General features: G+C 33.6%; 2 protein-coding genes across 3 annotated transcripts; one reads left to right on the top strand and one right to left on the bottom strand.

Moving 5' to 3' along the window:
- Positions 1-35,738: 35,738 nt before the first annotated feature.
- On the top strand, positions 35,739-56,623 carry LOC145597077 (D-lactate dehydrogenase [cytochrome], mitochondrial-like). 2 transcript variants are annotated; one of them, XM_081653255.1, is made up of 18 exons: positions 35,739-36,118; positions 36,672-36,774; positions 39,941-40,041; positions 40,658-40,706; positions 40,879-40,971; positions 41,371-41,485; positions 43,071-43,131; positions 43,648-43,684; positions 43,773-43,834; positions 45,903-45,999; positions 46,434-46,508; positions 46,845-46,953; positions 54,493-54,602; positions 54,840-54,902; positions 55,319-55,398; positions 55,523-55,653; positions 55,871-55,914; positions 56,196-56,623. In XM_081653255.1, exons 1-18 carry the CDS (start codon positions 35,874-35,876, stop codon positions 56,313-56,315), a joined length of 1,695 nt encoding a protein of 564 aa, XP_081509381.1. In that variant the 5' UTR covers positions 35,739-35,873; the 3' UTR covers positions 56,316-56,623. The 2 variants fall into 2 exon arrangements, with proteins under 2 accessions (XP_081509381.1, XP_081509385.1); XM_081653259.1 differs by lacking the exons at positions 43,648-43,684; positions 43,773-43,834.
- On the bottom strand, positions 56,571-63,445 carry LOC145597089 (strigolactones hydrolase CXE15-like). Its single transcript, XM_081653267.1, has 3 exons — positions 62,977-63,445; positions 60,619-60,990; positions 56,571-57,130 (listed from the first exon to the last, which is right to left on the bottom strand). The coding sequence occupies exons 1-3, from the start codon at positions 63,345-63,347 to the stop codon at positions 56,827-56,829; spliced, it is 1,047 nt and encodes a 348-aa protein (XP_081509393.1). The 5' UTR covers positions 63,348-63,445; the 3' UTR covers positions 56,571-56,826.
- Positions 63,446-72,089: the final 8,644 nt, after the last annotated feature.

Here is a 72,089-nt window from a genome sequence, read left to right as displayed (position 1 = left end):
TCTGTCTACCCCATTACCCCAGCATAATAAGGCAGACTGTAGGTACTGGAGCTACACAAAGAATGGGATTTTCTCGGTAAAGACAACATATTGGTTAGCAAGGAGTGTGGGCAATGAGGTTGTTGTTAGCAGCCACGCAGAGGAGCTATGGTCTTCAGAGTGGAAAATGAGCGGGCCACCAAAGCTTAAGCACTTTATATGGAGTGTTGTTAAGGGTAACTTAGCAGTTATGGACAGGTTGGTGGGGCGTCACGTGCGCGAGGATGCCTCCTGCCAGGTCTGTGGTGATCAGAGGGAAACAATAATCCATTCCCTTTTTCATTGTACTGCTGCGTCGGAAATTTGGTCCCACAGTGGCTTGGCTGATCAACTCGTGGATGCTCCAACTGATTCGTTCTTGGCACGTTGGAGCTGGCTGCAGGGTAAGGTGGATGGGCAGGCGTTGAAACGCATGGCAGCTCTCATGTGGGCAGCTTGGAGGTGTAGAAACCTGATCGTTTTCGAGAATGAAACACCTAATTTTGTTCTTCTAGCTGCTGGGTTTTGCAAATTGGTGAGTGATTATGATGAATATGCAAAGAAAGTGTTCTTGCCTATACCTCAGCCAAGTGTTGGTAGTAGCATGAGATGGTTATGCCCCCCACAAGGCTGCATCAAGGCAAATATTGATGCCCATGTACCTGCCAGTGGCTATGCTGGTCTTGGAGTAGTGTTCTGAGATGATAATGGTGGCCTCCTTTTGACAGCAACAAAAAGAACTGAACTCTCCTCCCCGAAATGTATTGAAGCTCAGGCTGTGAGGTATGCTCTTACACTTGCTCGAAGGTTTGGGCACATAAATGTATGGGTGGAATCGGATGCAATAAATGTGATCAAGGCAATTGTTTCAAGAGCTTCGGGATTTTCCCCAATACACATCGTCTATGATGATATTATCTTAGATAGAGCTTGGTTTAATGTTTGTTTGTTTTCTCATGCGAAGAGAAGTTGTAATACCGTTGCCCACTTGGTTGCAAGGGGTGATACGGGTGACAGTTTGGAGGTTGTTCGTTTTAGTTCTTTTCCCCAAAGCATTATTACTCTGGCGGAATTGGACCTCTCTTCGTAATTAATATATGCTCTATCTTTCTTTCAAAAAAAAAAGGGTAGTAAAGGTAGAAGATGATTATGTGTCTCACACCAAAAAAAAAAAAAAAAAAAAAGGAAAATGATTGTGTGCTCTAAATTGAACAGGTGGAAGGTCAAAGCTTTAGTGCTTGTAATATAATATGGAAGGTCAAAGCTTTAGTGCGGCAAGATGATTATGAATCTAACAAAGTTGTTTGTACTATTATTTATGTAATTTAAATTTTATTTATAATAGTAATGCTTAATATATTGCTTGCATATGATATCGACTAAAGATCTTACAATTTCCTTCTTCTCAAAAAAAAAAAAAAAAAAAAAAAAAAAAAAAAAAACAATTTCTTGTTATAATTATCCAATTAATATATTTTTTTTAATATTATGTAATATTATTACAATGTAATATTATTATAAGTTTTAATTAATATTAATATTCTGTCAAAAAATATTACTATTAATATTATTATTATGTATTATGTATTATGTATTATGTATTATGTATTATGTATTATGTATTATTATTATGTATTATTATTATGTATTATTATTATTATTATTATTATTATTATTATTATTATTATTATTATTATTATTATTATTATTATTATTATTATTATTATTGGTTTTTAAAATAATGTAGTATTATTATTTATTTTAAATATTTAATTCTTAACTACAAATTCCTTTTAATACTAATATGAATAAATAAATGAATATATATGAATTGAAAAGAGAATATTGAACATGTGGCATATTTGATTAGAATAGTGAATACTCGGCACATTGAATTGGAATAGTGAACACTTGGCACATTGGATTGGAGAAGTGAACATAGAATGAAGACATTTGTGTATCATGGTTAGAGTTTTTAAATACTAAGTATAGATATAGATTTATGGTAGAGAATATAATATTAGAGTATACCACTGTAATTGAAATTGTCAATTGAATTATATAAATGATTTTTTATAAAATAATTAAAAATTAACTATATATCTTTTAATAAATAAACTATCCAATCCCATTTATTTACAGTACTAAGGGGATGTTCTCCGCAACGTATTTTAAATTCAGTTTAGTTCAATTCGGTTCCTAATTTACTTCTCTCATAAAATAGTTCAGTTCAGTTCAGTAAATCATCAGAACAGACCCTTACAAAAATTCTATTCATTAAGTGCATATGTATTTCGTATGCGACTTCCCAAGCAAATTCGGATAGTTATATAGTAACAATAACAATTGTTTAAGAAAAAGCATATCATTTGATTGACAGTGTAAAAATTAAAATGTCTTAGATACAACCTTCGTATTATTCATTTCATATTTATTTGCTAATTCATTTAGTAAATTTACATCCTGACCTGTATTATGTACAAATTAACCACATATATTAGCATTTTCTAAACTTTATTACATATGAATGAGAGGAAGAAGGAAGGGGGGGGGGGGGAAGTGAAAAGGAAGGAAGAAAGTAAGGTTACATTTTTTCCTCTAAATCTTTCTAACATTGGAAAAATTTAGTTTATTAAAGAGGGAGGGGAAAATGAATCATTCAATTTTCCTTTTCTTCCTTTCTATCAAAACTCAACATGTATCTAAAGAAAGGAGGATAATTCCTTTTGTTCTCTTCGCTTCCTTTTCTTCTATTCTCTCAATCCAAACAATGTGTTAGTGTCAAAACCTATGTTCACCGGACTCGGCTGAAATCCCAAAGTGTCCGTGTCGACACGACACGATGCGGACACGTACACGAAATTTGTGTCAGATTCGGCTATTTGCACTCGGACACTTCAGAGCAGGGGATGTGTGCGAAATTTTCTTCGACTCCATTGAAACCAGAGAGTGAAAAGGAAAGAGGGGGAAGAGAGAGAAAAAGGCAAGAAGAGGAAATGAGTGGGGCTGTCAGAAAGGTGAGGGGTAGGGTAATGGGTATAGGACAAATGTCATTTTCAACACCACTTGTTTTGCTTTTGACTTTTTGACTACTAACTTTAACCAAAATTACTTTTATGTGATACACTACCCAATATTTACAGCAGTAAACAATTCATTTTAGAGAAAATACTAGAATAATTATAACAAGAAATAGTAATCATATAATTTTTATTACAAGAATATAATATAAAATTTTAATTTTTAAAATTTATGAGTATTAAAATATTTTGTAATGTATAATTTTTTTTGCAAAAAATAAAAGTGTCGTGTCTCCGCACCCGTGTCCAAATATAGGACAGTCCTCATGTCCTAAAATTTTTGAAATTGACGAATCAGACACGACACGTGTCTGACACACGTACCCGAGTCCATGTAACATAGGTCAAAACTCTTCAACAAATGGTCAAGCATTTAATGTCATCTCAACAAGGGGGCACAATAGAAGTTAAAGATTACATATTTCCCTGATTCAATTACATTACATTTCAACTTGTGGGGCAGCATAGATTTGATGTTTACAAAAAGAAACAACAACCTACCTCAAATGCTACTTCAATGGAGGATTGAAATAACATAAGGCGCCTCAAGCGGGAGAAAGAGAGAGGACATATAGGTTTACGTATTTTTGGCAAGAATTTTCAACCCAAAGTTCGGCCCAACCCGACTTCAAAGACTAAATTTTAACCTTCTACTTTGACCTGAACCCGACACGACCCAACCTTTGATCACCTCAGTAGTGATCACAAGTTCACAACAAGTTAAACCATAATTTAGGGTCAGTTCTCTTACGTTGAAATTCAGCTCAGTTCAATTCAGTTCAGCTCAGCTCAGCTCAGTTTAGTTCAGTTCAGTTCAGCTCCGCTCCTAATTTCCTTCTCTTATAAAATATTCATTTCAGGTTCAGCTCAGCTCAGCTCAACTCAGCTCAGTTCAGTTCAATTCAGTTCAGCTCAGCTGAGTTCAGTCAATGAGAACAGACCCTTAATTCTTTTAAATCGTGCATTGGTCATAAAATCGACCACCCTTCCTCACTCAATGATTGTAAAGGCGTAGGCCAAACATCCAATATTATTAATAGGTATAAGTGTGTAACTAATTTTTTAATCAAATTTCTAACCTTTTAAAAGTCAACAACCCAATTATCGTTCCTTGTGAACAATGCCACACTTCTTTACTCTAGTCCCTTGCTCTGTATTTCAATATTTTTCTTTTTTTTTTTTTTTTGAAAAATAATCTTTGTAGTTCGTACACTTCTTTTTCTTGTTTCATGACTTCCCTCCTACAGACGTCTTTCACACAACTCTCTAGATTATACTCCCATTCTCTCTCCTCACTCTCTGTATTTTTTCCCTTGTTGCTGATAGTTACCTGTAAGTTTTGGTTTGAATTTTTAAGGGTCAGTCTGATCTTGTGTAAAATTTCCTCAACTACACTAGCAAGAACAGACCAGACCTGGCTTAAAAATTACAAACCTTACAATAAAATTATCTTGATACCGACCTTAGTTTGAGAGATAAATATAGTCCCTCCCTTCCAACTTACTTGCCCAAAGCCAATTTCACATGATTTTATGCAAATGAAATTGTAAAGAGAGAAATATGGGTGGGTAAGTGGGTAACAGCATGCACAATTCTACATTCATGGCAGCCAATACAACTCAATACAAGGATGTAACAACAATTCACTTTCATTTCCCATACATACATGGTTAAAGATCAACATAGTTAGCTTCTGCCACTTCGATCCTTCTCTATTTGATCTCTCTGTTTCTCAGCAAGCTTGTCGAGAGCAGCTTGAACAGCATCTCTTCCACCAATCAATAACCGAGTTATTACTTCATGATCTTTCTCAAACCGAGCCTCTTCAAATTCTTTACGAGCATTTTCTCTAAGAATATCTCGCCACAACACCCCTCTAGAGTCAGGCCACATGAAGAACCGTGTGGCACGGAGTATATCTCTGTAGAGACCCAATGCCTCTCGTCGAGTGCTGGTGAGTCGTTGACGGGTTAAGAGCTCATTTTCATCATCGTCATATGATGGTTTCTCTTTCACCAAATGCCGGTCAATCAGCTCCTCTATAGTGTCTGGACCATTATGTAATCTCCGCCAAAAGGTTGCTCTTTGGGCAAGTTGTGCCGTGATAAGATGGTGCTTTTGCAAGTGAATGATCATACCTATACATCTAAAAGTTAGTGAAAAGATTCTAGTGTATTCAGTAAGAATGATTTTATGTACTCCGGACTAGACTACTAGATAAACACAACCTTGGAAAATCAAATTTCAAGGCAAATGAGTCAACAAAGCAAACCAAATTCTCCAACTGCTATCAACCACGAGACCCAGGATTATGGAAATAGTATACTTATGCAGCGCAAAGCTGCCTGAACTAGGTCTGATCACCTTATCGAGTTGCCAAAATTCATAACACACAGAAACAAAGCACTACCACTACTTATGTAGGAAGATCAAGTTTCCATGTTCTGAACCATTGAAGGCAAATAATGAAGGGAGATTACGGAATTCAAACACGTTTTAGCAGTTACAGAATTTGTATACTCCAACATATGCAGTGCAGATCTTTCAAAAAAAAAAAAAAAAAAACATATGCAGTGCAAAGCTGCCTGAACTAGGTCTGATCGCCTTATTGAGTCGCCGAAATCCATATCACAAAGAAACAAAGCATTACCAGTTTACCACTACTTAGTAGTACTACAACACTAATTACCAAATCAAATGGAGGAAACATAGAAAAACCTTAAGAACATGATTTCTTCCAAGCCGAATACAACAGACACAAACAGATACCCCCCAACATTCAAAATTGATGGTATTCAATTTCATAGTTCAATCCTAAGATTAGCAATTATGAAATTTGATTCAATTATCAAATCATGCTCGAAAAATCACATAATTTTTGGGAGAAAAGGCACATTTGATTCAGTTATTATCAAAACAATCAACAATTTCATAGTTCAATCCTAACATGGGTTCGTTCTGCAACAAAATTTGATTCAATTATTAGATCAGTAATTGTAGGGAGAAAAAGCAGATTTAATTCAATTAGCAAATTAGGCTCGTAAGTTTCTTCTATCGTTAGTAATTAGAACCAATAGTTCAAATGTTCAAACCTTAAATTTACTATTCTGACAATTAAATAAAGTTAAATTAGATCAAAGATATAAACCCTAGATTGTGAAATTGACAGGATCATTACAAAAAGAAACAACACATTACCTCAGAAGCTGCTTCAATGGAGGATACAAGTATTAGAAGGCGCCTCAATAGAGAACGTCAAGTGCTGGAGAACTGAGAGAGAGACGTTCGTCCGGTATTTTTTTTTCTTATTGATTTGGCAATTGGAGCAATTCAATGGGTTGGAGCCCCATTAGACGCTCGGACCCGCTCCAGTTATGAATGGGTCAGATCCGTCCAATAAATAAATGGGGCGGGTTTTAATACAGTCGTCTAACTATGGCTCTTTAACATGATGAGTTAAGGCTTATGAAGTAAATACAGATGTAGTTATTATAACATTACAAATTAAAAAGACTGTCTGCAGCCTTGATCAGGTTCGGGTGGAGGTTAAGCCAATAAGTCGTGTGATAGGAGGCATGTATATTGGAGAAAGAAGGAACTGATTTACACTCACAAACTCTCAGGATGCCTAGAATGCGAAATGTTGCATCCCTAAATAGAGCACTTTTGGCAAAGCAAGCACAGAGACTCCACCAACACCCAATTCTCCTAACAAGCAGAGTCTTTACAGCCAAGTATGGAGTATCACCGGTTACAATTGGCTATAAAGAAGGAAAGCTGAAACCAGGGGCTTCCTAGTCATCCTGAAGCTTGTGTGTAGTATATCCACCTTGAAACCATTAATTCGCCTTACTATAGGCGATGGCTCACACATCAGCATTCGAGGTGATACATGGATAGGGGATGGTCTGTAAAGGTTAAGGATCCACTACAACCTGAGTTAGCAAGCATTTCAAAGGTGAATGACCTGATGCATGAGGATTGCACGTGGAACGTTCATCTAATCAAACAGATATTTGAGTTTAAAGATGCACAAAAAATTATGGCCATCCCCATCTCTCAAGATGAGTAGGAAGAGGACTATGAGTGGATGCTCATTCCCTCAGCAGTTTACTCGGTGGGAACTGGGTACAAGATGCAGGAGAAAAGGGTAAGGATATCATCAGAGCTCAGACTTTTGAAAGTACTAAGAAGCAGGCTCTTCCCAAGATGGAAATTTTTCATGTGGAAATTGATGCATAATGCAACAAAAACGGCAGAAAATCTAAGGAAAAGAGGAATTCTTGTGGCACCACAATGTGCTTTATGTGGAGACTGTCAAGAATCCAAGGAGCATCTCTTCAGAGATTGTGCCATCACCTTAAGAATTTGGGCGACTTCATCTTTGAGCCTACACATAAAGCCTTTTGGAAGACATCCTTTATAGGATTGGATCCTTAACATTTCTAAGGAGAAACAGAGGGAAGCAGGGATTAGGAGTGATGGAATTCATGGCTACTTTGTGGTCTATGTGGCTGCAAAAGAACCAAACCAGACCAAATTCCACTCAGCTAGATCTGAATGGCGTCTTACAGTGGATAAAATCCACTACTAATACAATTGACAATCATAATAGTAAGAAGGAGCCCTCGAAATGCTGGACTTGGAGAACAGGTTGCCTTACTTCACCAACGTTAATGCAGATTCAAGTATACACCTACTGGAAGAAAAAAGACAAGATGAAGCAGCCTATAGCAGCATTAGGTTGGTACATACAAATAGGTGATGATTTTTATAGCTCAGGGACAGAGAGAATATTAGCGTTGAGTGTCCTACAAGCTGAGTGCGGAGTAGTGGAGGCCGAACTACAAGCAACTTTAGAGAAGAATAACCAAGTAATTGTTAGAACAGGTAATCAAGAAGTGATATGACTAATCCAACATCCTGAGCAAGCACAGCAAATATCAAACCTATTACTTAGGAGATCATTAGACTAGCCTCAATGTTTTCCTTTTGGCTCTGTATTAAGGTAGCTAGAGAACATGTGGAAAAACCCACAAACTAGAAACTAATGCTACTAATATCTAATTGTTTTATCTGCCGCAAAAAAAAAAGTTCATGATATACTGGTTTAATGGATAACATGTTAAAATGGGGGCATGGGTCGATATCTTCGTGTTTTCCCAGATGTTGGAAAGATTTCCAGTTATTAATAATTTGGGTTAAAGGTTAAACGGGTCATGGTTTGTAAATAAGTCAGGTATAATAGGTTATGATTAGTTTGATATTTGATATGGGTCATATATGGTTCAACAAATTTCAAGTTGGGCTGGTTTGGTTTTAGGTTGAATTAAATCTGATCAATTTTAGATTCCTTATTAATGCCTGACTCTAATTTATTTGATTCTTGCATAGTCGAGTTAGTGGGAAATTGACAAATTGATAATACTAGTATACATAGTACCATATAAAGATGAGACTGGGTCGACTGACCGAAGGCATTACACGACTTAGCATGAAAAAACATAGCACGACATGACACAATACATAAATGTACATGCTGGATTGTGAGTTGCCTAATTTAGGAGAAGCACAATATCACAATACAAACCAACACAACATAACATACTAAAATTAGCAATCGACTTAGGAATGCAAGCCCGACATGATGACACATGGGCTTGTATTGTGTAGGCCAAGTTTTTAAAAATTTGGCCATGACAAGTAGATTTACCTTGAGAGAGTCTATGGCAATCCCAAAGCACATGGCTCGACATGCCCCACACGGTCGCACTCATCTTTAATATGAGTACGGAGTACAGCCATGTTGCACCTCGAACCCGCTAGACCCAACCAATGTCATCTTTAGTTTGTAGGATACGTATCCACCGATGTGATAAGACGATCAGTTCAATGCTTATGTTGATTTAATTCTCCCAATTTATTAAAAAATTCACAAAAATTAAAATAGAGCAAAACAATGGTGTTTTCATTGTGGTTCTCTCATCTACACTCATCTTCCATAACCATCTTTACACACCTTCGATCATCCCAGCTTCAGAACTACACCACCCCTTCAACTGCTGCTTCTGAAGTTATCTCTTCCAAAGGAAACCCCCCCCCCCCCCCCATTTTTATGGTGGTCTTCTTACTTAGTCCCCATTTCATCTCCTTCACCTTTTCTTCAATTTCAATTTAATCCCTCTTTTTCTAACTCTTTCGATTCCGATTCTCGGTGAGTTTCTCATCTTTAATTTTCTTTTTACTAAAATTTTCAATTTTTAATATAATTTCCAGAGTAATAACTATGTTTGATTCTTTGTTTTTTGTGGCGTATCACCGCTATGTTACTAACTGTTTATTTAACTTCATTTACCCGTGTCGGATACTAGACACTTGCACATAGCCATAGCCCATAGCTATATAGGTGTGAATGTGTGATACTTAAGATTGTTTTATTAGACCAGTCATGCAAAATTTATATAAGATGGTTATATTTAAGTTTTTTTCCGTTCAATGTATTTAGTTTCATGTTGGGTTAGTTGTGTTATGTTTACTTTAATGTGTCTGTCCTTTCAATCGATATTGTATGAGTAATGAATAGTATTGTGAAGGCCCTGTGCGATTAAGAATAAATTGGGCCCTTTTCAATTTATAGTATAAAATTAATTAATTAGATGCAACTTTTCAACAATCACAATTGCTCCCGCCAAAAAAAAAAAATTAAAAAAAAAAAAAAAAATAATAATAATAATAATAATAATAATAATATGGCGGTTCAGCGCGTATTTGACGAGGCTTTTCTATCTTCCTTGGAGCGTATTGTTACTACTTTGGGGCCCAGGTTTGGTGATTGGCAGTGGCGGCTTGCCACCTTACCATTTGCGTTTGGCGGGCTTGGTGCTTATTCCGCAGGTGATGTTCGTCAATATGCTTTTCATGCTTCTTGGTTGCAGTCTGCTGGGTTGCAAACGAATCTTCTGCGTCGTACTGGTATTGTCGGTCTTGGTCAAGATTTTGAGGATGCGTTGAGTCTGTTTAATGAAACAGTGGAGTCTAACATTTTAGGTAATCCTTGTGAGGTCGTTGTCCCTAAACTCATGAAGAAATTGGCATATATATATTTCACAAAGGTTACCGCTTCTGAAGAATCCACCTTTTCTTTATCTATTTGTCAATCGGCTTTGTGGAAGTCGCAACAGGGAGATCACACCTCTACTTGGCTTCGGTCAGTCCCTATTTTAGGGTTGGGTCATACGATGAATGCAAAGACATACCGATGTGTGTTGTGCTACCGGCTGGGTATTCCACTATTCTCTGTCTCAACGTCGTGCTCTGCTTGCTCTCGGGTTTACACGGGGGATATTTTCGGCAACCACGCGGTGTCGTTTGCTGGTATTGTAGGTATTAAACATCGGCATAATGTTGTTCGAGATACACTTGTTGATATTTGCTACAAATTTGGGATTTCAGCAAGAAAGGAGGTTGACATATATAAGGTTGTCTGGAGGGAATGACGGGGCCCTCAGACCTGCCGATGTGTTACTTTATTCATGGGATTGTGGTCGTGATGTATGTGTCGACTTCACAGGGTCTTCTCCTTTGACACGGACAGGGCTATCTGACTTTTTTCCTGGACGGGTTGTTGCTGATGCGGCTCATCGAAAGTGGGTTAAGTATGAAGCTCGTTGTCGGACCATTGGCTATGGTTTCATTCCCTTTTTCTTTTCTTTGCTTGGGGAATTAGAGAAAGAGGTTGTTGCGTTGCTGAAGCGTATTCAGAGGTTCTCGACGACGTAAGACATTGGGGCTCGTGCTGCAGCTCATATCTTAACTTGGGTAGGCTTTGCTATAGCTAGAGGAGTGGGGGCCGAGATTGTATCTCGGCTTCCCACCAATTTATTGTAAATTGATTGACTTTGTAGGTTTTTTGATATAATAATAATAATAATAATAATAATAATAATAATAATAATAATAATAATAATAATAATAATAATAATAATAATAATAATAATAATAATAATAATAATAATAATAATAATAATAATAATAATAATAATAATAATAATAATAATAATAATAATAATAATAATAATAATAATAATAATAATAATAATAATAATAATAATAATAATAATAATAATAATAATAATAATAATAATAATAATAATAATAATAATAATAATAATAATAATAATAATAATAATAATAATAATAATAATAATAATAATAATAATAATAATAATAATAATAATAATAATAATAATAATAATAATAATAATAATAATAATAATAATAATAATAATAATAATAATAATAATAATAATAATAATAATAATAATAATAATAATAATAATAATAATAATAATAATAATAATAATAATAATAATAATAATAATAATAATAATAATAATAATAATAATAATAATAATAATAATAATAATAATAATAATAATAATAATAATAATAATAATAATAATAATAATAATAATAATAATAATAATAATAATAATAATAATAATAATAATAATAATAATAATAATAATAATAATAATAATAATAATAATAATAATAATAATAATAATAATAATAATAATAATAATAATAATAATAATAATAATAATAATAATAATAATAATAATAATAATAATAATAATAATAATAATAATAATAATAATAAAAGCTAGCAAATTGTGGATGATTAATTTGATTAAGTAAAGGTTGATACCAAAAAATAAAATCAAACCCCCCCCCCCTTTTTTTTTCTTACCAGTCTAGCAAATAGGATAATGTATTTTTTTTTCATTAGATTTCCTTATATATAATTTTTGATGATTTCTGTTGCTGATAAATATTTACAGCTTGAGGTTACAAAAAATGAGGCTGACATTACTCGAACACAAGTTGTTTTAAACATGCTAAAGTACTTGACCATTGAGCTACACTCCAATATTTTCAAAATATATATAACACCAGTGGAAAAAAGGTCATTCGTAACGGGCAAAAACTGCCCATGCGTAATGGGCAGCGGTCGTTACGTATGCGGCTGTTACGGATGGCCTTTGTTATTTGTAATGGGCACCAGAAATGCCCGATACAAATAACCTATTATTTGTAAAAGGCACGTTGTTGCCAGTTACAAATAACGACTTATTAAATTTAAATAAGTACTTATTTGTAACGAGCAACAAAAATGCCCGTTATAAATAAGTACTTATTTGTAACGAGCAACACTAATGCCCGTTACGAATAAGTTGTTATTTGTAGCTGATATTTCTCCCGCCCGTTACAAATAGTCTGTAAATTAATTTTTTTTATTAAATTTCAGCAACATTTATTTATATTTATAATTAATATATATTAATTAGAACCAATTATAATAAATCTGTTCCTCTACATACATGTAAATACATGTAAATAAACAATTATACCGAACAAACATTCGTAGAAATTAATAAGACATAATAATATAAAAATATAAATTACACATTACAAGTAAAAACTTTTATAAGTTTATCCAATACATAACAACACTAATAATATTACATAGTTCTACTTAATAATTATGCATTCAATAAATATTTAGGGCTAAAGTATTGCGCCCATTATTCTCAAACCACATTCAACTCCCAACATCATAAGGGGCTTTTCTTGGACAAAAATCCTTCAAAAAAAAAAAAAAAAAAAAAAACAGATGAATGAGGTTACAAAATAAAAACAATCATTAGAATAAATGTTTTCTTTCCCATATTTCATATTAAAGAAATACAACTCTATTTTTTTCGATCTTTCATGTGTTGGTCCAAATAATAGAAATAAAACTCATTACATCTATAATTAACTTATATTTTGGTTTCTATGAATTGAAATCAATGAAATATGACCATTTACTCACTTTTGGGAGCATTTAGAGCCAAAAAGGCTTTAAAATTGTCTAAGGGACTTCTATCTTTCCCATCTTTCATGTGTTGGTCCAAATTATAGAAATTAAACTCATAACAACCATAATTAACTTATATTTTGGTTTCTATGAATTGAAATCAATTAAATATGACCATTTACTCACTTTTGGGAACATTTAGTGCCAAAAAAGGCTTCAAAATTGCCAAAAAAGCTACTAACCTCCTCTAAGACACCTTTTCACTATAAGTGAGAAGTAACAATCTCATACATATATCTCATAATGTAGTAGCCACACACAACACCTCCTTGTTGTTGAGCGTACTAGCATATTGTAGACACCCATTTGTGTCTCCCCAAAACCAAACCCGGTGATGAGTACCTTTCACGTCGAATCATAATCGAATGAAGTGAAAGTATGGAAAGTCTAGCGTTGCGGATAGTTTTAATTTCTGTTCTCTTCTCTCTATTTTTGAAAACTTATTTTAAGAAAACAGTCAATCCAGTTTGGGTGGTCCATGATATGGGTCCAATAGTAGTGTAGTTGGATAGGGCTTGAAAAGAGCTTTCAGACGATATATTATAAGCCCAATTCCGATGAATATTGAGGAAGTTATGGCCAAATTACTAAACTGGGCCTAGTTTGAGCCTTATATGCGACCCAATGATCTAGAGGAGGGCCTAATATAGATTTATCATTCCTAATGTAATTAAGAATGGTTTTTGTCTTCTAGATTCTTCTAGAAGGTTCTTTTCATTCCTAATTCAATTAGCATTGATAAATTGACTTTTGTTGACTTTTTGGAGTTTTAATCAGAATAAAAGAATGTTTTTGAGGAAAATACGATTTTATCCTCCTGTACGGTTAATTTCTATCTGATTTTAGAAAACGCGTCAATAATTTAATTAGCGCCAAACGGCAGAATTAGTGTCTGGCGCTAACCTCGTTTTTGCGCGTCAGAACTCTGTTTCGATTTTTTTTATCTTTTTGGCTGATTTTCTTTATAAATAGCCTTCTAAAAACTCCGTTTTGAGTCACCAACTCTCATCAAGAAATTCTTGATTATTCTCTCTCTCTTTTCTAAACTAGCTTTTTCTCAAATACAAAATTCCGCACTCACAAGACTTAGATACACCTAGCCATATTCGAAGTTGCCTTCGCCCTAGACGTGAAAGGTTTAATTTCTGAGGGTTTGGTCCCAAATCTCTCTTTCAATTATTATTTAATTGTTGTTTGATTATTATTTTCCTTAAAGTTACTAACGTGTGTATTTTGTTATTAGAAAGAGGTACGAGGCATCCAAGTAAGTATTTTAATGGTTTTTATTGATGTTATTATCATGCTTAGGTTGTTATTATGATTCCTAGTATCATGTTAGGATGTTTTCCTTAATTTGATGTTTAGGGTGACAACAATAAATTCTTAGTATCATGTCTAGGGTAACTTTAATATCAAGTATGATTAAAAAGAATGATGTCTTTTATTTTCTTCCTAATATTTATGATCGTTAGTATCATGATAGGGCTATATATTTGATTTTTGATGTTTAGTGACATGCTAGGGTTTGTTATTAATCTTGTTAGTATCATGCCTAGGATCTTGCTATTATTATTATGCTTAACATGATTATGTTAATTATGATTAATTTTATTATTTTAATTATGATTATAATTGTTATAATTTATGATCATGATTATTATAATTATTATTATGATGATTATTATTATTATTTGTGATGATTATTATGTTGCTTGATATTATATTTTATTGTTATTGTTTGATCACGCCTTTTATGCATGTTTAAAGGGAATTGGTATTTGTAATCACGATTAATAAGATAATTAATAATCTTGTTTAGGGTTAATTTGATTATAATTCAAGTGATCGCCAATAATAGATTTATTTGTGCATTAATGTTCAACTAACATAGATAAACAGGTTTAGGGTTAAACCTATTGATTGTATGTTAGTCAGAAAGCGCACATGAATACGGTCAGAATAAAGTAGAGGCCTATTATTAGGGCAGGTTCAATCTCTTTTAGATTGGATTTGTACCTTCATCCCCGAACTACCAGTCATGGTTCCAGACCTATTGGAGTTAACGATCTCCTGGATCGTTAAGGGGTGTAACCTTCACTTCGTGAACGGTTTACAAGTTCCTAAAACTTGTTGGCGACTCTTTTGCTCTAGCTTCTTTCCCTTTGGACGCCACTGTACTTAAGTGTATGATCACAGTGGGGTTCAAACTAGGGGTAATGCTTGAAATATTCCCTACACATATATAACAAATAGTTAAACATTTTGTATTCAAGGTGAACAATGTATAACAATATGGGGTGAGTAGTGTATTTACCTCCATTTGTATGAATTTCAATTTTTGCCTACGTGATTTCAATTATTCATTCCCTGTGAGATTAATTTGCCCGATATACTTTATAAGCCCTACAAAAATGATAGATATTCTAACACTTAGAACAAAATAATCTACAACACCACATACAATATGAAAATAGAAACTAGGGCATTTCAAGTTTGTGGCTCACGTCATCATGATTTCGGCAATTCTCATTTGTCGTGGTTTTTCTTAAGTTGCTTCATAGAATCAAACTCGTACGCTAAACCTAATTGCAAATCTACCACCACAAGAACCCAATGACCACTACATCATTTAAAAGGTAAATACAAGTTAGAGTATTAGTAAATTGGTGAAAAACATATAATTGATATAAATAAGTTTAGTGGAAGTATAACAAACTTAGTTTGAACCTTGCTACATATGGGGCCACTATGAATTTGCAACGTTTACCCGTCTTTCTTACTTCATGCAAAAATGTATTCTTCACATATGTATAAGCTTCAAGGTAATCATTCTCAATTGAAGATTCAGAAATGAGTTGAGGACAAAAGAATGTGATCTCAAATCTGTTGAAAAGGTCGATGACGCTAACAAAGAAAAATCAGCATTATAGCAGTAAAAATATTACTATAGTAAATATAAAAACTAAAGTAAAGGATTATTAAGTAACCTACATGATATAAATATGGATCAATGAAACATTAGCCCACGCTCCTCTTAGAAATTCACGTACATCGGTAGCGGTTACCCAAATCTGTTTGTCGCTGTCAAAATTAAACATTGAGGCTTTTAAAAGTACCGATGTTGTATCATACTTTTCATCATCAGAACTCATTAACAAATACTACAAATCACACCCCTCTCCAAAAGTCTCAAAAATTTTATTATCAAGTCGTTGGAATTTTGTATCTTTGATGGCAGATTGCGTTGATTTAATGCCACAACTATTGTCCCTTTCTTTGCTTTGGCTAGACCTAGGCTTCTTTTTGGGCGATGGTGAAACCTTTTCCTGCTCAAGACACAACTTTTTTGTAACGGACATTGATTTTGCTCGTTACAAATGATGTTATTGTCACGGGCTGTAGGGAATATTTCAAGCATTATCCCTAGCTTAAACCCCATTGTGATCATACACTAAAGTACGGTGGCGTCCAAAGGGAAGGAAGATAGAGCAAAAGAGTCGCCAACAAGTTTTAGGAACTTGTAAACCGTTCATGAGGTGAAAGTTACACCCCTTAACGATCCATGAGATCGTCAACTCCAATAGGTCTGGAACCATGACTGGTAGTTCGGGGATGAAGGTACAAATCCAATCTAAAAGATATTGAACATGCCTTAATAATAGGCCTCTACTTTATTCTGATCATATTCATGTGCGCTTTCTGACTAACATGCAATCAATAGGATTAACCCTAAACCCGTTTATCTATGTTGGTTGAATATTAATGCACAAATAAAACTATTATTGGTGATCACTTGAATTATAATCAAATTAACCCTAAACAAGATTATTAATTATCTTATTAAGCGTGATTACAAGTACAAATTCCCTTTAAACATGCATAAAAGGTGTGATCAAGCAATAAATAATAAATATATATCAAGCAACATAATAATAATCAACAATTATTATAACAATAATAATAATCATAATAATAATAAAAAATCATAATCACTTTAAAGCATAATAGTAATAACAAGATCTTAGGCATGATACTAACAAGATTAATAACAAACCCTAGCATGTCACTAAGCAATAAAGATCAAAGCTTTAACCCTAACATGATACTAACAATCATAAATATTAGGAAGAACATAAAAGGCATCATACTTTTAATCATACTTGGTATTAAAGTTACCCTAGACATGATACTAGGAATTTATTGGTATCACCCTAAACATCAAATTAAGGAAAACATCCTAACATGATACTAGGAATCAAAATAACAATCTAAGCATGATTCTATATCATAATATCAATTAAACCATTAAAGTACTTACTTGGATGCCTCGTACCTCTTTCTAATAACAAAATACACACGTTAGTAACTTCAAGGAAAATAATAATCACAACAACAATTAAATTAAATAAATTGAAATAGAGATTTGGGATCAAACCCTCAGAAATTAAAACCTTTCACGTCTAGGGCAAAGGCAACTTCGAATATGGCTAGGTGTATCTAGGCCTTGTGAGTGCGGAATTTTGTATTTGAGAAAAGGCTAGTTTAGAAAAGAGAGAGAGAGAGAATAATCAAGAATTTCTTGATGAGAGTTGGTGAGAATTAGTGAAACAGAGAATTAGAGAATTGATGAATGAAAACGGAGTTTTTAGAAGACTATTTATAGAGAAAATCAGCCAAAAAGATAAAAAATCGAAACAAAATTCTGACGCGCAAAAACAAGGTTAGCGCTAGACGCTGACATTAGTGTCAGGCGCTAACGCTAGCGCCAGGCGCTAACGCTAGCGCCAGGCGCCAAGCTTAGCGTCAGGCGCTAATGTTGGCGTTTGGCGCTGACTAAATTATTGACGCGTTTTCTAAAATCAGATAGAAATTGACCGTACAGGAGGATAAAATCGTATTTTCCTCTAAAACATTCTTTTATTCTGATTAAAACTCTAAAAAGTCAATTTATCAATGCTAATTGAATTAGGAATGAAAAGAACCTTTTAGAAGAATCTAGAAAACTAAAACCATTCCTAGTTGCATTAGGAATGATAAATCTATATTAGGCCCTCCTCTAGATCATTGGGCCGCATACAAGGCTCAAACCGGGCCCAGTTTAGTAATTTGGCCATAACTTCCTCATACAAATTTTTCACTACACTCTAATGTAGGCAATAATCCCTGCACCCCCTTTAAACGACGCCGCATCTCAATTCTCAACTTCGGTTCACTGCTGCTCTCTACACCCTATTGCTCCTGCAGCACCACATCACGCACCTAACAGACTTCCCAGCCACAATTATTCCATTCCTCACCGCACAAAAAATTGCAGAGAAGCTACTAAGTTTGTATGTGCCTCAACCGACTTCGCTCTATTCAGGGCAAGAGTTAATTGTATATCATAGATTTTGAATTCTTATCTCGTTTTCTCTGCATTTTTTGAAAAGGAAAGAAAATGCAGAGATTTATTCATGGTACCGATGTATTTGATCACAAATTGATTATCCTAACTTGTATTCAATCAATTTAACAAGCAAAATACAAGCCTTATTAAAACAAAAATATTACTACGTAGGATAAATTATTGGAAGATAGAGTATTTGATACAATTTAATTTATTTATGCATAATTTTATATCTTTTTTTTTTTGAAAGAAGTCCTAAAGGACATTAAATTTCATTAATAATAGCCATACGGCATCTACAATTGACAATTAACGATAATGAAAACAAATTTAGCAAAATCAAACAAGAATTAATCGGGGAAGGGCTAAGAATCCAAATACATAAATATAACAATTCGGCACATTCTCGGTTCGTTGTCTCATACAACTTTTTGAGTGGATCCGTCGCCGCTTCGCAATTTTGTGAGAAAGAAAATTCTTGTGTTGATTCCGTAACCCGAATCCGAGCCATAATCAATAGTAGCCCTGCACAACCAGAGACCAAATTAAACACAAATAAAACCTTGTCTTTCGAAGGAGATAAACCCTTTCTTTCGAGGGAGACATTATTGTAACCTAGAAAAAATTTAAAAACTTGAAAGGAAATAAAATTTGGGGCTTTCCACCGGTGAAATCCGATGGAAGCCCCTTCAAAATTGACAGTGGAGGCTAAAGTTTAGGAGAGAGAAGAGAGAGATGAGGCTAGGGTTTTTTTTTTTACTTGTGCATAATTTTATATCTTAATCGTATTAAAATTGATAGTGTATGTTTAAATATCTTAGTTGATTGTCTTGCAAGTTGCTGTGTAAATATTGTGCTTTGCACAATTAAGGAAGGTTAAAAACTATGCCTTAACTCTACAAATAACAAGCAATTAACACTATAAGAATCGTAAAGAGAGTTTGAGCCAAAATTCCCTGGTTGGGATGGAGACGTGGAGTTTTGAACAAAGGTTGTAATTATGCTATTTTTTGTTGTTGTGACTTGTGACAGCGACATTGAGGCAACAAACAGTTACTCTAAAATGTACAAATTATAACAATGAAAATGAACATAATTAGCTTCTAAAATATACATATTTGCCTTTTAAAACGAACATATACTTATATATTAGGATAAATGGTTCATTATATTTTTATAATATACAAACTATATAAATGTGGTTGTTTGAAAGTAATTAACATTTGAAGTTCAACTAGTAATAAAATTTGGATGAATATCTTTAAATTTGAAATTGTACATATAATAAAAATTTAGATAAATATTTATTAAAGTGAATAAATATGAACATTAGCCAACATAGGGTGAATGAACATTTAGCAATATGGAAATGATCATATTTTAATATGAAATATCATTTATCAGAACTATAATGATCGTCTATTAATATAAGGATGGTCATATTCTAATATATAAATGAACATTTATCAAATTGAAAATGAACATTCAATAAAAAAGATTTTTCCGTTGTTCAATAGATACACTATTGCTAGGTTGTGCAATCAATTTGTTCTCCTATAGTTATCAGTTTAATTGTATTGTCAATATATGAAAGTCTCATATATTATCTATAGCTCACTCACTTGATGTACACGTATTAATATGACAATGAACATGTTTCCATATTTAGATGAACATATTTTAATACAAGAATGAATATTTATTAAAATACTATTATATAATTAAAAAAAATAAAAATAAATATACTAACCGCTTCATTTAAATTATGGGATTGAACAATTGCAATGTTCATATAAACATCTACTAAAATTCAAAATATACATCTATCAAAACTTTGTCTATATATCTACATGAGAATGAACACAAGACTTTGATAAGAACATCAAATAATCCATTTAAAGTTTTATTGACTAGTATCTACATGAGATTGAGCACAGTAAAAGACTTTGATAAAAACAGTTGAACACCAAATTTATTTGTAAGCAGCTTAGTTTTAGTATTAAACAATGAAATAGTATTTACATAATTAATAATGAACATGAAATAGTATAAAAATTGGTATGATCAACATAATATTGTAAATGAGCATCTACTCATATATAAATGAACATAAATTGGAATGATAATGAACATGAAGTGAAAATTAATGAGCATTAAAAATATATAGAGTTAAACTTGTTAAGTTCCCTGCTCATCATTTTTAGTCTTTTGTTGCTTGTCTAATATATATTTTTGTATTAGTTGTGACATAGAAACAAAGTACCGGGTATACTTAATTACTTACTACTCCATACTATACATAACAATCTTATATTATAATGTAAATTCAATATGAACATCTATTAATATGAGATTGACCATGTATCCTTATATTCTTATGTAATTGTTTTATTTCAAAAAAAAAAATAAAAAAATTCTTATGTAATTGTTAAAACAACAATTATAGCCTTATAGGTAACTTAATATATAACGAGTATTTTACGATACAAAAATAAAGAAAAATCAATAATAAACATGTAACACTTTTAAAATGAACATTTTACTAAATGAGAATGAACATTAAACAATGTGATTATTGAAGGCTTAGCATCCAGGTTTGAGCAATGAAGTTCACTTTGTCCAATTTCTTGTTAAATTATTAGAGTTACGCTCTAGATCATGCCAAATTCAATAAGGAACTACAATTGAACTTCAACTTAGACCGCCTGACGTCATGACAAAGATGGCGGTGAATTATGAATAATGGCATGAATAAACGGGAGTGGGATAGTGGAGGTTAGGCGGTGTCGTATAAGTAGGGGTGTAGGGAAAGATACATGCTTCAGAGTGTAGGGATAAATAACTAACTTCCTCAATATTCATCGGAATTGGGCTTATAATATATCGTTGGAAAGCTCTTTTCAAACCCCATCCAACTAAACTACTATTGGACCCATATCATGGACCAACCAAACTGGTATGGCTGTTTTCTTAAAATAGATTTTCAAAAACAAAGAGAAGAGAAAAGAAATTAAAACTATCCGCAACACTAGACTTTCCACACTTTCACTTCATTCGATTACGATTCGACGTAAAAGGTACTCATCACCGGGTTTGGTTTTGGGGAGACACAAATGGGTGTCTACACGGGCAAAATCAACAGCTCGCATAATTTATGAATTGGTGAGTATAAAAACTAGAAATTGCTTCAAATTGCTGATTTTGCTACATTCTAACCTTGCATAGAATTATGGTCATTTACAAATCAAAATGTGGCAAGTGATAGGTTACATATGTGATTTAGGCCATTAATAGATTTGTTCAAAAAGTTATAAAACCTGACTCTTTTATATGTTTATTACTGTATTAGGTTTATATTGTTCTGTTCCAAGAAACTGGTACTATCAAGTTTATACATTGTTCCCAACTCTTGCACTAATGATTTTCAGTATTTTATTATTTCACCAATGGTTTAAATGGAGTGATTTTCCTGAAGGGAAATATCAGTAGCTGGCTAGCTTTTATTTGCTTAATAAAGAATGCACATGAACATCATTTCTGGTGGTTACATTAGATCATCTTCTAGCTCATATTTCTGGTTCTGTTGCTCTAATTATTATTGTTTCCTAAATGGATTTATCTTGCTGAAATTAATAAGTGTATATATGTGATTTGATAAGAACTTGAGGCACAAGCTTGTGAAAATGAGAATGAGGTCACCGAAATCAATGGTTCTAGTTCAAATGTAACCACCTCATCCCAAGCTAATGATGATCCCATGTATTTAAAGTTATGGGAGAAGTCAAAGAGGTATATTGAATATTTGTCTAATGCACGAACACTTTGTTTTTCTTTATTTTAAAATTCTGACTTTGTTTTATCTTGTAAGGCATAAAAATGGGAAGTTTGACGATGAGGCCGAGGAGAAGTTCAAGGAATTAAGAGAGTTGCATGAGAAAGAAATTGGTGAAAAGGGGGTTGATAATCTTACTCTTGAAGAAGCTTATGTGAAGGTTCTTAGACATCGTTCAAGTTATGCCCGTGGTTTAGGCAAAGGGCACCTGGTGTCGTCTAAAGATGGAAAGATATATAGGAAGAGCTGAGCTGGAACATAATGTTGAAAAACTCCAAAATGAAAATAATATGATGCGAGCTGAATTGGAAGCGTTTAAGAAGAAACAAGAAGACCTAGAACAAAAGCTTCAGTTAGTCATGGAGAAGATTGGCCTTGATGCTTGATAGAGGTAATATTTTCTAGCTCACTCTTTGCATAAAATTGCCTTTTGGATGCATTTTCAAGTGATACCTTGTTAAGACTTGTGCTTTCCCGGAGTGTGTGATATTTATTTATCCTTGATTGCTGGAATTTAACTTCTATTTTGTGTTGGTTCTATTTATGTGAAGTGGTGATGGTTGTTAATAGCTGTAGTGATATTGATTTCTTTTATTTTCAAATTTTATAAAGACAACTGTTATCAGGCATTTAGTTGCTTCTGCTGGTATTATTTTCAAATTTTAGGTTCCTCTTAATTGATAAAATTCTCATGATATAATATGTTTCAGTGCTCGTGTAGCAGACTACCTTTTGCAAGCATCTCTGTTTTGTCTAATAGTTGTTTGATCACTACGGTTATATTGCGTAAAATACCGGTCTTGCAGTTTTGTTTGTGATTAGAGACCATGTTTGAGCTCTTGATGTTGAATAATTGTTTTAATAACCTTTATTTTGATGTTGCATTTTGCTACACTATCTTAGATTCCTAATCATGTAGCGATCAAGATTGCTTTGGAACTTCAAAAGCTTCTTATCGACAACAACCTGCTTGATGGGTATGTCATTAGTTGGTTTTTGCTTTAAATGATCTGTATTGTAGCAATGTAATACTCTAGTGTTTCTTTATTAATTTACATTAGTCTTGTTTTTGTCAAGTTTGCAGTTAGGGGATCAAATCCATGTTAGGGGATCAAATCAATGTTTTGGGGATGGAGTACACCAAAAGGTTGGTTGCAAGGATAAGAAGATTGCTTGATAGACAACTTGGTTAATACTTTTGTATATATTTGGTATTAAATATTATTTAATATTTGCTATTATAGAAAACTTGGTTAATACTTTTGTATATATAATGACAAAATTAAAATTTATGCCTATTAGCATCTATTATAGAAAATTTATGCCTATTAGCACCTAGAATTATTTTTTTTAAAAACAAAAAATTGAACAAAGAGGGCGACTTTGATTTTGCCCTTTTAAAATATGATCAAACAGGGCGAATTTTGAGCAAGGAGGGCAATATGAATTGACTTGTTTGAGTTGATTACACGGGGCAAAAAACCTTTTTGTCTTGCTTGATTCAATCAAAGAGGGCGAAAATTTTGCCCTATTTGATTTTGGTCAAAGAAGGCAAAAATTTTGCCCTATTTGATTTTGATCAAAGAGGGCGAAATATTTTGTCTTCTTTGATATTTAACAAAGAGGGCGAAAAATTTGTATGCCCTTTGAAGCTAATAGGACGAGGCTAATAGGGCGACTTGGGGGCGATTTTAAAATCGCCTTCTTTGCCTAATAGGGCGAAATTTGAACCTAAGAGGGAAATTTAAATTTCCCTCTTTGATATAATATCTTGTAGTGATTCCACGGAAGAACAACGAGGTACGATTTTTTTTATATAATTTTTTTTTTGTAATTTTGACGATTTTTTTTTCTATTTTGGTAATGTTGAACATAGATTCGAAGTTCTTGACGAGGAAAAGTTGTTTGCAAGGGAGTGTGTGAATATATTTTTAATGTAATTTGTATTTCAATATTAGTCTTAGATTATATATTTATATTGTTAGTTAAGGCTTTGTAAAAATTAATGTAATAAAATAAATTTTGAGATTGTCAATTATCATATCTTTAGTTTATTTATCATCAAAATGATATGATTTTGTTCATTTTTCTATATAATTTTGCAAATCTTAAAAATTAAGGTAAAAAAAATTCGGATTCTGGATTGGATTCGGTTTGCTTGTTTGAAATTCAGTTCGGTTTGGATCGAACCAAATTCTAATTCATTTTGAAAATAAAAAATTGAATTAACTCGGTTTGGTTTCGTTTTGGGCCTTAATTTAAACTGAACACCGAACTTTCACCTCTATTATAAGATTGTCTCCACTACAAAAGTGAACTAGAGCAATTAGGCAACTATCTTACGATTTAGTCGTTGACGCTTGTGACGAGTGCACAAGAATAAGCGAAAGTTCTGTGAAGTTGGCATTAGAAAAGTTTACCGATGGTATCATCAACCAATTCGGTGATCAGTACTTGAGACTACCAAATGGTAATGATATGGAAAGGCTGCTACGAATCGAAGAGGAGCGTGGATTTCCAGGCATGATCGGAAGCATTGATTGTATGCACTGGGAGTGGAAAAATTATCCTGCGGCATGGAATGGACAATATCAAGGCAGAAAAGGGGTAGCTACTCTTATACTACAGGTTGTTTCTAATCGAGACTTGTGAATTTGATATTCTTTCTTCGAGATGTCGGGTTCTTACAATGACTTAAATGTGCTACACCGATCTCCTGTGTTTAAGGATGTGTTGGAGGGGCGTACTCCTCATGTGAGCTTTGTTGTTAATGGTCATCAATACAACAAGAGATATTGCCTTAATAATGGTATTTATCCCATGTGGGCCAATTTGTGAAGTCTATCACTAGTCCGCATACTCAGAAACATAAATTGTTTGCACAACATCAAGAAGCAACGAGGAAAGATGTTGAGCGAGGTTTTGGAGTTCTACAATCTCAATTCGCTATAACTCGAAAACCGTCTCTTGATTGGGATGTTTACGTACTTCACTAGATTATATTATCGTGCATCATATTGCACAATATGATCGTTAAATATGAGCGAGATACGTAATAGAACAACTCTGACACATTTCACTTCATTGGCAGCCAAAGCGGTTCCAAAGAGGATGCTTTTGAGTATTGTAATGAGCGAGTGGTAGACATCAATATATAATTGCAACGAAGAACATATATTGAAGATCAACAAGCTCACTTGCAATTAAAACACGATTTGGTTGAACACATTTGGAAAAAATTTAGGTGTTATGAGAACAATAAAAATTAGATTTCAATTCTGGTAACGATTAAGTATGTGTTATGTCTAATGCACTTGGGTTGTTTTTTTTTTTCAAATTTGTAATTAATAAAAAAAATAATTGTATTCCGCATTTAAATTAACAAATTAATTAATTATGCTAATTATGCTAATCGTAAACAATTAATAACACTAATTACGATAATTTTAGCTAATTTTGCATGCAAATAACGCTAACTGTAATTTCCTAATACTAAAGCGTAACTAATTATGGAATAATAAAGGTAATAACAATCAATTACATATCAAATGAGATTAATATATTGTTAATTATGGAATAATAGCGGTAATAACAATCAATTACATATCAAATGAGATTAATATATTGTCAATTATGTTTGTTTTTTAATTTTTAGAGCACTCACAACAATGAGCATTTTTTTCCTCATTCTCTCTCTACCCACTTTCTCTCTCTTTCAAACTTATTTTACTCATGAACATTTTTTGTGGTTATATTTTATCCCATCAATGATAAAAAAAAAAAAAAAAATGTTCATCATTCTCTCTCCTACCTATTTTAATACCCCATCAACATTTCTCTCTCTTACAGTTTAATAGCTATAGTTGCAATTTCAATCTAGGCTCACTACTTACTATTCATCTATACAATTTTGCTCATATGATGAGCAAATTATAAAATGCTCATGAGCATTTTAGCTTTTGCTTATTGATGGGTCGGGATGGACAATTATATGCTTTTTGCTCACCAAAATGCTCATGAGCATTTTTTGCTCACTGTCGTGAGTGCTCTTAGTAAAAGATAAATTGAAGTAGGGTATGTGAATAGTAACATGTTTCTTTTTTTTGGTCATGGCTAAAAGAAGGATGTTAAAATTTTTTGTTTGGTATGTTTATGAGAGAGAAAGTATTTTTTTTATATGAATAGTAACATGAACAATATTTTTTATATTCATGAATAAGGATGCTCTAAGAGCACTCTCACTCCCCATGAGAAAAGTTTTATGGTAAAAAATGATTTATTGGCTTCCCACTCATGAGGAAGTTTGGTACTGCCCATGAGGAAGTTTGTTAATGCTCATAGCAACCACATAAATGAATTGCTACAGTTATGTGGGTCTTCCAAGTAATATAATTTATTAAAAAAAAACCTGAATGTCGCTACGTTTCCTTATCATGCACAAATAATTAGATGATGATAATGGATTGAAGAGAGAAAAAGTAAGAGAGGGAGTGGTGTGGGTATTTGTTTTTTAGTTGTAAATGTATGAGAAGATGTAAAAATAAAATGACCATGAGGAAAAGTGGCAATGAGGAGTGACAAAGTAGGTAGAGAGAGAATATCATTTTTTTTATTTAATCATGAGTGAGAGTGGTCTAAGAACACTCACTTATGGGCAAACAAATGCTCATGAGAAGAATATCATGATAAAAGTGGTAAAAATGGTATCCCACTCATGAACAATAAAGAAAATGCCCATGAGGAGATTGTCAAAATGCCCATGGAAATGGCAAAAATAAAATGCTACAGTTCCGTGGGCCCTAGCTTTAAAATAAAATAATTAGATAGTGTAGGAGAAAGTGAAATGTAGGAGAAAAAGTGGTGTGCCTTTTCTTTTTAGCCCATTAGTGTGTGTGAGGAGTTGTTAAAATATAATGTCCATGAAGAAAAGTTATAAAGAGGAGTGAGAAACTAGGTAGAGAGAGAATGACATTTTTTCCCATGAATAAGAGTGGTCTAAGAGCACCCTGAACCATGAATAAAGTAAATTATTTGAGTTACTATTCAAATAAAATAATACTAAAAAAAATCAATTGTTGGTGTGCAGTGTGGTAAACAGGGCCGTAGCAATGCTTTTAGGGGACTTGTTCCAAATCGAAAAAGGGGCCCTTAATAATGTGAAAATAATATAATTTTTTTTATCTAGAATTTCGACCTAAATTGCTTAGATACAAAGTAGTATAAACATATTAAAGTGTATACAATTCATCAATAATTATGACTATTATTTAATGAACCGATTATCAAAATAGATTTACCTTAAAACGATTATCAATTCATTAGCAGAACATATTTACCTTTAAAAAACTATTAAAATTTAACAGATTATGTAATTAACAGATTATCAATAGTATAAACAGATCAACTTGTGTATAAAATACTATTAAAAATTGCTTCAATTCATTATAAAAACCAGAAAAATTATATTTAAAAAAAAAAAACTTATTTACATTTAAACGATTCGATGAGCACTGAGCAAAGAGCTGAAATTGCTTTAAGCCTTCAATTTGTTTTTTATTTTGTATCAATTGGGAATAGATGAAGATGATTGAAAATTGATGGAAGATAACCCATATATATAAACAGTAAAATAATTACCGTTTGATAACAATAATTATGGAAGATCGAAATTGATTTCTCATTGCCATTGTTATGGAACAAAAATATGTTGAATTTGACTGAGTTTAATTTTTTTCCGTTGAAAATCTTTGAATGGGTGAATATGCAATAAAATTTTCGGTATTTTCCATAGAACTGATTGATGTAATTATGGAGGAATTTGGAAAATAGAAGAAATTAATATGAAAGGTTGAAAAAAAGGGGGAAAATAATGAGGAAGATTAGTGTGAATATCAGAATATGCATAGTATGCTGCTTGCTTGGCGTTATAAATAAGGAAGTTTAGCTTTAAAAAAAAAAATCAGAATTAGAAATAAAAAAAATAGGCCCCTTTAAATTGGGGGCCCTATGCAAAGGGGCACCTTGGGGGCCTTGTGCAAAGGGGCACCTTGCATTTGTTGTTCTACGGGCCTGGTGGTGAACAACAATGAACGGTTTGAAAAACCAAATTATTTGTGGGAAATTGTTTGTCTGACAAAGCATTTGCTTTTGGTGATTTTTTAAGCAAAAGTCACATGAATGGTGACACTGGTAGCATGCAGAGCGTGTCACATGTCGTTATGCATGCCGTTGGATATGCAACGGTTATTAACGGTATAATTTTTTGAAACGTTAATAACTTTTAACATATTCTTTTTTAAAAAAAATAATTACCAACAGTCATATTTTTTCATTCTCTCTATAAATAGACACCCATATTGATAGAGTTTCAACAACCTAAAAAATAACCTCTTTTTGAAACCATATTGTTTCCTTAAAAAAAAAAAAGGCAGCTTATATCTTAATTTGATTTCTTCCACAAAACTAGCAAGAAAAAATTACAAATTATGGATCCAAATATTCCTAATCAATAATCAATAACTTAATACTAAAAGCGAAACCAGTGATGACACATGTCATTCACTGGTTAAAAATTTTCCCTCCATTTTTTTTCTATTTTTTGTGTTTTTTTTTTCTATTTTTTTATTTTGTCAATTCTTCATGAAAATTATTTATAGCCTATAATATTCACCTAATGAAATATTCTGATATGTATATATTTTTTATGTTAAGTAATTTTTGTAATTTTCTCCAAGATTTCTACAATATTCTCATCAATCAATTAATAACTTAATACTAAAAGCGAAACCAGTGATGACACATGTCATTCACTGGTTAAAAAATTTCCCTCCATTTTTTTTCCTTTTTTTGTTTTTTTTTTTTATTTTTTATTTTGTCAATTCTTCATGAAAATTATTTATAGCCTATAATATTCACCTAATGAAATATTCTTATATGTATATATTTTTTATGTTAAGTAATTTTTGTAATTTTCTCCAAGATTTCTACAATATTCTCATGCTAATATTTCTATAATAATCTCATGCTAATATTATAATTTGGGAAAACCTTACTTCTATATTAATCTCATGCTAATATTTTTTTATAAGAATATTTGATAATTCATTATTTTCCTCACCTTACTTATATATCATAATAAAAAACCTATGACTCACTCATTTTTAATAATTTGTCAATAACTTAATACTAAAAGCGAAACCAGTGATGACACATGTCATTTACTGGTTAAAAATTTTCCCTCCATTTTTTTTCCTTTTTTTTTAATTTTTTTTATTTTGTCAATTCTTCATGAAAATTATTTATAGCCTATAATATTCACCTAATGAAATATTCTTATATGTATATATTTTTTATGTTAAGTAATTTTTGTAATTTTCTCCAAGATTTCTACAATATTCTTATGCTAATATTTCTATAATAATCTCATGCTAATATTATAATTTGGGAAATCCTTACTTCTATATTAATCTTATGCTAATATTTTTTTATAAGAATATTTGATGTTTCATTATTTTCCTCACCTTACTTATATATCATAATAAAAAACCTATGACTCACTCATTTTTAATAATTTGTCAATAACTTAATACTAAAAGCGAAACTAGTGATGACACATGTCATTCACTGGTTAAAAATTTTCCCTCCATTTTTTTTCCTTTTTTTTTGTTTTTTTTTATTTTTTTTATTTATTTTGTCAATTCTTCATGAAAATTATTTATAGCCTATAATATTCACCTAATGAAATATTCTTATATGTATATATTTTTAATGATAAGTAATTTTTGTAATTTTCTCCAAGATTTCTACAATATTCTCATGCTAATATTTCTATAATAATCTCATGCTAATATTTTAATTTGGGAAAGCCTTACTTCTATATTAATCTCATGCTAATATTTTTTTATAAGAATATTTGATGTTTCATTATTTTCCTCACCTTACTTATATATCATAATAAAAAACCTATGACTCACTCACTTTTAATAATTTGATTTTTACATATAGAAAACTAAAGTTAAAGTTAACTAAACTTGTATAAACCAATGTGTATGTCAAACTACGTCAACAAAATAAGGACAGGATAGGGTATATAGCATGGGTTCTAAATAATCAATAGACCCTATTTTTTTTTTCATATTTATAAAGTCTAACACATCAATAGCCTTAAAAATTTACATGCATCATTGTCAAAAAAAAAAAAATGTCAATATAGGTATTGTTTTTTACGTTTATAAATGTAATTATTTGTTTATATATAATTGTTAAATTAATGTTATAGTTTGTTAAATAATTTTATAAAATCCGTGCATTGCACGGGACTTTAACTAGTTATGCTTTTAATAATCCAAAACCTCAAACAAAGCGCAATTAATGAAAAAAAAAATTGTATTCCACATTTAATTTAACGAATTAATTAATAACTCTAATTATGTTTATCGCAACAATTAACAATGCTAATTACAATAATTTAGCTAATTTTGCATACAAATAAAGCTAATAATAATTTCCTAATACTAAAGCATAACTAATTATGGTAATAATAACGGTACTAACAATCAATTACATGTCAAATAAGATTAATATATTGTTAATTATATGTATTTTAATTTGGGTGCTGATATTGCCAAGGCAAAAAAAAAAAACGATTTCCAAGGCAAATTATCTACCCGCCGCCCATAATATTTGAGAATCTAAATATGTCAAACTTATTAATTCAATAATATTTTTTGTAATATTTTATTGCCTATAATTTTAGTAGCTAAATATTCCAATTAAAATCTTTCCAACTCCAACTACTAATTATTCTCGTCAAAATCTGCAATTAATTAAATTATTAATCACCATATACTCACTAAATTTGACATTTTATTGGGAGAGACACCATTATCAAAGCTTTACAGATATTAGCTACCTCTAAACTTGTTTATTAATCAATTTTATTTATTTATCAAGTGCTTAATTAATTTTTAAATGATTTTTAGTATGAGTGTTTTCATGTCAACATTATATATGTATGAATGTTCTACCTCTATTATAAAATTTTCCATTGAAACAAATTTCATATTTACTTTTTTTAGTGTAAGAAAAGTTATTTAAAAAAGAAAAAAAAATTAGCGTTATGTTTGTACATTAACATTGGACTAACTACTACTTCGTATATCTTTTGGTGGCAGAAATTATGTATATGAAATAATTCATATAATGTAGAACTCCTTGGACTGTTGGACATACGCTAAACTTCTCTCCGGATTAGTTATGTTTATCGTCTGCTATTGTTAAACATTTGTAATTTAATATTTGCATTTTTTTTATCAATGATCTAATACATTTTTTTTTTATTATTAATTTAATAAAATTTGGACCATTTTTGTAGTTGTTGGAAGTTTTGGTTTATACCCATTGCAATAATCAATTCGTACTTTTGATTGTTTTGATTCTTCTTGGAGTGTTGATGATTAGAATAATATAATGCATGTGTGTGTATACATAGTGATTTAGTATATGTGGAGGTGAAGATCATATGCCGATTTGGTATGTGCCAGAATAAAGTGATTTAATTATTATTGGCAACATTATAGGCAATAAAATACTACAAAGTATATTATTGAATTAATAAATTTGACATATTTAGATTCTCAAATATTAAGGGTACGTAGCAGGTAGATAATTTGCCTTGAAAATGGTTTTTTTTTGCCTTGGCAATATCAGCACCCTTTAATTTTTAATAAAAGATAAATTGAGGTGGGGTAGGTGAATAGAAACATGAACAAATTTTTAAATTTTTTTTGGTTCATGGTTAAGAGGATTATGTTAGAAATTATTTGTTTGATTTATGTATATGAGAGAGAAAAAATATTTTTTTTATGTGAATAGTAATATGAACAATTTTTTTATGTTCATGAGTAAGGTTGTTCTAAGAGCACCCTTAACCATGAATATAAGAATTTATTTGAGTTACTGTTTGCATAAAAAAATATTTAAAAAAATAAAGATTGGTGAATATTGATATGAACAAATACAAACCGTTTGGAAAAAGCAAATCAACTGTGAAAAATTATTTGTGTCACAAAAAATTCCTTTTGGTGATATTTTACACAAAAAAGTCATGTGAATGTAGAAGAAATAAAAAAAAAATCAAAAAGGGGAATTGGTGACATTGACATCATTTAGATTGTATTTTAATAAAAAAGAGCACCCTTATTGTATTTTGTATTTTAATTAACGAAGTAATTAATAACGCTAATTATGCTAATTGCATACAATTAACAACACTAATTACGATAATTTTAGCTAATTTTGCACGCAAATAATGCTAATTGTAATTTCAATTCATAATACTAAAACGTAACTAATTACGGTAATAAACAATAAATTACATATCAAATGAGATTAATATATTGTTAATTATGTATGTATTTTAATTTTTAGTAAAAAGATAAATTAAGGTAGGGTAGGTGAATAGCAACATGAACAATTGTTTATTGGTTCATGGTTAAGAGGAGGATGTTGGAAATTATTTGTTTGGTTTATGTGTATGAGAGAGAAAGTACTTTTTTTTTTATATATGAATAGTAACATGAACAATTTTTAATATGTTCATGAATAAAGGTGCTCTAAGTATAAGTGAGGAAGAGAGAGAATATGAAAAATATTAAAATATGATGTGAGAAGACCACTAGTGGGGAGGAAAATTATACTCCCTTCGTTTTTTTTTTTAATGCATCACTTTCCTTTTGTGAGTGTTTTTTTTTAAAATGCATCACTTCCTTGTTTGGTAACTTTATACTATAAAATATCATTTTTCTATTTTACTTTAAACCCCACTTAAATTATTTTTTTTTTCATTTTTCTCTCCTCCATGGTCCCCATTTATATAATAAAAATATTTACTCTCTCTCACATTCATTCTCTCATGGTCCCCATCAACAAATTATTCACCACTCACAATATTATATTACTCTCCTAATTAAAACTCCGCGCATCACCAACTGATGCAAATAAAAAAAAAACAAAAAACAAAAAAAGGGAGTAATAAACTACTGTTCAAAGTTTCCAAAAAAGGAAAATGGAACAAGTAATAAAATACCGCTATAAAAGAAAAGTGAAGCAAGTAACAAAATACGGAGGGAGTAAGAAGTAAAGTGTACTAAGGTCTTGTTCTTTTGAGCTTTTAAGCAAATTTCATTAGGGCATAGAATTAGTTATTACTCCATCCGTCCCATACTCCCATAATACTTGAAACGTAGTTGGAGTGGACAACTGGACACGTAGTTTAAGAAAATTGCAAGTGGGTCCATTTTAAATATATATATATATATATATATATTTGTGTGTGTGTGTGTGCGTGTGTGTGTGTGTGAGGGTGGGTGATGAGAATTGATCCCAAAATCTCCTAAAATTGGCAGGGGAGTTCTAACCACTTGAGATATACCTCACTCTCAAATATTTGTTTATTATTGTAGAGAAGATGCTCTTTTACCCGAAATGGGTGGGGAGAGGAAAGGTTCCTTTTTTTGAGGATACTCCCGCTATAATTTTATATTGCTGGAAAACTAAGTGGGCCTACCAGTTACAGGATTGGGGGGGGGGGGGGAGGAGGGGGCACCTTAAATTCTACTACAGAGTTGCATGCTGCCATTTTTATTTTGAGATAAGATTTATATTGTGCCAAATCAACTGAAAAATTCACCAAAAGTTAAATTAAAAGTTATAGAATTTGTTTTCATTTTATTCAAATTCAAAACTTTACAAAGTCAATTAATTTCCCTCACAAAAAATACACAAATTTAAGAAATTGGTCTAAAAAATTTCAGCTACCAGCTAACATTTGCCACCATCGAACTTGTTAATGCAACTTCTATAAAAGCCTTTTTTGAAGTCCAACATTAATTGTTCATCTAACCCCCCCTCCCCTCCCCCCCCCCCCCCCCCCCCAAAAAAAGAGAGATTTAGATGGGGTTGGGGATTTGAAGAGGTGTATGGATGAGTGAGTCTAAATTTTTTATTATTTCCTAAAAAGCGGTGGGCCCATAAATAGTAAAGGAAAATAATTTTATAATAGTGGTCCTATTTCAAAATTATTAACGTGTCAACTATTGCGAGACAACGGTAAATGAGATTGTGTCAAGTAATATGGGACAGAGGGAGTATTAAAGGAGTATTAATTATTAGTTATTAATTCTGATTGTAGTTATTATTATTAGTTATTAATTATTATTTATTAATTTTAGTTATTAATTATTAATTATTAGTTATTAATTATTAGTTATTAATTATTAATTATTAATTATTAATTATTAGTTATTAATTATTAGTTATTAATTATTAGTTATTAATTATTATAATTATTAATTATTGATAATTAATTATAATTATTAATTATTATTGTTTATTCATTATTAATTTTATTGTTTATTATTTATTATTTTTACTAATTGTTATTTATTAATTATTAATTTTATAATAATAGTTATAACACTTACAAATTTACAATAGTACTAATTCATAAAGTTCATATGATACATGTTTAATGGATAAAAGGTTAAAAGGGGCTAGTATATTTGGGTTTTCCGCATGCTGAAATGATTTCTTGTAATTAATGATTTGGGTAATAGGTTAAACGTGAATGGGTTGTAAATAATTCAGGTATAATAGGTTACAATTAGTTTAATATTAGGTATGGGTCATATATGGTTATGAAAAATTGGGTTGGTTCAGTTCCAAGTTGACTTATAATCAAATCAGCCGATTTTTCGATTCTCGATTGACATGCGGATTAAAAATGATTCAATTCTCGTTGAGCCGAATTTTTGGAAAATTGACAATTGACAGTTTTAGTATACCACATAAAGATGAGATTGTCTTGGAATGACCCAAGGAATGACACGACGTAGCATGAAAAAGTATAGCACGACAGGACACAACCCATAATTATGTGTTGGGTCGTGAGTTGTCTTTATTTGGGAGAAGCACAATAACACAACATAAACTAGCACAATAAAGCACGCTAAAGTTATTAAAACTGGCTTTAGCATGCAAGCCGGACACGGTGTTGTGTAAGCCGACATTTTGAAAAGTCCGACATGGCAAGTAACTTTAGCTTGAGGGGATCTATGACTCTATGATGACCCCAAAGCACATGGCTTGACATGACCCATACTCATCTTTAGTATAAGTATCATATCACCCTTGCGGCGTTGTGCTACACCTCGAGCATGCTAGACCCAGTGCTATTTGCATATGGCCCTCTATAACTTATACCCCCTTTGTCCCAATTTGTTTATCTCATATTCAAATTTAGGATGTTCCTTGAAGATTGCCCTTTTTTCAAATATAATAATATCCCCATCACTAAATCTACTTGCATACATCCATTAAAGTGAAAAAGACAAATACACCCTTATCCGCTTGCAATTTTTTAATTCAATCTTTAATTATTCACACTTTTGAAGTGAGACAAACAAATAAAGACGGAGGGGGTATTACCGAGATGTCAACAAATGGATAGACAAGGTGCGCTGAATTTTAAGGCTTTAAGCACGGATACGCATCCACTACAAGGTTCAGTTCAAGACTTCTGTTTGATTTGATTCTCCCAATTACAAAAAAATACAAAAGTCAAAACAGAGCTAAACAATGGCATTTTCATGGTGGTTCTCTCGTCTACGCTCGTCTTCCAGAACAATCTTTACACATTTTCGATCATCCCAATTTCAGAATTACACCACCCCTTCAACTGCCGTCTCTGAAGTCATCTCTTCCAAAGGAAAAAACCCTTTTTTATGGTGGTCTTCTTATTTAGTCCCCATTTCAGCTGCTTCACTTTTGCTCCAATTTCAATCCAATCCCTCTTTTTCTGACTCTTTCGATTCTGATTCTCGGTGAGTTTCTCATCTTTCCCTTTTATTTAATTTTTTCAATTTTCAATTTAATTTTCAGGGTAACTATGTTTGATTCTTTGTTTTTTGTGGGATATCACGGCTATGTTACTCGAACTCTTTATTTAACTTCGTTTACCCGTATCGGATTCTCGACACTTGCACATAGCCATAGCGTATAGCTATATAGGTGTGATTGTGTGATACTTAAGATTGTTCATTTTGGACCAAAATCATGCAAAATTTATAAAAGATGCTTATGTTGACACTTTTTTAACCACTTCTAGCCAAGTCCGAATAGCATTGTTAGTGAGTATGTAAATGATTAATTTAACAAAATAAAATAAGAATTTAACTGTGGTTCTTGTTGAATGATTGTATTCTTCCTATGTTGCTTGTAGTTTTTTTGAGCAAAAGTTGAGTGTTGGGTTAATAAGTTATATGCATTTGCTTTTTTGTAATTGTTGAGAAATTTAATGTGTGAACTTGAGTAACATTAAATTTGTTATTGATTGTCGTTGTTGATGTTGTTTTTCGTGTTCTGAATTATGTTCAGAGGTGTTGGCATTGGTGGTAAAGGAAGTACTGAGTTTGTGGTGAAGGGTTCTCACAGAAGTGTTCCACAAGAACTCATCAATGATTTGAAGGCTATTTGTGGGGTATTATTTTATAAAATTTGTTTAACTTGGATGATTGAATGTAATTGCTGCCTTTGCTTACTTGGCTTACTGTATCTTGAATGTATAGAATGATTTTTTTTATGGGATACTTTTATTTGAATTCTTGAAAGTTAAGCAAGTATCAAGTCTTTTAGAAGCTACTTTATGTTCCAACCTTGTCATTGGACTTGTATGAAGTAGTGAAGTTAATTGGCTCTAGGACGAGCAATATGGTAGGATTTGTGAAATGTATTGGAATTTGGAATTGGCATTCTCTTTGAGGTTATTTAAAGTTGCCGAGATATTACAAGTATAAAGGCTACACCTTGGTGCTACAAAGTCAATGATGACATTTAGTGTCTGAGACTCCTTGTGAACATTGACTTATGTGCAGAGAATAAATAGTATGTTATGATAGTTGGTTTTATTATCCACGGTATCTTGAGTCGGACATAATAATGGTGCTAGTTCCTCTCGGTTATTGAAATATTGATGTAGATTTTATGAGGATTGAGGCGGTCACCTTGGTGCTTTTAGTCAATGAGGATATCTAGAATAAGATGGTCAATGAGAGCATACATGCAAGAGTACCACACTATTTAGCTTAATATCATAATACCTTAGAAAATTTCCAAAATTATATCTTGTTTATATTGAAGTCAACATTTTATAATGTCTTCCATTCCGCTTTTCTCATTTGTAATACAAAGTGCAAAGAATGTGCTTTGATTGAGATGTAGTGTGGGAAAGTTGTTGCCTTACTTGCCTTTTGTAAATCTTAAACTGTCCTTGTGGTTGGACGCTAGACATGTGATGTTTTCAAATTCCATTTTGTAAGGGATATCGACTCTGCTATCTTGTATGTGATTAACGAAAATTTATAATAACGAAGAGCGGAAAGCAAGTAAACAACAATGTTACAAGATAAGGAAGAATTTATTGTGGGAAACCAAAAACTGGGAGAAAAACCCACCAGTCTACTACTCCCTCCGTTTCACATTAATTTTAACAGCATGCTTGACTCATAGTTTAAAAAAATTATAGCCTAGGCTTATAGGCTTATAATATAAAGTATTGTTAGTAAGAGATAAAAATAATAAAAAAAATAGTGTGGGTGGGGTTGGTAGGAAAGAGAAATAATAAAATATTTGTGAAAGTGGGGTTAGTGGGAGAGAGAAATTATAAAATAATGATAGGTCCTTTCCAAATATAGTAATGTTGCAACTAATATGAAACGGCCGAAAATGGAAAGTGTTGCAACTAATGCGAAACGGAGGTAGTATAGAGTAATCTTTGATGAAGAATACTGTAGTTTCTAGGCTTTCAAAGCACCATGAAAGCTCCCACCCCAAATACACCCCTCCTTACACTTAAACTCTAAGTTTTAGGACTTTTTCATTCGAGGCTCTCTTTCTCTACATCTTTCTCTTCATTATCATACCTTATTACAATGACTAACCTGAGTCTGTATAGTGCAAGGCATAATAAACAATCCCGTGGCCTTAAATAAGCCATGCCACTTAATTAGCAAAACTGTAGAAAATAGGAGCAAGTGGGTTCAGGCAAACCCACCCGTTGTTCGGGCAAACCTGGCTTGGTTCGGCCAAACCTTTTTCAAGTGACTTCGAGTCACTTTTCCTGCGAGTTTGGGCGCACCTTTTACAGGGCAAATCTTCCATCGGTTCGGGCGACCTCGTAGCGCAAACAACTCTTTGTTAATCGGTCATAACTTTCTGTTTTTTTATCCTAAACGAGCTTATGACTAGTTGTTAGAAAACTCTTGAGACAGACTTTCACTTCAAACTAGAATCATCTCAAAATCGTTTCTTGATTTTGAGGTATAATTAAGCTTATACTCCAAAGCTATGCATCCTTATGCCTTGAACTCCACACCTTCCAAACCTAACACTTTTGACCCGGACAAATAGGCTCTTAGAAAGTTAAGTTGCTCATGATGGTAAAAAAAAATTCGTTAGGTGTTTGAAGACTATAAGCTCCACCATAAATTGAAGGAAATAAAGCAAAAACTGGTGCATTAGTGTTTTTTAATTTTAATTTCTTGATAAATGGTTATCTAAAGTGTGTTTTGGTTTGTGTTTCTTTATTGACCTGTCCTCCACTAATATGGTCTATATATTTTCACTCTACTTACTGGTTTATTCCTTTATTTTGTTTTGTTTTGTTTTTTTTTTTTTATTTTCATAATAGAATCTTCCCTTCTGTGATTGGAATATTTATGCTCCTAGCTTAAATAACATAGAAGGAATAGAATTTCATGACTTTAGCCTTTTTTTTCCTTTGCCTCAAGAGGTTTATTCTTCATTTTGTGGCAGAGTTGTATAGTTGAGTTGTGCACTAGATTATACAAAATTGCCTGAAGAGTATATGTTCTAGTCCTTTTGTATACGTAAAATATAACCCAAAGTTGGCTTTTAATCCACTTGATGAAGGAAAGAAATATATAATAGTTTTGGTTGCCAATTTGGTGCATTATAAATTCGATTTTTGGTATTATTTCCCATTTAATTTTATTTTTCTTAGCTTTCCTCCTCTCCACAAGACGGTGGGTTAGGTCTTGTATCTATTTTCAAGAACTATAATGTTTTTCATTTGATCATGAAAGTTGAAATCATGGCTTTGCCTAGCTACACCAGAGCAAGAATACAACTTTTGCGGACTTTTTTATCATAGTGTAGCCTAGGGGATGCTATTGTAGAAATTCAGCTTAAAAGATATGCTGCGCTTTTTCATTTTTTATTTTAATATTTGGTTTCAAGACTCCAGAAATTAGACCAGGGTGATTTTGTAAAATGATAACTCATATTGAAGACTTTTTATTATGGTTTCAAAAAATTGGATCCTAATTTTATATATGACTGAAATGTAAAAACAGGCAAAACACAAAACCGTAAAACTGCCATATATGCTAATATAGTACTTGTACTGATACTGTGTTTCGTTAGACCTTATATCTTGTAATAAATGAACTGTAAAGTGTCTTTTTTCTTAAACGTAATATGGTTTCTACATTTTGTATCTTTTGTATATGTCAATTTCTGTTTAAGAGCAGAAGGGGTAATGCATACTAATTGAATAGTTTTTTTATTCAGCCACTGAAAAAAATCATCTTTTTAGGTGGATCATTTCAATTTTTGGCTTTTAACAGGAAAACATGTCAATGGATTATGAGGAGAGATCCGTGCATGGGAAACCACAAAACAGCTTTCATAAAGCTGTAAATATTCCTGACATTGTCATCTTTCCGAGGTTTGGGAGCTTTCTATCACTATTTTATTCACTGCTTGAAAATTTAATTATGTCAATTCATTTTGTTCAGATTTTTCAGTGAGGTTTTTATAATTTAGCACAAAATAGTTGAATGTTGATGGTGCTCAGGTCATATTATTTAGCACCCATCGGGGAAAGTTTCTACTCCTTCCGTTCCTTAATGTTTGCTCCATTTGACATATTTACAGTTTTCAATGCTCCTCTTTAAGTGAGATAAAATCTAAAATAAATATATAACCTAAATTTATGAACATTGATATTTTGAAACTATACATTCAAACCAATCTAACAAGATAACACATGAGCATGTTTCTTCTTATATATACTGATCAATATTTGGGGTCAAAGTTTCACGCTCTGCAAATGGAATATTTGAATTGGGAGAGACATAAAGAGACAAAGGGAGTATTATTTAAAGCCAGTTTTTCTAATTCTAAATTAATAACGAATTGCTTGATTGCTGAATGCAAGATCTGGTAATATGCTGCTTTCTTATCTTATTGTATCTTTGTCTCCTTGATTCTGCACCGGTTTTTGGTTATATTTTTACCCTCTAGTTATGGAAGTTAAAATTTTTTGATTTTATTATTTGTAGATCCGAACAAGAAGTTTCGTTGATTGTTAAGTCTTGTAACAAGCATAAGGTATAGTTTCTTGGACATGCTTGTTAGAAGCTTAAACCATGTGCTAGTTATCTTACTAAATTTCTCATATTTAGTGTGACCTGTTCTTGTGAGAAATATGATCCATACTTAGAAACTCTTTTTGAATTCCCTTTGCAAGTTTGTTAAAAGTTTCTTCTTCTTTCACGAGCAGGTTCCTATCGTACCATATGGTGGAGCTACATCTATAGAGGGTCATACTTTATCTCCTCATGGAGGGGTCTGCATTGACTTGTCACAAATGAAAGTATGTAGTCTTGTCTTTAGATTATGCTGATTCTTGATATAAAATTAAAATGATGATCCTCAAGGCTATATCTCGTGGATGTTAAAAAAACAACTCACTTGCTGATGTTTAATAAGATGCGACAAGAATCTAGATTCACAGTAGTATAATGGCACCAAAAGTGATTTACTGAAGTTTTAAACACATTGAGAGAGGGAATAAGGTAAGTAGTGTAAGGTTAGAGAAAGAGGAATATAGTTCAGAAAGTAAAGCAGTTAAGCTCCATGCACACAAAGCAAGGAAACCTGTCAAAGACAATGGCCTTTGACTTAGTTAATATATGTGCTTAAATTAGATATGTAAGGGCTCTTATGTATGATAATTATTAAGAGCTCAAATTTTTTTCTAATTGGATTGCAGAGTGTTAAAGCATTACATGTCAGGGATATGGATGTGGTTGTTGAGCCTGGGATTGGATGGATGGAGTTAAATGAATACTTGGAACCTTATGGCTTATTCTTTCCTCTTGATCCTGGTAACAGTTTACTAACTCTTCTGTGTGATACTGTGATGTTTCCATTTGTTTTTTTTGTAGAGTTTTTATAATATTGCACTGCTGTTGATTTGATTCTTATATAAACTCTTTCTTTATGTACTAACTAGTACATCCGTTTCCTGTACATTGTCCAAACTGAATGCTATAAGTTGATAGACAGCAGATTTAGAAGCAATGGGGTGGCACTTAGTTGTCTTATTTTGAGAGATCGAGAATTTAGATGTAGTAAACATCTTTAATGAGGGGTCTATAAAGTGGGAAATTAGTGTCTCATATACCAAGAGCTCATATATTATCTCCAATGTGATATGGTTGGGGTGCCCTGGTTTTATCCATAAAACATAAGAAGTTGATAGACCAGCAGATATAAGAACTGAAGAAGCAATGTAGTGGCATTTAGTTATCTTATTTTGCGAGATAAATAAATTTAGATATATTAAACATCTTTTGGGAGGGGCTGATATAGTGGGAAATTGGTGTCTCATATATCAAGAGCTTAAATTCTTTCTCCAATATGTTATGGTTGAAGTATTCTGGCTTTATCCATAAAATAGGTGTATTGGTAAGATGGAGATTGATTATCCATAATATCCAGGCTTCTTCTTAAGCAGTCAAGTACTGAAGTATCTGTGTCAAACAAGTAGTTGGCTGAAATTTTACTATGGTCTTCATTATGTGTCACTATTGCTGGAGTGTAGGTACATGACAACTGCGATATTATTTCCTTTTTAGATGGTAAATGTACAGCTGAAAATGTTCTAATTAATGGAAAATGTGTTTGTATCATTGATTTTGGAGATATTTTGTTACAATTGGTTACATTTCATATTTATATTGGAAAATAGTCATTGTTCTTGCCTCAAATAGAACAAAAAATGAAGAGAAACAAATTACATGGCTGACATAGCATATGCTTGGAAATATGATTTACGGATCTTTCAAGTGTATTGGACATCAATCTTTGTTTTGATTCAAGGTCAGTGTCTGAAAAGTTCCAGAGCACACTAAGGTCTTTGGGGTCCTAGAGCGTAGGTGCAAAGCAGGTGTGAGGCACAATACTTTCTATTAAGGTTTTGTTCGTAAATACAATGTGCATACAAAGAATCAATGCAGCTACTGCCCCATTTTTTCACAACTCAGTGCACCTCATCGAAATGGCCTCGCCCATGCCTTTCTAAAAGCTTAGGCAACAGGCTTGGGCTTCAATGCCTAGAAGTGTACCTTTTCAAATAAAGATGAAATATTGGAGGAAGTAAAGTGTGGAGGGTTCATTATTACATATGGAATCCAAGGGTGGCTCTTTACTCTGTTAAATTTAAATTTCCATATAAAAGAACTTTAAGATGAACATTTTATGAAGCCATAATCATTGTACTTATTTGTTTACTTGAAGCTTTATCATATATATCCTTCAGGCTTCAACTGTTGCACCTTTGTATTTCAATTTTGATATCTTGATGGGTTTCTTTATATCGTTTCATCTTATGATGATCACTGTACTTCCATCACGTAAGGTTACTTTGTATGTTGATCAAGTGTTATTGGATCTTATCTCAATGGACAGGTCCTGGTGCTACCATTGGTGGTATGTGTGCGACGCGCTGCTCTGGTTCATTAGCTGTGAGGTTGGTACCCAATTCATTTATGTTTTGAGTAGTTGACTTTTGACTTACAGAGTGAATTACTTTTCTAGGCAGGCTGCCCTGCGACGCAAAGCTGATGGACTATCTTAGCCTTGTTCTTTCCAACTTAAAAATCTAAAATTAGGAAAATTAAATTTAATACTAAGAGCTAAGTATTCTAGTATTGTGACCTTGTCAATTATTTCTTGGTCACTAATAATAGATTGATTTACGACAAGACTGTAGTTTGCATCCTGTAACTGGAGCTAACACCCAGTTTGAAATGATATGATGCTGGGGATGTTCGAGGGCCCTACTCCCTAGGCTTACTGAGTTACTACTGTTTATTTGCTATTGTCTTTGGGTTATACTAGTACTCTTCTTGTGAGTATGTTCATTTTGTACAATGTTCTATGCATTGCCTATATTTGCAGCATGAAATGTTTAAGAAATAGGTGATTCAATATTTTTTATGCAGTTAGAGCATAAATGTTGATGGCATTTTTTCTTAGCATGTAGGTATGGAACAATGCGTGAAAATGTCATCAATCTGAAGGTTTGTTGTCAGTCTGTCTTATCTTGTACTCCATATGGTTTTGAAGATAACAAAATCTTAAGAAATATATATTTTTCATGCTTTGTAGGTTGTTTTAGCAAGTGGTGATGTTGTCAAGACTGGGAATCGTGCCCGAAAGAGTGCAGCAGGGTTTGTTTTTCAATTTGATTTAAGTTGCTAAGTTTGAATCAATTTTCCATATATAAGATTATAAGGGTACTTTAATGCAAACAAATGAGAAGATTGTTCCCCACAGATAAACAAAAAAGATTGAATTATCAGTTCATATTGCCTTTTAATTCCACTGAATGCTCAAGGGGAAGCATCCCTGGTTCCTGGAAGACTGATAGAAGATATTCGTGGAGGATATCTTATTATACAAACTCTCTTGATGAGCAAGGTTCTTAAAGATACGACATCACTCGCCTACCACAGTACCCCTCCCACCATTAGCTGATATCTCGCTTTCCTTGCTATCTGACAACTCATGTTTCCTTTCTGACTCATGAGTCCCAAAAAACGCTTAATTTTTTTTTTTCTTTTTTTTTTTATAATTTTTTTTTAAATAAATAAATAAAAAAAAAACAAAATCTATAGACTCCATAGGACTCAGTGAATCACAAAGCTCACCAAATTCCTGAGACACCTAGATTCCTAGAATATAACAAAATAATGGACAAAATTGGATGACATGCTCATGCATTTGAAAAATATTGTGGTCCGTTGAACAAATTTTAGGAGAAAGGACTTTACAAGTCTTCCTATTCTCTGTGATTTATTGGTGTTTGTTGAAATATAGAGTTGAGGTTGAAGCCTTCATCTTTGACGGGACTTTATTAGGGTGAAATAGATGGTTGTAGCGGTAGTTTTCCAACATGAAAGGAAAGCTTAAGAAAAGAGCAAAGCAAGTTTTCAATAATAATATTGTCAAAACATACAAGGATCAACAGTTAAGGTGAGTGGCAACTATGTGGTTTTCCTTCCAAAAATTTGGTCGGAAAGAGTAAAACTCTAATGGACAGCAACACCATCAAAGGAATAGAACTGAATAACCGGCTCATGAAGTCTATTGTAGCTATATAATGGACATAAAACATCAACACTATTCTTAGATCCAATTAATAAAGGAAATTGGGGATGATACCTGAGATAGAACTTATTGTTGAGGTTGGGATGGGCATCAAGTTGATTGGTAATATTGAATACTGAGGATGAGCTTAGTTATTTCAGAATTATACTTTGAAGACTACTCTGAAGGAAGAGTGTTAGTAAAGCAGCTCCATGGTGAGAGCAAAGTAGCAAGTAGCATTAAGAGGGTTTTGTTTTTTTACCCAAAATCCTGACCTTTTCATTTCTTAAGCAGATTTGAGAAGATCAACAGAAGAATTGTTGTATGATTGTGTGGAAAAACCTTCCATAGTCAATGTATCACAACTGAATTATGTAAGAATGAGATTGAAGTATTTACATAGAATCTTTCATGAAGGAGAATTACATTGATAGCTCGCGTATTTGTGGCTTACATTTTGGTTGGATCAAAAGGATGATGTAGAAGTTGATGTTGTCAACTACATTTTGATTTGTTGAATGGGCTGGGCGTATTTTTATTGGTGGTTAGGCGGTGAATTAGTGCACTTAAGCTCTTTACCTCGCAGACAAAACAACTTAATAGTGGATACAGAAATAAAGGTTTTGAGAACAGAATGGATTATATAAAGAAATTGATGCACATTTTACACATTCATACATCTTTAAAGGTTCCTTAACTACAGGATCCTTATAGGAAGAGTAACTTTGGTAGAACTTGCTTAGTCTGAACTGAGACCTTCATGTAAGTAAGAAAAGTATAGCAGTTTTACCAGGATTTATGTTTTGATCATGGATCTAGAAGAGACTTTGGATATGTTTTATGATAGTAATTGTTTCTGGTGTAATGCAATTTAAGCATGTCATTTTATGGAAAACGATTATTGAGCCACCAGTTAGGTTAAGTTGCTAATGTAAATTCTACCTGTTTGATAAAGATGGGCAAAATTCTATGTTTTGACTTTTAAGAGATTTATAATTGATTCAGGGGTCATCTCATTCATGATTTTATCCATCTTAAAGCTCATCATTTGTTCCTCTTTCTCTTTTGCATTTTCCTCGTTTTGCAAGAGTTGTAACCTTGTAAATATTTAAATGATGACATTAAGTTTCCTCAATGCTTACTTGTCAGGTATGATTTGACCCGGCTAGTCATTGGAAGTGAAGGAACCTTGGGTGTGATTACAGAAGTTACTCTACGCCTTCAGAAAATCCCTCAGTACTCAGTAGTATGTACTTGCTTGCTTTTACAAGGGTTTTTTTTTTCCTCTTTGGGTCTTTGTTGAATTGTTGACTGTGCTATATATCATCCATCTGAGAAAGGAAATCCACTATTCTATTCTGGGATCCAGATTGGATGTACTAGCAAAAATGTGAACAATTTTCCTCACTTTGAATTTGAAGTCAAATGAATTTTCTTGTATTGTAAATTTGTGGGAAATGTCAATGTGGACATTCTATGTGGGATAAAGGGATTTAAAATATATTTTGTGTTCCTGATCTTGCCCTCTAATTACTTCATTAGAATTTGTAAGTTGTGACATTTTCTTGTAAACTACTTTAAGCCGCAAAAGTTTTTTAACTTATGTACAGGCTGTGAGGTATGTACAGGCTGTACACTTGAACTTGTTAGTGTAGACTGACTGTGATGTGATATGTACAGGTTGCAAGGTGTAACTTTCCTTCAATTAAGGATGCTGCTGATGTTGCTATCGCCACTATGATGTCTGGAATACAGGTAACGAGGAGATTTGTGTGGCACTTTATTTGTTTCATCATTTCTTAACTGATTGAGTGTTTGTAAAATTTTAATTCATGTCCGGAGATTGCTCTAAGCTATTATCAGATTTCCAGTCATGCCCTTTTAACTGAAATGCCATTAAAAGCTTTGTTTGAAACCCCTTTTAATTTTAAAACACTCGCTCAACTCTTAACAATCCAAGGTTTATTTCCTTTTATAATTTTTCGAATTAGCATGTAATTGACACGACCACTTTAAGTAATTCTTGGTTGACAAAATTCATATGCATTCTTGGTTTTCAAAGTTTACTTACTATATTATCTCATTAACCAGGTATCCAGGGTAGAACTTATGGATGAGGTTCAAGTAAAGGCAATAAATATTGCTAATGGATCAAATTTGCCTGAAACACCTACTTTATTATTTGAATTTGTTGGAACAGGTTAATTGCACTCTCTCTTCATGGTCTGGGTTCTGATATTTGTTTTGAGTTTTCATGTAATAATTGTAGAATGTAGTAATGTTCATTATTAGCTCAAAATATGACACTCATATTAGGAGAAATTGCTCCCATTAATCTGAACTTTGCCTCGTCCGCCCATATTAATCCGAACTTTCGATTATTATCTATCACTCCCAACTTTAGGGGGTATTAATTTTTATTGCACCCAAATGACTTGCAACCGGTAAATCAGGTAAACATTTGTGAATTATTTTTTTTGCACACGTGTCAATATGTAATTGGTTGAGAAAAATAGAGAAAATAAAAAAAAAAATAAAACTAACCCAGCAGCTGCCCCACCACACGAACACCACCGATGCCCACCAAACCACCACCACCAATGCTCGAAAATGGTTGATTTCGGCCGCAAATGGCCGAAAATGGGGCTGAATACCCTAAACCGGCCGATTTCGGCCGTTTGTGGCCGAAATCGTGGCTGAATGTCGTCGATATTATGGCTGAATGTCGCCGATTTCGGCCACTTGTGGCCAATTTTGTGGCCGATTTCGTGGCTGGGTTGCTGGGGAGGGGTTTTCGAGGGTGGATGGGCTGCAGGGGAGGGGTTTTCGAGGAGGAGGAAGGGTTTTCGCAGGTGGCTGGCGGCTGGGGAGGGGTTTTCGGGGGTGGGGGAAGGGAAGGGGTGGCTGGGCGGCGGTTACTGGCGGCAGGGGAGGGGTTTTCAGGGGTGGAGGCGAATTTCCGGCGGGGTGGGGGTGGTGATGGAGTGTTTTCTGGGATAGGGGTGGGGGGCTGGGTTTGGTAGTTTTTTTTTAATATTTTTTTTTATTTTTTTTAAATTTTTTTTTAACCTATCACGTGTTGACACGTGTCTAGGTAACCTGCTACATTAGGTTGGATGACCTGTTGGGTGCAACAGAAATTAATACCCCATAAAGTTGGGAGTGATAAATAATAATCCAAAGTTCGGATTAATTTGGGCGGACGAGGTAAAGTTCAGATTAATGGGAGCAATTTTTCCCTCATATTATGTGATGGACCAAGGTCAACCACCGTTGGTGTACACGAGGCGCGAGAAACAGCAGCAGCAACAGCCTAGGGAAGGCATTTCTTTGCAACATGACAAAAGCAATTAAGAGAAGAAGAAAGAAGCAGGGCAAGCTACTTTAGTTATGTTTATTGTTGGTCTTTCCATTTTAGTAAATTAGTCACATGTATTCTTCCTAAGGTCAAGTATTGACCATTAGTATAAGAATGGTAGAATTAGGCAGTAAGAGTTTCATCCAGAAATTTGTAAGGCAATCTCAAGAGAGTGGCTACCTAAAGTGGCCTAGAGACTTGTAGCCTCAAGCTACTAATTATCCTTTGTAAGCTTGGTTAATCATATGAGAAATCTGCCCTTCTTCCATTAATTGAATCACTTAGTACAATTATATTACAACCGAAATTCAGTCTGTTACAACTTGGTATCAGAGCAACTCGATCATGGCGGGGGGACCATCACTTACCCAACGTGCAGATGCAGTAGACGAGAAGCTAGAGGAAGTGGAGTCTCGGTTAAAGTCGATAGAGGAGAAATTGACTGATCAAGGCAACACTATCGGACGTGTAGTCACGGAGGCAGTAAACCGAGTCATGGCCGATACCCAGAAGTCGATCACAGACAACTTCACGGCTCTTTTCGAAGCAAAACAGAAGAGGCAGGAGGAGAACCGGTTGCGCATTGAAGGGCGGTTTGACCGCTTTCGCTCCGAACAAGAAGTACAAGTGGCAATGGCCGCGAAGGAAAGGGAGAAGTTCCAAGAAGAAGTGCATGCAGCCCTGGCAGCGGCGGTGCAGCGAGGACCACCACCGCCAAACCCGCCTCCCATACCGTTGGACGGTGAAAATAGCCACAACCACGGAGAAGACGAGGTGAAAACGCCCCGCCACGGAGAATTTGGGATGCCACGATGGAGAACGAGGGACCCTCGTGCGTGGCCGGAAGAAGGTGGTGGCGACGGAGGAAGGTGGAAGCATAAGAAACTGGATCTGCCGGTGTTCAACGGGAAATACCCAGATAATTGGGTCATGAGAGCTAAGATGTACTTCGACTTCTACCGGTTAACGGAGGAGGATAAAATCTAAGCAGCCGTGGTGGCGATGGACGGCTCGGCGTTACAGTGGTTTCATTGGGAGCAAAGGCGACGACCGTTTCTTCACTGGACGGATTTGCGACAAAGGTTGTTGAAGGAGTTCCGGCCGCCGGCACGCTACATGAACAGTGGTTGGCCGTTACCCAAACAAGGACGGTGGAGGAGTACTGGTGCAAGTTCATCGAGTTAGCTTTTCCTCTCGACGATGTTCCCGAAAATTTAAAGAAGGGGCAATTTGTGAATGGATTGAAGGAGAATATCAAGGCGGAACTCCGATTGCTCAATCCGACCACCTTGGAGCATGCCATGGATTTGGCAGGAAGAATAGAGGAGAGAGACAGGGTGAACGGGAACAAAAAGGGGGGTATTAGCCCTTGGAAAGCTGGACCCAGCAATGTGGGCCCAACTTACACCGGATCCGTGAGCAAAACGGGTGGGGGCTTGATTCAGTCGTATGGGTTACCCGCTGCCCGACCCACCCATCTTGGTCACGGGCCTCCGAGTCCCAAGGATCTGTCAATATGGGCCGAGCTAATTCCTCTCAACCCGCACAAAGATCCAGTAACGGGCCCAGACGACTCACTGAGAGTGAATTGCAAGAAAAACGAGCCAAAGGGCTGCTTCCGTTGTGATGAACGGTGGGGAATCGGACACCGATGCAAGTGTAAGGAGTTGAGTGTGTTACTCGCCGGCAACGACGGGAAGAAGAGATAGGAGTGAGTTACTTGGAGGAATGGGAGGAGCCCGAGGCTAATGTGGAAGTTTCTTTGTGTTCGGTGGTTGGAATATCCAATCCAAAGACAATGAAATTGAGAGGCACGATCATGGGAAGAAAGGTAGTAGTGATGATAGATCCCGGAGCAACGCATAATTTCATCTCTACGAAGTTGGTGAAGGAGGCGGAAATTCCATTAACCAAGGGCGGAGAGTTTGGGGTTTTGCTCGGGAATGGTGACACCGTTCGTGGTAAGGGAGTATGCCATGGGGTGAGGGTCAAGTTAGATGGTGGATTAACGGTGGTGGAAAATTTTCTTCCACTCGGGTTGGGGAACACCAATCTCATTCTAGGGGTGCAATGGTTGGAAAAGCTCGGAGTGGTCACCACAAATTGGAAGACTCATAAAATGCACTTCACGGTCGCCGGAGCTCAGGTGGAACTCACCGGCGACCCGTCATTAGAGGCGTCGATGATCTCTCTCAAGGCCATGTTTCGCACCTTTAATAAACAAGGGAATGGGTTGTGGGTTGAAGTAAATCAGCTAGAGCAGGCCCAAGAGAAGGAAGGAGAAGGAATTGGGCTTCCTTGTGGGGTTGGGCCGAAGGAAGGATCTGGGCCAGTAGCTTTCTTAGCTCCTATTTTGGAGCAGTTTCAGAATGTGTTCCACCTCCCTAAGGGACTGCCACCCTCTAGGGGACGTGAACACGCAATCACCTTGAAGGAGGGTCGTGAAATGCTAGAGGCCGGCATCATCAAGCCTTCGACAAGCCCTTTCTCAAGCCCGGTATTGCTAGTTAAAAAAAAGGATGGATCGTGGCGTTTTTGCGTTGATTACCGAACTCTCAATCGAGAAACCGTTCCGGATAAGTATCCAATTCCGGTTATCAACGAATTATTGGATGAGTTGCATGGGGCGACAATCTTCTCTAAGTTGGATTTAAAATCCGGCTATCATCAAATTCGTGTCAAGGCCGATGACACTCACAAGACGGCTTTCCGGACTCATGAGGGGCATTACGAATTTCTCGTCATGCCTTTCGGGTTGACCGACGCACCGACGACCTTCCAATCCCTCATGAACGACATTTTTAGGCCATTCTTAAGGAAGTTTGTGTTGGTATTCTTCGATGATATTCTTGTGTATAGCAAGAGTGAAGGTGAACATCAAGATCACCTCAAGCAAGTCCTCATGAAGTTGACCGAACATGAGTTGTATGCCAATTATAAGAAGTGTGAATTTGGTAGTTACAAGGTGGCATACTTGGGGCATATAATCTCACGGCAAGGGGTGGCAATGGATGAAGACAAAATCAAGGCTATCCTTGACTGGCAGCCCACGAAACCTCAAGGAATTAAGGGGGTTTCTTGGTTTAACGGGCTACTACCGCAAGTTCGTAGCCCACTATGCTCAAGTGGCCGGACCTTTAACTGCTCAACTCAAGAAGGATGCTTTCGGTTGGTCCGAGGAGGTGAGTCGGGCCTTTAAGAAACTTAAGGAGGCCATGACTACCGCCCCGGTCCTTGCAATGCCCGATTTTCAAAAGGAGTTTATCTTAGAAACCGATGCATACGGTTATGGGCTAGGAGCGGTGTTGATGCAAGAAGGCCGCCCTATTGCTTACTATAGCAAACTCTTGGGTGTGAGGGCTCAAGCTAAGTCCGTGTACGAGAAGGAGTTAATGGCAATTTGTTTGGCTATTGTCAAGTGGAGACATTACTTGCTCGGTCGGCATTTCGTGGTTAGAACCGACCAACAAAGCCTACGTTATATCACACAACAACATGAAGTTGGAAATAAGTATCAAAGATGGATGAGGAAAATCGTGGGTTTCGACTTTGAGGTACAATATAAGCCCGGGACCTCCAACCGCGTAGCCGATGCACTCTCAAGGAAACACTGTGAACTGAGAGCCTTAGGAGAGCCTTAGTAAGTTCACAGAATATAAATTGGGAGGAGCTGAATAAGGAGTTGGAGGGAAGTGAGTGGATCGCTGAAATGAAGAAAGGCTTAAAGCCCAATGAAACTGGGCCCAATGGCTTTAGTTTGGTGAATGATCAGATCCGTTACAAGGGAAGATTTGTGCTTCCTAAAAAATCTAGTATCATTCCGAAACTTTTATATGAGTACCATGACTCACCCACCGGCGGCCACGACGGCAAGGTGAAAACCTATCTCCGGGTGGCGGCCGAATGGTATTGGCCGGGAATGCGCAAGGCGATAGGAGAGTATGTGGGCGCGTGTGATGTGTGTCAAAGGAACAAGGTGTCTCAGAAAAATCCAGCCGGCTTTTTTTCAACCCTTGCCGGTGTCGACGACCGTCTGGGAGGACGTGTCTATGGATTTTATCGAAGGCCTTCCGCTTTCGAAGGGATTTGATGTGATATTGGTGGTCGTTGACCGCTTCTCGAAGTACGCTCACTTTATGGGGTTGAAACATCCTTTTTTTGCCATGTGGCAGACCTGTTCATCAAGGAAATAGTAAGGTTGCACGGATTCCCTTCCACCATAATTTCGGATCGAGATAGGGTGTTCTTGAGCATATTTTGGGGTGAATTATTTCGGCTACAGGGAACACAATTGAAAAAGAGCACCTCCTACCATCCCCAAACGGATGGACAGTCCGAAATTGTGAACAAGAGCGTGGAGGTATACTTGCGGTGCTTCGCTTCAGCTCAGCCTGGGGGGTGGGCTCATTGGCTGCCATGGGCGGAGTATGCATACAATACTTCCCCTCATACCTCCATCAAGACCACGCCCTTCAAGGTGGTCTATGGCCGCGATCCACGGAAGCTATTACGGGTGGGCTTGGGCCACACAAGTGGGGTCGCTAGAGGAGCAGCTCCAAGAGCGCGATTATATGTTGGACGAGCTCCGATGGAATCTCATTCGAGCCCAGCAGCTTATGAAGATCAATGCCGATAAGCATCAGCGGGATGAACAATTCGCGGTGGGGGAGGAGGTGTTCCTCAAAATCCGCCCTTACCGTCAGAGGTCCCTCGCTAAACGGCCGTTCGAAAAGCTAGCAGCCCGTTTCTATGGGCCGTTCAAGGTTCTCCAGCGCATAAGCGAGGTGGTGTACAAACTGGACCTTCCCAGTTCGTGCAAAATCCATCCCACCTTCCACGTCTCGCAACTAAAACGAGCGGTGGGTGGGGGAATTATCAGTCAAACCATTCCGGCACAACTCACGGCAGACTTGGAATTGGTAGTCGAACCCGAAAAGGTGTTAGATGTTCGAAAGCGCAGGGGTGGTCACAAGGTGGTCTTAGAGGTCCTTATTCAATGGTTGGGTCTGCCCGAGTTCGAAGCCACATGGGAAGATTATCAGTCCATGGTCGATCGTTTTCCGTCCTTCCACCTTGAGGACAAGGTGAAGCTTTGGGGGGGGGGGGGGAGTATTGTGATGGACCAAGGTCAACCACCGTTGGTGTACACGAGGCGCGAGAAACGGCAGCAGCAACAGCCTAGGGAAGGCATTTCTTTGCAACATGACAAAAGCAATTAAGAGAAGAAGAAAGAAGCAGGGCAAGCTACTTTAGTTATGTTAATTGTTGGTCTTTCCATTTTAGTAAATTAGTCACATGTATTCTTCCTAAGGTCAAGTATTGACCATTAGTATAAGAATGGTAGAATTAGGCAGTAAGAGTTTCATCCAGAAATTTGCAAGGCAATCTCAAGAGAGTGGCTACCTAAAGTGGCTTAGAGACTTGTAGCCTCAAGCCACTAATTATCCTTTGTAAGCTTGGTTAATCATATGAGAAATCTGCCCTTCTTCCGTTAATTGAATCACTTAGTACAATTATATTACAACCGAAATTCAGTCTATTACATATTATACTTCATTTGTTTTTTGTTTGCAATTTTGCAATGTAGGGGGATGGGGGGAGGGGTTGCACATAAATTAAGGAGACAAGACAAATGGAGAGAGGTAGGAAAAGGGATCCATGTGATACATAGGAAGATATACTTTTAACCAAACAAAGTAATATTGCAATTATTTAGCAACCTCTCAAAAAAGAATCTGTTGTGATTAAAAGAGGACAAGAGGTTGTAAAATTTACTACAGAGTGCTTTTTTTTGTTTTTTTTTGTTTTTACTGAAAAGGAAAACCAAAGTGTCAGGTAACTATATAGGCATGCGTTTGAGCGGATTTAATGACCTGGAGGAAATGAATATTTAAAGCTTTCTGAATTCTGATCCTGATTCTATGTATGTCTGTGTTTGAGCATATTTAATGACCTGAATGAAATGAAAATTTAAAGCTTTAATAATGAATTTGTTTAACTATGCTATTTCTGATATGGATTTTGTATAAAGCAACCATGGTGCTTGCCTGATAGAGGTCACTTGCAATACATTGCTCATAAAGTCCAAGACTGGGGGCAGGTTGTTCTGAAGGATATAAATGTGTGTGTCTGTGTTGGTGTCCATGCTTGGGTTTCTGATTGAAATATCAGGAGGGCTATATGTTGTTTTGTTTTCCTGAAAGCCATATAATTGTTTGCTGGTGATTTTTGTTGGCGGGCAAGAGGTAGGATGGGGATAGGACATAAGAAAACATCAAGGTTTAATGCTTGCTCGTATTATGTCAATGAATCTATTTTAAGTTACAGATTGCATTTATCTGTTGCTGAATGATAATATTATGTCTCTTCCTCTTTTTGCAGAAGCATATTCACGTGAACAGACAAGACTGGTCCAGAAGATTGCTTCTGAGCATAATGGTTCGGATTTTATTTTTGCAGAAGAACCTGAAGCTAAAAAGGAGCTCTGGAAGGTAATTTGGCTATTTGACTTCTCGTATCTATCTATCTATGGTGAAGAGAACAGGGCCTTAGTAAGCTTTGGAATTGGTTTGTATTTCCATGAATGTTATTCTTCTTTCCCCTCCCCCAAAGTGGAAAAAAGGAAGATGATTAGATGAGTGAAGACATGAAGAGAAACTAATGAGAAGAAAAAAATAAATAAATAAAGGTGACAACATAAACCTTTTTTGCTCTGCATTATTATGCAGATGAGGAAGGAAGCTCTCTGGGCGTGTTTTGCAATGGAACCTGAATATGAAGCAATGATTTCGGTCAGTTGATTATTTCTTTCCAGTTTCACCTGTTTTTATTTTATTTTATTTTATTTTATTTTTTGTCCTGCGTGTGTTGGGTGGCCATTTTTGGAGGACTTTGTCATTTTGCAGCTCAAGTACTGTTTATATCCCCTAATCCCATTAATATAGAAAATTTAGAAATGAGAACTTCTTTTCCACCTTTATTGTCTATGTATCATTGTATCCTCTTGTTGTGTTATGTGTTATGAGGTTAGCCAATGTTGATATTAGTAGACTGTTAAATGATTTTTGAACTCTTATTTACATTTATATCTTTAATCTATTCTTGTTGCACACTTTATATATTGAAGCAGCATTTTCCAGTAGCTACTTCAATGTGCTGGATTGTTTAATTAAAGATTTCATCTTAGTCATGAACTTTGTCCCACCAGGATGTTTGTGTGCCTTTGTCGCAACTTGCTGAGCTAATATCAAAGTCAAAAGAGGTCCTGGATGCATCTCCATTAATCTGGTAAATGTTTTTTTCCCCACTAGCTTTCTGCATGCTTAGAATGCGGTAACTTTGAGATGAACTGCCAAATTTCTGTTATTTTTTTCTTTGTTTTTTTAAATATTATTATGGGCAATGAAAACAGTGCAGTGGTTGCCCATGCTGGTGATGGGAACTTTCATACCTTGATCTTATTTGATCCTAACAACGAAGAGCACAGAAAAGAAGCTGAAAGGCTAAATCATTTCATGGTCCAGGCAGCCTTGTCAATGGAAGGTATCCTTCTGAGTATTGATGACGCTTTACAAGTTAGACCCTTATGGCCAACATTCTGGGAATTCCCAACACAACCCCCCCCCCCCCCCCCCCCTCTTTTCTTTTTCCCGGCTTCCTCTTTGATCATCAAATTTCTTTTGGAGGTTCAATGACTAGCGTCAAATCCTATTGTTTCTTGTGTAATATGTTAATTATGCTGGTTCTTTCAATTGGGCAGGAACATGTACTGGAGAACATGGAGTTGGTACTGGAAAAATGAAGGTATTGCACTGAATTCTTTTGATTTAGTTTAGTCTAGTATAATTTGTAAAAATATGATTTCTATGCGCTTGCTAATCATTTTGTCCAAGCTAGAATGTAGATTTTAAATCACCATGTATTTATTGACCGGATTCCCTGAATAGTATTATTGTCTTTTGACTTCTCATTCATTCTTGCGAGACGAACTTTTCAAAACCTTCTAGATTTACTTGCTAGATTGTTATAAGAATGCAGTGTTTGATGTCCATTCTTTTATCTGTTTTTTCCTTTCTCTGTTTCAGTACCTGGAACAAGAGCTGGGGATAGAAAATTTGAGGACAATGAAAAGCATAAAAGCAGCTCTGGATCCCAACAATATTATGAATCCTGGAAAGCTGATCCCTCCTCATGTCTGTTTCTAAAATCGCGTTTTGGCACAACCTCGGCCCCTACCAATAAATTGGTGTAGGTGACCATCATTATAGTTTGTCTACAGCCAATGTTTGCTGTACTATTGTAAACTTTGGAGTTCATGTTACCATTCAGTACTGACATCTTCTTCAAATCTTTGGTGTTGAGACTTTTTTGAATTTCAATAACTACTTAGAACGAAATAGAGCTCAATCTAAAGTTTTGTAAACCAAAGTTACTACCCAATTAATAGATATACTATCATGTGCAAAAAGTTATAATCACTCTATTATAATCGAAGAATGCCACATTTTTTTGATCCGTATATCTTCATCAACTATCTTCAAATGTTCGCCAAAAAGATGACAATCATAATTCTAGTATGTAATTTGGTGTTTGACATATTTATCTACGCAAGCACGAAACATAACAAAGAAAAAAGGGGAGGGGGCGCGAAAGAAACTTAATACTCCGAAGAAATTGCAAACGTATATGGGGCGAAAATTATTTAGCAAAGTAGGGTTATTTCCCTGCAAAGATGAATCGTTTGATGAGTTGAGAAAGTTGGTTAGAGACAGGGGAGCAAGGATTATGTGTGAGAAAACCATGGTGTTGGCCTTCAAATTCAACATAAGTAATGTCTTTGCCAAGCTCCTTTAACCTCTTTGCATAGTCCTCCACTCTATCTTTCATGATCTCTTTGCCACCCACTATAACAAGCATTGGATCAAGGGATACCAATTCTAGATTTGGACTAGATGGTCCAAATGGGTTTGCTATTGGATGATCTCTATCTTCTCCTTTAGGTAGAGATAGTCTCCAAAACCTAAAAAGAGAATGAAGAAAAAAATGTTCAGTTCTTTTGATGTTTTAGGTTTATTAAACGCATAACTTTTAAAAATTTAAAATACAAATACATATAGGATAATTTCAGATGATCATTACTCCACATTCTACAGGAAACAAGTACAAGAGTTAAGGTTATTTGGACAAGTAATTTTTCAAAAGGTATTGGATTAGCTAGGTCTTGTAAGGGTGGATTTTTTGATATATATATATATATATATATATATATATATATATATATATATATATATATATAATTATAATAAATTACTTTTTTTAGATTTTTTTTAAAAGACAAATTACTCTTTTTAGAAATTAACTAGTTTTTTTGGCCTCGGGCGATGCCCCGAATTACTACATTAATTTCATGATCAATATCCTTGATTATATTTAATTTTAATAAAATGACATATGATACGGTATACCTTAGTGGTAGGCAATATAGTTTTAATAAAATGAAATACTTGAGGAAGATGCCACGTGACACCTAAATTTAATTAGGAACACCTTTAAATATAAAGTATAGATTGTTATATTATCTCAATTGATCGATATTTGAAAATGTTCTTTTTGATATTCTCCTTCACCAATATTTTTGGTAACTTTTCCTCTAAAAAAATAAAATAAAATAAAAAATAAATAAATAAAAATTGGTAACTAAATAAATGGTAAAATTCATCAAGTGTCAAATAACCCTAAGCCACCGCCCACCGGATCCACATCTATCATTGAAAGAGATAAATTACTAACTTTTTTGCTTATAAAATGATAATAGTATTAAAATGATTTATATTGCTTTATTCTCCAATGAGGATCAAACAGGTTATGGACATTATTTAATTTTATTTATTTATTTTTTGGAAAGATTAAGGACATTATGTATTGAGAGTTGATTTGCCAAATGATCTACTAGGATTTATTTGTGATCACATGCCAAAAGCCTAAGCGTTAGCCAATAAATCAATTTACATACTAAACCAATTATTTCTGCTTTTTGTGACATTATGAATCAGCAAATCATGAGATTATTAAATTGTTATCAACCTAAGATGATGTTTGCAACTGATTTGTTGAAGCAAGTATTTCTTGTACTGCTCAAGGATTTCATCGGGTCATAACAGATACGACTCCACTATCTAATTTTGGCAACTCATACTATTACGGTATTGTCTGTAATCTATTAATACATTTGTGTTTTTTTTTAGCGTTGTTATCGTAATCATTACTCCTCCGTATCTGCAAATAAAATTTACTTGTATTAAAGCTAAGGTGTTTGGTAAAAAGTTTGATGAGATAGAAATTAGCTTATTTCATCAATATTAGTTGATTGATGATCATGAAATAAGCTAATTGGAGTGTTTGGTGGTGAGCTTATCCCGCCAAATAAGCTCAATGATTTTATAAAGTTCCTAGGAAGTCCCACTTCCTACATAATTGTCAACCAAACAAGTATATAGAAATCTATTTCCTAGGAAAATAAACTTCCCATGAACTTATTAGGCAACCAAACAAGTTCTTGGTAAATAGCTAGCTGATTGGCATGATACATGATTGCTTAAGATATTTGAGTATGCAAAATGACTAAGGCGTTGTTTAGTTCAAGTTATTTTTACGTGTTTTAGAAAAAAAATAAATTAAATTAAGTTCAGATTAGATCAAATTAGAAAATATAATTTGGAAAATATCATCATTTTATGTACGGTTTTTTATCGCTAAATATTTTTAATTTTGTAATGAAAAAATTATAATAGTTACATATTAATACAAATAAAACAAGACTCCACTTGATATATGTCAGGAATTATCGTATACATAAGGTAAGAGGAATTATCAAATCGATAATTTAAGCAAAATTAAGGTGAACTAAACAAGCACTAATAAAGGCATTGAATGAGAGAAGATAGTTGAGGTAGGATTTTGGATTAAATGGGAGTATGATTTTAATTTGACCTCAAAATACTTGTATAAGCTAACAAAAAAGCTCCTTTAAGTTAATACAATCATTTATTCAAAATTAGTTAATACAACCATTTACAACTTTTAGATTTCAGCTTTTCACCAAACACATTATCTTAAAATAAATAAAATTGTTTGATTATCGATCAATAAAAGTATTAATATGATTCCTTTTCTTTCTTTCTTCTTTTTTTTTTTTTACAAAAAAACATTCTCTTTTGAAAAAAAAAAAAAAAAAAAAACTCAACATCTCTCATACATTGTCATAAAGTCGTAAACCCATTACAAAAAAAAAAAGTAAAATTTGGATGATGTATTGATGTGGAAGATTTTGAATTTGTATATACTACCTCCGATATTATTAGTTGCAACTTTGGAATATTTTATATCTCACAAATAATACCCCGAAGTTGCAACTAAAAAAAATCGAAGATAGTATTCTTTTCCGGGGTATTTGTATTTAACTCTAAATAAATGTAAAATGCGTTTTTTTTTTATATTTTTATTTTAGGAAATGTAAAATACGTCGTAAGACTACAATACGGTGTATTTCATAATACTGTGTCGTATTGTTGATGACGTAAACAACTAACAAGTGATAATGATAACTAAATTTTTTAAAGAATGGAGTCATCATTATTTTAGATGGAAAAAAGTTTTGATAATGACTACAGATATAAATTTCTAATTGTGGTAGGCCTCAACCTTAGCTATTATATTATGCAATTGAATATATATATTTTTTTTAAATAAAAAATAATTCAAGTCTATATACGAAGTATTAGGTCTCAATAATTGTACGTACTCCGGTAGGCTACTATATTTAGTCTAATTTGTTCCAAAATTAGTAAGTTAAATTTTAAAATATCAAAAAAAAAAAAAAAAAAAAAAAAAAAAAAATTATATGAATGCAGTGTGATCAAGGTTTATAGAGGTTAGGTTTAGATGTTGAATACTTAGCAAATAGAGGAAGTATTCATTTTAATTTTATTTAGATACTGTAATTAACTTGAATACATACAATAATATGCAGTTAGAAGTTTGATTTTTTTCAATATAAATTGAAGATTTATGAGGATTAATTATATTGATAAAATCACACATTCATTAGTCAAACAATAATTCCTCATTTTAAAAGTAATAATTATGATTTGGATTCTAAATATTTTTAATCGTATGCGTGATTGTGAAATATTGTATTTTTTTTTTTTTTTTGAGAAATATAGTATTCTAATTTTGTCATATGACACCAAATACAATTGTCCACATTAGATCATATTGATAATTTATAAAACTCCTCCATCATACAGAGTTCTTATTAATTAATTAAAATAAGAACAAGTTTTTCTCCTTTGGCTGGCGGATTATATCACTCATCTTTACAATAAGCACATATATAAAATAATCAAGGTTACGTGTTTGAAAAAGGAGTTCATCAAAAATTGATCAATTGACAAAAAAAAAAAAAAAGGGGTTGGTGATGAAATATATGAAGTATTAAAGAAAAATTACCTATCAAGGGAGTCCAAGGTAAGAACGGGTTCAGAAGGACCATTAGCCTCGGATATGGTCCTAAGAGACCCGCCGAAAAATGGAGCTAAAAGCACATAGCCACAAACCCGGACCGGTGAAAGTTCGGGAGATCCGGGTCCTAAACGGACTGCCAAATGATGGGCAATATTTCCACCCGAAGAGTCTCCCATAATGAACACCTTTTCAAAGTCTACTCCATCTTCTAGCAATTTCATGCACGTATTTTGATCGTTTTGATTGTGATCTTTTCTAGGGTTACCCTTTTCTCTTTGTTTAGCCTGTAATTGTAGCCATTTTACTGCATTTAACCCATCTTCAATTGCTGCTGGCAGCTTGTGTTCTGGTGCCAACCTACTCATTAAAAAAAAAAAATATATATATTACTTCATATATTATATACCGTTACAGAAAGTATTATCACACACACTTTTCTAATATATAATATGGCACGAAATAATGGTTCATGATCTAGTTATTCAAATAAAACCAAACTAAAGTTGAATAGATTATAAATGGGACATGAATGAATCTAATTATCTAACAAAAAAAATAATAACACCTCTATTTTTTGTATTTAATTATGTTGCATTCTTATACATAAGGGGTTGAGGAAATATATTACTTGTATAAGAAAAGGGTTGAGAAAATATAAGAATTTGGGTGAATTGTTTGTCAAAAACTTTTTAGCAATCAAAATTTTCTCTTGAATTATAATCATACTTTTCCCAATCTTAAGGTTGACCAATAATAATTTTCCAAGTATACATTATCCCAAAAAATGGACAATATCTTAATATTAGCTATTGATTAAAGAGGAGACTAAGACAACATTCAAATAATGGACCCCAAAATTTGCCTTTTTCGCTAGCTCCTTTTAAATGGAGCATATCCCTTTCGAACCAAACTAAAAGGTTTTAGACCACGCACGTTTAACCTTGGCATAGTGTTTAAAAATATCGGAAATGTTTGGTACGAGAAGTGGGATGACAAAATCAACTTCATGCATGGTGCTTGATTAGTTATGTATCGATTTATTAGTAAAAATAATTAACCACTCATGTATGTGTGGACGAAAGAAAGATACTATTTTATCAAATTAAATTACAGGAAAAGTCAACTATTCTATCATATGTGTGTGGATCGTGCAAAATTTAAATGAGTCAGTTTATAAGAATAGATATGAAATATACATGATAAAGGTTTTAGGATTAAAATATAAAATAAAAATAAAAGCCAAGAAGGCTAAAGAACTCAAAATTAATTAGACAAGTATTTGTCTCAAAGAGTGTACTTGGCACTTGTTCTTAAGGATGATTATGTAGGCTAAGAAGCAAAAATGTTTGTTGAAGTTACGTTAGGGTAACATATTGCTATATTAGTATAATACTAATATCTTATGTTTTTGAAACACGCAATTGATTTAACCGATCCAAAAATCCATTCAATCAAAATGAGTGTGAATTGAAGTCCATTGTTTAGGTTGTAAATATATACCCCTTAATGAATTTAATATGTATCAAAATATTGCTATCCTCTATTTTTTACTTTTTAATAATAAAAAATTAGTTTTCATAGAAAATATATTTTCAAGGAAAACTACATTAGCAAGATAATTTTCCTTTGTTTGGTTGTTACAATTAAGGAAATGTAAAGAGAAATTAAAAAAAAAGGAGTGAAATGTAGGGATGGATGAGAAATAAAAAAGAGATAAGGAGAAGGGAGGAAAATATGACTTCCCTTGTTTTATGAAGGAAAATGTTTTCCACCATTAATATGAATGCAATTTTCCACCTCTTTACAAACCAAACAAAGGAATTAAGATATGAAATAGTTGAGAAATCTTTTTCTATGAAACTTTTTACATAAAATCAAACAGAGCTTTAATACTAGATATATTTTCGGCAAGTTATTTATACAAAAATGGTGAGAAATTGTAGAAATACCTAAATCATACAAGTAATATTTTATCCATATACCCTACGTGCAAGAGTTCTAACTTAACATATGAGTCCCTCAAAAAAAAAAACCTTAACTACTAATGAAACCATTCTAAAAGTGACGAGACTTATGATCAAGAAAAATACAATTGTAATTACATGTAAAAATCAACCTTACAAAAAGCTTATTTTTGTTTTCTATTTTCTTTGGTATGAAGAACACCTCTGACTTCAAGGTTATAAGGTAAAAACCCCCACTAATTATGTACACCAAGCCTGACTAGATAAAGCTAGGCGATTTCAGAATCATATAACCACTAATTGTATATCATACACCTGTTGTATAAAAGACGTATGAATAAGCTAATACGAATGAAAAGAAAGTGGTTATGTAGCTAACCTGTAGTCAGGTGCAATAACAAGAGCTTGAAGTTGAGAGGAAAGTCGAAGGCAGCAGTTATGACAGTTAGGCCACGTGCGAGAGCCTAGGCAGAAACCTCCTCCATGTATGTAATACAAAATTGGCAACTTTTTGCTCATGCTATTCTTATAACTAGGCTTATAAACACGCAAATTAAGTTGATTTTTCTCATCAAACAAACAATCTTCCCATTCAACTATACAATCTTCTCCAACTATTTCTTGGCTACTCTTATTATTGTTAAATTCTCCAAAATCTATATCGGAGACATTTGCCCTATATATCGACCCATCACTATATAATTGGAGGACTCCAAAGCAGTCTTCCACGACTTCTGCTAAGGATCCCATGATGCACTCGTGTGTATGATCTTATTATTTTCTCTCCGTCGCTCACTCAATACTTTTTAGTGAGAGAGTTATGAGATAATATGATATGACTTTTGTGGAAGGCCAAGCTATTTATAGGCATTATATTATGATGAGGGCATAGAAGTAAAAGTGTGTGATGGATATTAGTCCTCTTATATATTGATCCAATCCAATATTATAGAATATGAGCATATTAAATGAATATTATTGGTAAGTCTATTTTGTTTTGTATATAATTATGGTCCCATCAACTGTAGTTGAATGCATGAATTAGAGCTGATAAGTACTATACATACATGAGCTATATATGAAATAGATATCACTCCTTTGTGGAGTGGCCCTTGCACTTAACTCGCCATGTTAAGGATGATGTATGTACTATGACTAGCACTAGCTAGCTCTCTTTTTGAATAAAATAAAAAATGATGTTACAAATTCATCGGAATACATTTGAATATTTCGAAGTATAATATTTATGTGTATTACCTGTCGGCAGAATTCGATAGTTGTTTTATCACGATTGGCTAGTAAATAGTTTCAATATGATATAATAACACTTAAGCATGTACTTTAAGAATTACTATAGTGTATGTACAAATACAATTAGCTTACCTCGTGAAATTGTTCACAGTAATGTGTTAACCTCCACAATGAAAACGTATAACACTGGTGTTAAACTCTTATACACCATACCATAACACTCCACGTAATTTCAATTGTTGAATAGAATCCTGGATGTCATATCATTAATTAAATTAAATCACGTTTATATCATTGATAAGTACAACTCTCTTTGTAGCTATAGTACCGACCTCCAAGTGGCGAAAACACGTGATGATCGTACAAATTATACAGTGAAGTGGGTAATGATAGTGAAAGTGCAATGCGGCGAACTATGCTTCTTTGGAAGCTTTGCCTCTAGCCATTATATTTCGGAGGATTCATCTCATTCATACATTCTACATGTATGTCCTCATCAAACCCATTTTCTACTTTTTTGACTCTCCCTAATAGTGGGCAGCCATTAAGCCAAGGCCAAAAAGAATTGATAACGACTTATGGAAGATTATTGGAAGAAAATTATAATATGATATTTGTGACCCTCGAATCAATTCATTGGTTCAACAACAACAACAAAAATAATAATAAATACTAATAATAATAACAATAGTAATAATAATAGGCATAAACCTTGCAATATTATTCATTCTTAAAAATATTTGAAAGGGACATATCCTCCCTCCCACGGTTTTTAGCCTTTCCTTGTAACCAAACGTTACCCCCTCTGCTATATTTAGTGTAATAAGTTGACCGACACATTTGTTAATACGCATGTAGCTTACTCATTACTTAATATTAATTAGATAATGTTGATATTATATACATAAAAGTGAACATTGTAAGTAATTCTACAGTATAGAAGTACATGATAATATTATTTATACATTCTATTTCATTAATTAAGTCAATTCATCAAAGTCACTTAATGAACAGTGCACCGAGTACAAATGTTGCATTTGAAAAAACCACCTGCCACCTAAAACAACGAGATAACTTCAAAATCAACAGTACATTTCTAAAAACGTTTTAATAATTTGACATGTTTTAATTTTGATTTGGTATGTATCATTGTATGTATACAGAAACTGTTGCATCAAGTAGTATATCTGAAACCGTAAGCTAATTAAAGTGCTTTGATTTTACTTGTCCACTCAAATATATATTGGATAATTGGATATGTATGATGAAGATACAGTAATGAGAACATAATTCTTGATGCTCCTAATTAACAAGCATGATGAGTATCTTACGATTTACGAATGTGGATAGTACTATATTGGATAAGAATAGATGACGATTTACTCACTTCTGATCTCAGGCTCCTTTCATCAACGACGTGCTCCAATTTTTGACATAGATTTGGATTTATCATAGTATCATCACTCATGTAGATGAAATTTTATCAACATGGCATCACTGCTTCGAGTTATTTCATTAAATTGTTGATAAATGCTTGCTAATTATAACTAAGAAAAGTAAGAATGTGAAGTAAAAAGTAAGAACATGGTCCCCTCAAGCCTCATTTTCAAAAATTACCACATGTCAGTTTAAGCTAATGATTGAAACTCATAATTGGTTTATATACTCTATCACTCTATCAGGCTACTTGGTGTTCGATTGTTTGACGTAGGAAGAAGTTGCACTTAGCTTCTTGTGGAAGTAGGTTTCGTTTCTTTAACAAAAACACACTAAGTAATTGAACACTTCGCACTTTCCATGCCGAATATTTCACATTTCAAAAAAAAAAAAGAAAAAAAAAGGTTGATTTGGTTAACCTAAAATCTACTATAAGAAGAATAGTATGATGTAAACGCATACAAATATGGTAGAGTTAAAAGATTCAAGATCAAGACAAGATTTATCAATTTTGTTTAGTCTTGCAAAAACAAAAAATTGTATCAGTACGAGTACTAATAATAACTGAGAATTGATAGAAATTGAAAGTACAACTAGCTAATGTGTTTGGTCTATATATTTGCCTTAATTTTAGTAACAAAAATGTTGTACAAACCCTCAGAAGTGAATAAGGGTCTGTTCTCTTCATTTTAAGTTCTTTAGTTCAACTCAGTTCACTTCAGTTCAGTTCAATTCAGTCCAGTTCCTAATTTCCTTCTCTCATAAACAGTTCAGTTCAACTTAGTTCAGTAAATGAGAACAGACCCTAACACCAAGAGAAAAACAGAATAGAAAAGAAAGATGAAGCAGCTATGCAAGTAGCAAATATTATTATTCATTGCTTTCGTTCTGTCCACAATTGTTTAGCACAACATGATATGATGTCTAGTATAACCTGAAACAATCGAAAGTCCCTACCCTCTTAGCAATTTCATCAGAAAATTATATGAAGAGTAGACCAAGTACAATACTGATGACCAAAAGCATTTCTTTTAAAAGTGCGCTGCCCCAAATGGGAAATTCCCTATTTCTCATATTGAGAAACGAAATTTGTTTTTATGGGATTATTTTCATGAATAAATCAACAACTTTTTCATTACTGTGGGTTCCACAATTGAATAAAGTTGAATAAAGTAGTTGGTTTATTTAGGAAAATGCCATGCTTTGTTTCTCATTATGAGAAATTGGGGCATTCCCACCCCAAATCAGGCTGATAGTTTTTCTAAATTTTTACTTTAGATAACCTCAGAAACAAGACTACGGCCTTGAAGTTGTCACACTTGAGACTATAATGAAGTGGATTAATGATAACAAGGTGGTGATTAAAGATAGCAAGCCACAAGGCCAGGCCAAATGCATAGTCCTGACCAAACAGCGCAAATTCATCCAAGAATTTTTTTTCCCAAATTAATACAACTGCTATTCTGACAACGAACATGACTCAAAGAGATCTAAACAAACGCAATTATGTAGAGCTAATATCAGCAGATTTTAAGGAGATGAACCCCTAGACTACTTTCCAAAGCTTCGTCAGGTTCTACAAAAAAACTAGCTAATAAATAAGAGCCACTATAGAGTGAGAAGATTGTCTGAACCAACGCGTGTTAATTAGTAGCAAGAGATGAGGGAGAAGATTTTCTGCAGCTAGTCAGTTATTAGCTAATGGGACAAAATCTCTAAAACCAGGATTACATGTTATTATATGTACAAAGCTTAATAAAATCATGCATACATAAATGAGCTAAGTTTGTGAATGTAAATGGGCTAGAGAATCTTATTAAGTTATATCAACTACTGATACAGTAAGATTTCTGAGTACTGATCAATAAAGAGTAGTAAGTTCGTATTGCACAAAGCCTTGAAAAAACCTCTAAGTTCGCAAACCACTACCTAGAAGCTAGCTTAAGCCCGCGATATGTTATTTCACAACCTGTAAATATTACTATATGGCGGGTTGAAATCTAGAACATAATTTGTGATTTCATACAAACTTCCACTGAATTATTGCTGAACAAAGCTATGTAGATGGACTGTTAATCCAAACTTAGGCAGTTAAAGCAAATGTAATATGAATGTATCTAAGACGACATTGGATTAATTACAATGAATATTTTCATACTATCATGTTAGTTAGTTAGTGAACCATCTCAACCAAAAGCTTAAGCTGATGGTTAACCCGTTTGGACTAGAAGTGTGGATGCAGTATGGGTCCTCCTCATACCCAGCGCTCATGCTGTCTACGATACCATGTTAGTGGACAAACTCAACCAAAAGCTTAAGATGATGATTTTGGCTCAAGAATATGTTTTATACTCTATCACGATACTATGTTAGTGGATCATCTCAACCAAAACCTTAAGCCGATGATTGAGATCCATGATTATGTTTTATACTCTATTATATCAACATTTTATAATTAATACTGATATATAATTCATGTATCAATAGTCAAAATTTTATATTAACAAACGTGTCTATTCAAAGTGTAACACTATTTCAAAAAAGATAGTCGTGGGATGGTCCATATAGACTATCACATAAAGATTCACGGCTAATATCCTCATCTAATCATGGGATCATACCTGAAATAAAGCTATATTCTTTAGATGTAAATTAAATAAACAAATGTTATAAGTAGAATAGTGACATTACATGAAAAGTTACATACTTATCATTATCATTATCATTATCATTATCATTATTGAGATTATATAAAGTGACAATAGACATGATTTTAATAGCTTTTAGTAATAACAAATAAACATACCATCATCATCGTGTCATCATTTACTCATTATATTACCATAAAAGTTGAAATAAGTACTACAGTTGTAACATTCATGGAGCCACCAAACACCCTGGCAATCAAAATCCCCTGCTAGTCTGCTACTTTCAAAAAAGTTGTACAATATAAAATAAAGAGAAATGGTGGGGATCATGGTTGGGCTTAGTTCTTTATTACTTGGGCCTAAATGATCTAAAGATAAAGTTGAAAATGCACAAATAATGCCCAACAATGTTACTTTGTTAGTCCAATACTTGTATATATAAGGCATCCGGAGATTTACGTCTTACTTGACAATTAATTGGGAGTAGTTGTTAGTTGTTTTACTACGTAACTAGCATATAGCTATTGTATTTGTTGTCTTAACTATCTGATTGTATTACTTATTTATGTAAATAGTTATCATCTGATATATACTCTAGTGTGTAAAATGGCCAATAAAAAATATTTGAATTATTAGTTGTTTTTTTTAGAAAGATACAAGAAAATTAGGAACGTCTTCTCGCAAAACTGTAACCTAATTTATCGAAAAGTAAAAAATAAGAAAATTTTCTATTCATAAAGGAGTCGATATCTTGATCGGTCGGGATAGAATAGCCTAGAGAGGCAACATAATCTGCAGCTCAATTTCCTTCACAATAGATATGCTGAGAATCAAAAGCTGAGAAAGACTCCAGAATCCTTTTGATGTTATCCATGAGCAGATGCAACTTCCAAGGGCAGCAGAATTTTCCCTATTAAATTTTAATAACAGTTAGATTCCTTCAATGAAAATACAGGAGATGTTATGGTCTCTTGCTAAAATAAGACGAAGAGCAATAGATTCAGCCAAGAAGGCTAGACAAGAGCACAAATTATAAGTGCGACTAGCTATGTTGTTACCTAGGTGGTCACAAAGGACCACACCAGCCATCGCCGAGTTATGTAATGCAGAGCCATCAAAGTTTAATCCACAAAAACCTAGAGGGGGAGGGGACCAAGAAATAAAAGAAGGTGTGTGTGTGTGGGGGGGGGGGGGGGGAAGCAGAGGAGTGAACGGGATTATCAATAGAATGGAGATTATCCAAATGAGAACGGACTTGCCATTCTTGAAAAGGGTAAAAGCACAAAAAAAAAATAGTATCAACGGTAAGGGGTAGAATTCTTAAAGATAAGAGCATTGCGACATTTCCAAATGCTCCATAACAGAATGACTATCTTTGGAATATCCCTGGGAGAAGAAGCTTTAAGAGAGCGAAAAAGGTCATGGACTGACAAAGAAGAGACAAGGGAGCCGACCCAGTTATGCACAGCCATAGAAGACCAAACATCCCTAATAAAAAGGCATGAAAGAAAAAGGTGGTCTTGAGATTCCGGAAGGGAGTTACAAAGGGCACAAATGGGAGAAACAACAATATTTCGGAAAACCAAGGTTTGTATAGTAGGAAGACTATTTAGGAGAATTTGCCATAAAAACGTCATAATTTTGGGAGGAATATCTAATTTTCAAATCCATCAAAATACCCATTTAAGGGGTAAGATAGAAGGAGAGTGGGCTAACCAAGTTGCAAACTTAACCTTGTTAGGGTATTTCTAAGGATGGGCAATTTTCGGTTAAGTCTTGAGAATGTGAGTTTTAATAGCATACCTCAATGAATGAAATATTTGGACATAAAAACTCCCTTCAAAATTCATATGGGGTCTATATAATAGCATACATTTCTTATAAAAAAATCGCATAAGTTTATAAAACCTCAACCCCCACGTGAAAGCATAAGGTCCAAATCCCAAAATAAATTAAAGCATAGTCAAATACATGGTTGGGAAAAAATTCATAAATGTGTTATACTCCCTCCGTTTTTAAATACTTGCTCCATTTCTCCATTCGCGGAGTTTTAGGAGAAATTGGAGAAAGTAATAAAATATGAGGGTAGTGGGGTTGGTGGAAAATAAAAAATTGTAGAAAGTTAAAGTAGTGGAGAGAATTGGAGGAGAGATAATATATGTTGGGTCCACTATGTGAGAAAAATTAATTAAATATTGTAAAAGCTTTCCAAATAAGGAAATGGAGCAAGTATTTAAAAAAGGCCGCAAAAGAAAAGTGGAACAAGTATTTAAAAACGGAGGGAGTAGAACTTAGGTGTAACAACATATAAGGTGGACAAGAGCAGAGATCTGAATTAATCAAAGATAGTAATTCAATAACACTTCAAAATATCAATTCCCAATGTCATCATATAAAATTCAAGGCATTTACAAAATTACTCATGCTTTATTCATTAAGGATTATAACACGATAAAGAGTCATAGGCGGTAACAACAAACCATCATTAAATAATGGAAAAATTGTAGTCTAATTCCCAAAATACTTTTTTCAAAAATTCTCCAAAGAGAAAGTCATATAAGCCTTAAGGAAAACTTATCACATAATTTCTCTTCACAAAACTCAACAAGAGTATTGTAATTAATGAAATCAATTGAGTGATGAACAAAGCTTTCTCAATACGAGTATTGCATATCATGGATTCAGGAAATTGATATAATACATGCTCAACATATACATGAATCATGATAAAAGTAGTACTCGGAGTTACATACATGTACCTCAAAAACATGTTAAAAAACATTGCTAAAAGCATTCCGCCAAATAGATATTTAAATTAGTAAAGTTGTCTCTTAAGGACCAAATACAATCCACAAAATGTAGAATTAGGAAATTAGAGGTGACTAATTATATGCAATGTCATACTCATAAAACAAGAATCGTATAACTCTTACTTTGTATTAATCATTTCAACAAACATTTAATTGACAAATATTCTTTGTCAAAAACCGCAAAAGCATATACTTTATATTTGTTAAGATGAATACTAGGAATTAAACCAAATGAAATGATAAACATAAATAACATGAGACTTGGTTTAAAATGAACCTCCTTTGAATTGAATCAAGTAGCATAAGTAAGACCTCTATGAGATACCAATCGTCTTCATTATAAATACAGGCTTCAAGATGCCATCATAACCAAAAAAGCTACAAATACATTGAATGTATGTAGCTCCCACATACATTGTGATATGGAAGCATTCCATTTGTTAGTAAAATGGGCCCCAAAATCCACTATATATGAAATTTTTATTTGAATTTCAAATAAATTTGTGGTTTAAACTTTGAATTTCAAATTATTATTTTTTGTCATTTCCAATATAAATTTTATTTTAAAAAAAATTAAATTTATAATGGAATTAGTGTTTCTTGGCATTAGTGTTTCTTTTCATTAGTGTTATTGCAGTCGTGATGAGTCTGATAACCCTTTGAAATAAAGATCAACCCTCTTCTAATTGGATTAGTGTTTCTTTGCATCTTTTATGGTTATTTGATTCTTTGGTAAAAATGCAAAGAAACACTTAGCCTTGAAAATTTTTTATTCTGCTTTGTTTGTCTTTCCCTTCCCACATACATGCATATTGTTGTATAATATATTTGTCTTGTATATAAGATCACACCGATGATAGTCGCCTATTAGTTATTTTACATGAAAACATTTTATTTTATAAAAAAAAAAACACTGTTCATCTTCAACACGTAAAAAAGTCATATCTAGAAGATAATGTGTAATCTAGTTTGTGGTTTAATTGAGTTAATCTTCATCATTTAATCATCTACAATAATTAGAATTAGGCAATTTTCTCTCTCTAAATTTAAATTCTCTCTCCTCTCTCTTAATAAAAACCCTTTTCCCTTCCTCCTCTCTGCCGCCGGCAGCCTGAGCATAGCCGCTCATCCTCGGTCGTCGGCGAGCATCTTTTTCCTTAATTTTCTTCTTGTTTCTTGCCAAGTTTCTGTTAATATCGTTTTAGGGTGGGTTAATCAGAGCTTTTTACCAGAGTTTTGTTTCAGATCTGGATTGAGGAAGCTCTTGTGATCTTTTACCCAAAGCTAGTCCTAACACCACGCATGACCTCACTAGTGGAAAAATTCCTATTTGTAACACCCTATTT

The sequence above is a fragment of the Chenopodium album genome, chromosome 2, assembly GCF_948465745.1.
Source record: "Chenopodium album chromosome 2, dcCheAlbu1.1, whole genome shotgun sequence".
Lineage (NCBI taxonomy): Eukaryota > Viridiplantae > Streptophyta > Magnoliopsida > Caryophyllales > Amaranthaceae > Chenopodium > Chenopodium album.
This window is presented reverse-complemented; position numbering and strand designations above follow the sequence as displayed.

What these genes read in the sequence shown, in the direction of transcription:
- LOC145597089 (XM_081653267.1), bottom strand. Translation starts at nt 63,347, where the DNA reads ATGGGATCCTTAGCAGAAGTCGTGGAAGACTGCTTTGGAGTCCTCCAA. An exon ending in GTTATTGCACCTGACTACAG is followed by an intron (nt 60,991 to 62,976) that starts GTTAGCTACATA and finishes TTTAATGAGTAG; the next exon opens with GTTGGCACCAGAACACAAGC. An exon ending in ACCTTGGACTCCCTTGATAG is followed by an intron (nt 57,131 to 60,618) that starts GTAATTTTTCTT and finishes TTCTCTTTTTAG; the next exon opens with GTTTTGGAGACTATCTCTAC.
- LOC145597077 (XM_081653255.1), top strand. Translation starts at nt 35,874, where the DNA reads ATGGCATTTTCATGGTGGTTCTCTCGTCTACGCTCGTCTTCCAGAACA. An exon ending in GCCCGAAAGAGTGCAGCAGG is followed by an intron (nt 43,835 to 45,902) that starts GTTTGTTTTTCA and finishes CTTACTTGTCAG; the next exon opens with GTATGATTTGACCCGGCTAG. An exon ending in GATGCATCTCCATTAATCTG is followed by an intron (nt 55,399 to 55,522) that starts GTAAATGTTTTT and finishes CAATGAAAACAG; the next exon opens with TGCAGTGGTTGCCCATGCTG.